We start from the raw sequence: 68,707 nt of genomic DNA on the forward strand, positions 1-68,707 counted from the left end.
GCAGAGGCAGGAGAGGAAGGCACAAAAAGGCCTGAGCGTAACCCGGGTAACGTATCACTGAGCTAATTGTTTCGCCGCCGAATAGCTTCTTCAGTCGCACCACAACGGCGTGTCCCTTTATTTTTGCAACATTGTGGTGCATTTTAAAGCGCGGAGAGAAAAGCCTTGCAGTGGAAGGATTCCGCTTACCTAACCCTCCCCCTCCGTCACGATCCACGCCCTCAGCCCACTTTCTCTTGCAGACGGTGGCATGACCGGGCAGGAACACGGATATGCGCGCTCACACGCATACGCTGACACAAAGAGGTAAACCGGTGATTAGGGGTACTGTAATTGCGACTTAGCGTTGTAAACTGGCGGGGCGGTGTTGCCAGGGAAGGTTTGTTGACCGTGGGTTTATGACAGAGGAGTTAAATGGTATGTGTTTAACTACATTCTGCAGTGGTGAGAGCGGCTGTCCAAAATACCCGGCAGGTTTCTCAGTAATGGAGTTGGCCCGGGCCGTAAAGTTCCACGGTCATCATCATTATCGTCACGGTAACTGGAATCTGGTGTATGGCTACCTCACAGGGAGGCTGTCGGACCCGAGCGTTAAATCATGCCCCGCGTGGGGTGGTGGTGGTGTGTGTGTGTGGGGGGGGGGTGTTACAGTTGGTTGTGTGATGTGTCCTCGTGCTTCAGTTTTTCTTCTTTCAGTAACGGCGGGTTAAATGTGGTAAGTGGTGTCCGCGAATTACTCAAGGGACGCGATAAGTTAAGACAACTTTGTGTGGACAAACAACTGGTGCCAACAGGGAGAAGCATCACATTTCGGGGTGGAGACTTGGTTTTTGGGTTAAAGTTTTAGTTGAAACAGAGGCGGTGCTCATTGTGGTTGGTTGGGGTCGGGCATGCAGCGGCTCCACCCCAAATAGAAGACTTGTACCAAAAGAGGTCAATGCCAGAACTAGAAATGTGATTTGGAAATATACTGTGAACCTTTACGTTATATTGGGTTATGTTTGTAATCCGTTCTCCACCACACATCTCGCTGTAAAGTCAGACATTAAATACGTTGACAAAGGTTAGTCAACTGTGTAAACAATTATGGAAATAAATCCAAGCTCTTATTGTTATTACCGTGTCACATGCACGTAAATACATTACAATGTTGTCAGTAAGCCAAACTAAAGTCTCCTGGGAAGTATTGTAATTCAATGCAGCGTCTGTGACAAGTGTGACGTGTGTGTCTGTGTGTGTCTGTGTGTGTCTGTGTGTGTCTGTGTGGGCCTGTGATGAACTGTGAGAGACAGGTGGTGGGAATGACAGGCAAATATTTGACACCGGCCAATTACAAAGGCAGTCCTGTGACTTTGTGTGGCCATATTTTCCATAAGTGTTGAAAGCAAAGATTTTTAAATGGACATATACGTACCATATAAGCAACCTTTGTACTTGTCTGTGTGTGTGTGTGTGTGTGTGTGTGTGAGAGCAGACCAGCAGGAAACTCAGCATCAGATTAAAAGTAAATCCATCATATTTTCTCTCCTCTGCGTTTAGTTATTAGATTCCCCCCCCCCCCCCCCCAACATTCACGTGGTTTCCGCGCTGTTACTCCTTTTTGAGGCATTCTCAAACCCAAAATTTCCATATCATACGCACGAATGGCCCGATCAGCAGATTTCTCCCCCCGGGCCCCGCTCCGAAAATAACAATGGCTGCTTTTCAGGACTTCAAAGGGCCAGAGGGGGTGAGAACGGGAGGTTGCGGCGTTATAAAATGTCAAGGTAAGAGATTAGGGCTTTTCCTGAGATTCCCTGGTCCGGGAAATGTCCGGGGGGGCTCCCGCTGGACCGAACAGCAGTAAAAGTGGAAGAGAAGTCCATGTGTGGCAACAGTGCGCGAGGGGTCAGCTCCTGGTGATTTATGGGCTCACGTGGATGAAGATCTATTCACGCTGTCCTCTGCTTCTTTAAATCCCTGCCTTTTAATTTGTGCTCCTGTTTGTGTGTGCTCGACCTAATGTCCCCTTCCGCCCGGAGAGAGCGTCGACTTTCCAGGAAAAAACACCCGATACACGTCACACACGTGGGAGGTAGGGGGGGGGGGTCACCGTATAGCAGACTGTGGCGGAGGGCAAAGAGAAGACAAAATCATCTCAAAACGTCTTTGGCGTCGATAGGAAGCGGGATTCAAGGTCGGCGGAACCCGAGCTTGGTGAGGGGAACGAACCCAAGGAATTGAGGGTCAGATCCCCCCACCATGGGCCAGACAATACCCTACCGCCCCCAAGTGGTCAAAGGCAAATGACCTTGGAGGTCATACCAAGGCAAAGTGGCCATTGAAATGACGATTGCGAATCTTCATGTTTAAACCGGAACCGGTATTTCCTACGTGGCTTAGCGCGATATATTGCTAACTTGATTGGAGGTTTAAGGCTCAAGTTAAAAGTTCTCCATTTGACATTTAGGACAATGAATCTGCAGCTATAAAAAGATGTAACGGAGCGACGTGCACCCGATCATCACCAGAATGGCGTGTGTGTTGTGATTGGAGCTTCTCTGTGCTTTGTTTACACATCTAGGCCCGGGCCTTTTAGTGCGCGTGAGCCTTGCCCCACTTGTGGTCGCCCTCGCTCTGCGTCGCAATTGCATTGTTCGAAACCCACAAAAACGTGGGTACGATCATGCGCGCAGTGGACATTTGACTCGGTTTTAGCTGTCAGCTGTCATCAAGCCCGGGAGCCATTAATATGGGAGAGATTCCCCTTTAGACCCCCTTGGAAAACAAATCAGTGCACTCCTCTTTCATCCGTTTACTTCTTCCTGCTCTGGAAGGCAGAAGCCAATGAACAGGAAATTAATTCAGCAGATAAAGCGAGTCTGAGTGTGTGTGTGTGTGTGTGTGTGCGTGTGCTACGGTGAGTCATTTACAATCCTGTACGTGACAATGTTCACGCATAACCAAAACTAAACCCCTGACCTTTCCTGGCACGGTGACACAGGCCGGGGGGGCTTTTTTACGTCACAGTTTTGACAAGTAGCTCTCTTTCTATTTCAATTTTTTTTTTTGCCACACACAAAGCCCCAACTGTGCTCATAAATGACTGGGGCCAACAGCTCAGAGGCCGCGGACCTCGCTGAATCGGGGCAAAAGGGCCCGTGCGGCAGGTGGACCCCCCCTCACCCCCACCCACCCAGGCACAGGTGGGCTTTCTGGTGCGAGTCCGTAACAGGGCCCCAGAAGGACTCTGGACGGGCCGCGTCAGTGCAGCAGGTGCTTTCTGCCGGTAAGTGATTATGAGATTAGGGATTTCAGGCCGCAACATTCTCCTCCTCCTTCTTCTTCTTCTTCTTCTTCTTCTTCTTCTTCTTCTTCCTGTTTCCTCACTCGAAGCAGATCCCTCTTTGTGCCTCTCCAGACGTCGTCATATACACTCACATAACAGACGTTTGAGACAAACTTGCTTCTCCGTACGTATATGTATAAATAGACACACAAAACGCGCACGCGCGCACACTCCATTAGACTAAACTGTGGCCCGGGTCCTCGTGGTTAATGTTTAGACTCGCTACGCCGGGCCGAGATATAGGCGGCGGGGCGGCGGAGGCGGCGGGCTGAAGGTCAGCCCCGCATGTGCCGTTTGATCTTTTCCAGGCGACGAGCGGGGCTGGGGGGGGGGGCAAACGACATGGAATGAAGGGCAGCGCAGTCTTCACGAGCCAACAGTCTATGACTAACCTCGTAACCACGTATAACCCTTTACGTGAGGGAGAAATCTGACCTCGGGGGGGGGGGGGGAAGTAGGTCATTGAGGTGATATTCATCCACAGGAAGGGAATATTCAGGTGTGTGTGTGTGTGTGTGTGTGTGTGTGTGTGTGTGTGTGTGTGTGTGTAAGGATGCCAAGTCGGAAGGTATTCATTCACTTCAATGTATATTAACACGAGGTTTGAAATTTTGAGGCTGACAATGATTTTACTGGCTGAGTGCCGATCAAACAATAACCCGAGCGTGAAAAAGACTAAACCCGAGTTTCCACTGTGAGAACATGAGCTGTGCTTCAAGTGACAATAATCTGTGTTCAATAAAAAACGTCTTCACTGCAGCCGTGAAGCCGTGTTAACATGTCACCATTTGCCAATCAGGCCGAGGACTTCTTCTTTAGGTAAAAAAAAACACTTGGCGCTGGGTATTTCTACTTCATCCTTCAGTCCATCGCCGGGGGGCGGGGGGGGGGGGGGGGAACCACGAGGCTTCAGCACCGTGTGTTTGTCTTCGGCGCCGAGAGGATCCAAAATCAAGGGAATGGAAATATCCCCCAATGCTAAGCCACGGTGCCACCGTACGACCGAGTGACAGATTGAGCGACGGGGGGGGGGGGACGACAATCGCCCGGTGAGCTGAATGATCCGGATGCATTTGAGAAGCTGATGTTGATTGACAGCGACACGAATAGCCCAGCGGACCACGCGCATGGTTATCACAGGGCCGCACTGAAGGTTAGCAAAAGCATTGTTGACCGATCACGTCTCTATTTTTACGTGCCACCCCCCCCCCCTCCACCCCCCCCTCCTCTTACATGACTCCTTTTTGCAAAGTAATGTTGTCAGTCAAAGGTTTCTACAGCATCATGCTGCGTTTGAGGCCCGAAATAGACGCATTATCAGCAGCTCAGGCGGGCGTCGCGTTACCTACCGAGTCGCTGCCGTGTGAAAGTGTATCGAGTATCGGCCTAGAAATCTGACAGGTTTCTCTCAGCGTGACCCCCCCCCACCACGACCACCCCCGGGACCACATGCGCGCCCACGAAACGCACCTGCCAAAATAACTCCACCTGCTCTTTCCAGTCCTGTCCAAACGCCGCTCTCCTGGAGGTCGACGCAGGCCAAACGCCACCGCTGTGCTGCCTGTGATGGCTTCGGCCCGTGAAAGGGAAGGCTGGTGGGGGGGGGGGGGGGGGTCGACCACACACAGACACTCTCGCCGACATGCAGCTCGTCTGCAGGAAGGTGGACGTGTCCACGGGCTCCTAGTGTGATCCAGCGGGACAGAGGTTTTTTTTTTTGGTGGCCGAGCTTGTGTGAATGCGGGTGAACGGAGCGGGGGGAGGAGGGGGGGGCGGGGGGGATTCGAATATAGTGAAAGGGAAAGAATGAGGCAGTCACTGTGAGTTTGAGCGCGAGCGGCATTGGCTGGCATTGGCGTCTGACTTTGCCCCCGACTCGGGCTGCCAGGAAGCAGGCAGCTGACCGCCTGGCGAGGCGCCACGCGAACCCAAACGCCTCTGCAACGTGCAGCCTGCCTCGTACGCACAGTCACCAGGCGCAACCGGGGCCCACAGCAGCAGCTAGTGGACAAATCCTGCCAGTCATTCAGAAAAATTTAAAAAAAAAAAAAAACAACCACAAATGTGCATCATTGAAAAGGTTGGTCACCGCTTTGACTGGTGAAAAAAAAAGAACTTTCCAACACGGTCATGGAGGTTTTCAACCGTCCATTCTTTCCCAATCGCAGGCCATGACGCCGTTTTTGGCCGATCCCCCCGGCCGTGTGTGCACGTGTGTCGGCACATTCCCTCCGCAGCTGAAACAACAGCCACCTCCATGCGGTCAGCGGGACGTCCTCTGCTGCAACGGGCAGCACGACTTTCCACCAGAACTCCAGATTCCCGAAGATCCAGTACCTTTTGCGTGGAAGGAGAAGCCCGCGGCAAGGACGCCGGGCCTCAGCCGTCACGGGCCACCGAGTCAGAGGACATGCGTGTGGGCCGGATGAGGAGGAGGAGGAGGAGGAGGGGGTGTCTGATCTTTGCCTGACGCATCAGCAGGTGTAAAGCAGGAAGGAGAATGCGGAGGTCAATGCTGCACCGACAGAGGCCGGAGGGCACTGCAGCAGACGTGTCCCTGTTGAGTAACGCCTCGCAAGACCTCCCACGTTTGCTTGGTTTGAATTAGTGTCCAGGAAATCTAAAGCGACCGGAGCGAATCAACGCTCGGCGCAACAATAACACGACTTCTAAAAAGTCACGTGGAAGAGAGAAGGCATTTTGAAAAGGCAATTGAAAAAATTACCCAGCAGGTGTCATCTGGCTGTGTGGTGAGTCATTAAGCTAACTAAACCCAAAAAGAAACAACCTCACGGAGCATCTAAACTGACTGGTGATCACGTGACTTTAAATGGCACGTTTAATTTGTTCGCTCGAGATGAATGAACCTTGGACGACAGCATGAGATTTAAAGCTATTCGATAACCTTGCATCGCGCCCTCTCCGCCCCGAGGGGAGGGAGGGGAGGGGAGGGGGGCAGACGTTGGGACTGTGACGGGCGGCACCGGGGAGGGAGAGTGATGAGTGTGAGAAACTGTACGATATTTTTAGAGAAAGTGAACGTCAGACACCAAGGTATAGACACAGTCCCCCTTTCGGGACTCTGACCTATATGCGAGGCACTGTGTGCATCCAATCCAACCCCCCCCCCCTCCCCCCCGGTGCCCCCTCTCCTCCTCCTCCTCCTCCTCCTCCTCTTGCATTTTGGTGGCGTGAGGCAGAGAGCGTGACAACAACGACGTGTGTGTTGGCCCAGGAGAAGGGAGGGGGGGGATCAATCCCCGAATTGAATCTGGGGGCGCTGGCGTTGGGGGACAAAGACGGGAGCGCCGACTGTGCCTCCCTGCAGCTGTGGGGCCTACGTGAGCAGTGGCAGGAACGCTCTCGGCCCCCGGCGCCCCGCCCCTCCCTCCCTCCCTCCCTCGTTCCGTCGCTCTCCCTCTCATCTCTCACACTCCCGCCTTCCTCTGCTCATTTGCACCTTCTAATAGACTTCTGACAGCCCCCCCTCCACCCCCCTCTCCCCTCCTCCCTTCCTCTTTCGCACAGTTCTCTCTTTTTCTCCATCAAAACTCCTTCCGTTCTCTCCCACACGTCATGCTCCCGGGCGGCGGGGACCTTGACAGGGGGGGGGGGAGAAGTGTCGCGTTCGGCCAACGGATATCTGAGACGAATGAAAGGGAAGGACGGGAAGGAAAAGATGATCTTTCCTCCGACACTCACACACACACACACACACACAAGAACACAGACAGACATGTACACAGTTGATCTGGCCTGAAATGACCTAGGAGGGAGATGTGTTCCTTTGTGTGTGTGTGTGTGTGTGTGTGTGTGTTCCACGCAAAGCAGGTACTCATGTCATACTCATGCCCATGCAGCAGCATGCTTGCCAATGCACACACGCGTGTGACCGCTCCGTTATCTGGAAACGGTGTCTGAACACCGGGCGTCTAAGGCCAAGGTCAGAGGTGGTTAGCAGGTGGTATGCAGAGGACTTAGCAGAAAGGGGACAGGTAGGAGGGCGGGAGAGGGGGTGACCGAAGACGAGGAGGTAGAATGAATGCACGGGAAGGATTTGAGACGGTGTATTAAGGAGAGGGTTGAGGAACAAAATGAGGTTCAAAGGGAGTTTATACGTTGTGGTGCACGTCTAAATGCCGCGGGGGGAGAACATCATAACAGGGAGATAAAGGACTGAGCTGAATCGGCTGACTGTCCTTGTGCTCCTCAGCAGGTGCATATTTTGGCAGAGGACCCGGAATGGAAGGCCCCGTGTGGACACCTGCACGCCGCCCGAAGAGCAGCGCTGACCTCTGCTGGCTAAATACGGCGGTTTCGGGTTCGCCACGCGCTCATTTTTCATCATCATCAGACACCACTCAATTTGAATCATGCCTAGCAGCCTGTTTGATAGGTGTTGAACGGTGCTGTTTAAATGCAGATAGAAGCTGTTTTCAAGTGAATGATAAACTGATGTGTAGAGCGAGACCAGTGCTTTCACATGTTATAACTTTACACCCAACAGGATCCATCAGTTTGTGTTTATTGCTTAGATAAGTACTGCGCAATATAAAAGGATTTCAAACATGCTGGAAAACAAACATTTTCCAAATGAGGAACCCAATCATTTATTTACACAAATGCGTCATTCACAGAATCATTGTTCAATCATAAAAAAAATTGCATTTCTCATGCACACGGTCCTGAGCAAAACAACATCCAGATCTTGACAGGCTAAAAAATAATCACCTTTATTAAACTGGAGAAAGTGTGACACACTACCGTCCCCGAGCTTTCACCGACTCCGTTACATGGGATGGATGGAGCCTTTTTAAAATAAAACAATCCAGCCCTATTCATGATCGTCATTCATTATCATCATAATGATCAGAGGAAGACCGGAGGAATGGCGTTTCCCCGGCGCCCGCCGCCTCGGCGGAACGGGCGGCGGTTCCATTTGGCGGGCGCGGACACGTGCCACATGACCACGCCGGTGGGGTTCACGGACACCACGAAGGGGGTGGAGTCTTTCAGCGTCGTGGTCTTCTGGGCGAAGACGTCGTGGATCTGAGGAAAAGGGCGATAAATGAGTCTCTCCCGGCGTGAAAAAGAGAGACCTGAGGAAAAAAAAGCAAAGAGTCTGGAAGGCGGCGCCTGAAGTACCTCGTAGCTGCCAGTGGTGTAGTTGAGTTTGCCGAGGCTGGTCTGGTAGCGGTAGGGCATGTCGTTACGACGACTGAAGAACACCAGGGCGCTGGCGTTTTTGGACAGAGGGCGCCAGAACACGTCGATGCCAATCTTCTCCTGGCAGACACAAAGAACGAGAAGGTCGAAACTCAAACCAGCAAACTGCTTTTTATTTACTTCTCCTGGGTTGAGGCTGCAAAGTCCAACGTGCGTCCAAAGTGTGTCACCTTTACAATACGCCTGCCCTGGATGCCCAGGGGGTCCTGGTTGATGATGACGGCCATTTTGTTCTGAAGGATGCTGCGGGCGCCGCTGCTGATGGTGCGCAGGTCGTTGGACATGAAAAGAGGAGCAGCCATGATGGCCCACAGCGCCATCTGAGCCCGGGACTGGTCCATGCTGAGGCCAAAGTCGCCAATAATCAGCTGCGCGGGTCAAAATGACACAATCAAAGACGGTCAAATAAGATGTTCTACCTGTAGCACCAGTAAAGACTAAATAATGAAATATTGCACCATGGGAACGGACCATATCTGGGTCGTTCCACTTCCCGGGTCCAGCTGCAGGAGCCAGGACGTCCTGGTTCTCGGAGAACCACTCAACAATGTTCAGGACACTGTCCCAGGAGTCCTGGATGTCGCCATAGTTACGCCACAGGTTGCAGAGCTGACCCAACTGAGTGTAGTTCACCTGAAAACAAAAGGTCAGTTTCACGAAAACAATATTCAGAATAAAGTACCCGAGAGGTTACTTCCAAAAGGAAAAACTATTTCATTGTACCAGTATACACTCATGGTGATTCTGTGTAGTACCTTAGGGGGCAGCCCACCCTGGTAGGCAGGCCAACTGCAGGAGTAGGCAATAGGACGGCCCGTAGCATTCAAAGCCTTCGACATTAGCGGGTAACCTGCCCGAGAGCGGGAACAAGGGTCAAATCAAGTCAGCGTCATGTCGACACCCCCCCCACCCGGTGGAAGAGACCCTTCCTCCCCTCGCCTTACCCTGCTCTTGCACCGTGGCGTTAGAGTAACAGCCGTCAAATTTAAACATGTCCACCTCCCAGTCGGCGAAGGTCTGAGCGTCCAGCGCGATGTCGTCCAGCGTGGTGCCGGGGTAGCCCCCGCAGGTGTGTGTGCCCATGTCCCCGTAGAGGCCCAGCTTGAGGCCCCGGGCGTGCATGTAGCGGGACAGGAAGCGGATGCCCCGTGGGAACCTGATTAGAGGGACGTTATAGTACACTTCATGAACCCAAGGCACAGAGTCAGGCACTTTGCTGTAGTGAATAATCAAAATGAGATCAGATGATGATGCCCTATAGCTATGCTCCTGCTAATGCATGTACTGACTGACAGCACACAGTGTGATTGTACTCTAATGGTGGAGCTATTGCAGTTGTTTGTTTAGGATGACTCCAGCGGTCACATGCTGCATGTAACAGCTTACACCCACAGGAGTCAAACTGCTGACTACTAACTCGTCTTTTTGCCGATCGTACAATTGTGTGACTGTCACGCGGCGATCGCCCCCGTTCCACTGTCCCGTCGGTCGCCATTACCGCTGAGGGTCGGCCTGCAGGCGCCCCTTCTCGTCCCTCTTCATCGAGGACCAGCAGTCGTCTATGTTCACGTAGACGTAGCCGAGTTCCCTCCAGCCGTCCTCGAACAGTCTGTCGGCCATGTCGATGAACAGATTCTCACTGGGGGGGGGGGGGGGGGGGGGGGGGGGGGACAACAAGAGATGGAATAGTGACTCTTAGCCTTAGTAATTCATGTATATGTAACAGCCAAAATCAATCCATGAGACTAGACCCCTCAACCCAAAAGCTCCAATGAGATCTCCCACTACGTGCACTTGCCTGATGCAGTTCTTGGGGTCGTGTTGGCAGTCGAGGTCACAGCGGAATCGTTCCCATGCCAACCAGCCCATGGGGGGGACCCTCATCTCTCCATTGTCGAGGGCCCAGGTGGCCGAGCAGAGCGCCGACACCAACAGCAGCGCCGCCGCATGCATTCCTTGCGAAGGAAGGAGACGCCGATGGGGAGGCTGTTCTGACCGTGTGTGAATGTTTGTTGAATTGTCACGTGAACACTTTGCACCCCACTGCATTGTGTTGTGAAAGCATTTCAATCAAACCACGCCACTGTCACCTGACTGGGTGTGACTGAGTCTGAAAGCACACAACACCTCGCCAGGTGACTCCTGTCATGTGATCAGCCGACTGAGCCAGAACCCAGAGTTAATTAGAACAGGACGTACAGTTCATTCATTTTGGCAGAGCATTGCATTGTTGATAAGTGGCACTAGACTGATGCTTTACTGTATAATAAGCAGAGCCCCATCGGTTACAACACATATTCATTGTGAAGGGATACAAATACACTGTTTGCTGTTATTACCCTTTTATAGCACATCGTAAAAAGATAATAGTTTGTTAACTTACTGAAATTCTGTGACCTCCTTTACTTTTTTTTTAATTCAGCCGCCCCCACGACTCCAAATCTGTGCTGTCTCCTTCCTCCGGTCCTCCTTCCTCTCCTGGCCTTCTTCTTCTGTCCTTTACTCGTTAAACTTCTTCTCGTTCTCTACCCGCGTCCGTTTATCTCCGAGTTACAAGGAAACAAACAACCTCTGCGGGCGAATGTACATCGTAAAGATACAAAACTGACTGAGCGGCTCCAATGGGTGAGGAGACCACAGCCACGTGACACGGCTCAGTCAGCTGACCAGTGGAGAAGGAAGTCGCGGAGTGACGTCACGATCAGCCGAGCTGTAGTCTATTTACTCTACTTGCAATCCATTTCCTTCGTTCTTTCCTTTTGTTATGGTCTTTTGGATGCGACATTATCTGAGAAGACACTATTTATAAAAAGTTTCATACACACTGTTGCTTTATTATAAGTTCTTGTATACGTGGCAACACACGTGGCATCTACTGTGTGGAAAACCGGTGTGTCCGCTGAAGCGTGCATGGATGGGCCCCTGGAATGATTGATTGCGCGGCCCCTGCTGAGGTTGAGGGACCTGGGGGATGGGGAACTGCGGTCATGTGGACCGCATTTCAAAAGGAAATGCGCCTCTATGTTGGGTATTACGGTAAAAGGGGCTGTACAGCCAAAAAGGCACTGATCATCATTTGAAGTGTCTTTTATCAATATTTGAACTCTCTTTAAATCAGATAGCAGATGGGTAACACTCTTTTGACACTTGGTCCTATTTAAATCTGATCTCCTCTATTAACTTGTACATTTACATGAAATATTACTGTGTACTTTTTGAGATAACTGAAGGCAAAGTTAGTACTTTTGCCATTATATTCGTCTTTTTCTCAATCTTTGAACTGTCTTTAAATTAGATAGCAGCTGGGTAACACTCTTTTGACACTTGATCCTATTTTAAGTTGACCTCCTCTATTACCATCTCAAATTACATGAAATATTACTGTGTACTTTTTGAGATACTTGAGGGTAAAGTTAGTACTTTTGCCATTATATTCGTCTTTTTCTCAATCTTTGAACTGTCTTTAAATCAGATCAAAGCCGGGTAACACTCTTCTGACACTTGATCCTATTTCATGTCGACCTCCTCTATCACCATGTACATTTACATAAATTATTACTGTGTACTTTTTGGGATACTTGAAGGTAAGGTTAGTAAAATTGCCATTAGATTCGTCTTTTTCTCAATCATTGAACTGTCTTTAAATCAGATACAAGCCGGGTAACACTCTTCTGACACTTGATCCTATTTTAAGTTGACCTCCTCTATTACCATCTCAAATTACATGAAATATTACTGTGTACTTTTTGAGATAACTGAAGGCAAAGTTAGTACTTTTGCCATTATATTCGTCTTTTTCTCAATCTTTGAACTGTCTTTAAATCAGATACAAGCCGGGTAACACTCTTCTGACACTTGATCCTATTTTAAGTTGACCTCCTCTATTACCATCTCAAATTACATAAAATATTACTGTGTACTTTTTGAGAAAATTGAAGGCAAAGTCAGCAATATTGCCATTATATTCGTCTTTTTGTTAATGTTTGAATTATCTTTAAATCAGATAGAAGACGGGTAACACTCTTCTGACAATTGGTCCTGATTCATGTTGACCTCTTCTATCAATATGTAAAGTTACATAAAATATTACTGTGAAATTCTTTAGATACTTGAAGGTAAAGTTAGTAATATTGCCATTATATTCGTCTTTTTCTCAATCTTTGACCTATCTTTTAATCAGATAGCAGCCGGGTAACACTCTTTTGACACTTGATCCTATTTTAAGTTGACCTCCTCTATTAACATGTACATTTACATAAAATATTACTGTGGAACTTTTGAGATAACTGAAGGTAAAGTTAGTACTTTTGCCATTAGATTCGTCTTTTTCTCAATCTTTGAACTATCTTTAAATCAGATAGAAGACGGGTAACACTCTTTTGACACTTGATCCTATTACACGTTGGCCTCCTCTATTAACATGTAAAGTTACATAAAATATTACTGTGTACTTTTTGAGATACTTGAAGGTAAAGTTAGTAAAATTGCCATTATATTCGTATTTTGTCAATCTTTGAACTATCTTTTAATCCGATAGAAGCCGGGTAACACTGTTCTGACACTTGGTCCTGGTTCATGTTGACCTCCTCTATTAACATGTACATTTACATGAAATATTACTGTGTACATTTTGAGATAACTGAAGGTATAGTAATATTGCCATTATATTCGTATTTTGTCAATGTTTGAATTATTTTTAAATCAGATAGCAGCCGGGTAACACTCTTTTGACACTTGATCCTGCTTCATGTTGACCTCCTCTATCCCCATGTAGTTGTTGCATAAAATTAGATTTTGTAGCTTATGAGCACAGGTGAAATCAGTAAGAATGACATGTTATTTGTCATTTCCCTTCCCTCTATGCCCATGTATATTTCCATAAACCTTTACTGTACAGTTTGAAATAAGAGAAAGTCAGCGCAGTTGGTACTTTGTCCCCTTCAGTGCAGACCACAGGATGTACGATCCAGGGGCCCCTATCAGGCCATTGTTCCTCCTCGGTTGGATGTAGCTGCCGGTGGACTTTTGTTTTTGCACTGACCGCGTTATGCGTGTTCCGGTTACGAAAGGAGTTGCTCCTGCGGGGGTCCATGGGTGGGACCCTCCTCTATCGCTCCAGCAGTTCTGGGGCTGCACCTCATTTGACTTTGACCTCAGATCAGACAAGCTAACCCTCTGAATTGAAGCATCTTACTAAGTGCAGGAAAGGAAACTTACAAGGTTACCCGCAGTAGCGGCAAGCGAAGAGGAAAGAGCCCAGTGCCAAAATGCGGTTCCACGTGGGACCGCTCAGCCTGCACATCAGATTGAGGCAGAGCCCATAGATGGCAGGAGGCCGTAACAACCTTTCTTGAAGTCGGGTTGTTTGGACAACAAACCCTAACCCTAAGAACTCCATCAAAGGCTAAATACTAGCACGAGACTGATAGTGAACAAGTACCGTAAACCTCTATGGCAGACTGTAACCTTCAGGAATCAGGAATCAGGAAACGTTTATTGTCATAATATGTTGGACATACATGGAAATTGTCTTGGCGGTTGGTGCATGACAGAAGACAGTACAATAATGATGACATAGTGCAAATGAGATAAAAATAAAATAAAAGTATAATAAAATATATGCTATGGGTTAGTACGCTAAAAACTAAAGCTATGGGTTAGTAAGTTAGAGGAGATAAGAAAATTAGAAATAAAAATATAGATTATAGATTAAGTGCACCAGCTAAACAAGTGACGAGTGACAAGTGAAAGTGACAAAGTGAATGAATGAACATGGGAGTCCGAGTCAGTCAGGGGGGGCCCCGGCCTCTGTTGATGAGCCCGACTGCCGAAGGGAAGAAACTGTTCGTGTGGCGGGAGGTCTTAGTCCTGATGGACCGCAGCCTCCTGCCGGATGGAAGGGGCACAAACAGTTCATGTCCAGGGTGGGAGGGGTCGGCTACAATCTTTCTGGCCCGCTTCAAAGACCTGGAAGCGAACAAGTTCTGGAGAGACGGAAGATTGCAGCCAATCACCCTCTCTGCAGAGCGGATGACATGCTGCAGCCTGCCCTTGTCCTTGTCCTTGGCTGTGGCTGCAGCGTACCACACGGTGATGGAGGAACAGAGGATGGACTCCATGATGGCCGTGTAGAAGTGCACCATCATCGTCTGAGGCAGGTTGAATTTCTTCAGCTGCCTCAGGAAGAACATCCGCTGCTGAGCCTTTTTCGTGATGGAGCTGATGTTCAGCTCCCACTTGAGGTCCTGGGTGATGATGGAGCCCAGGAAACGGAAGGAGTCCACAGTGGTGACGGGGGAGTCACACAAGGTGAGGGGGGAAGGTAGGGCTGTATTCCTCCTGAAGTCCACGACCATCTCCACTGTCTTCATTGAACCGGTGTTGATGGACCGAGAGGCAGAGACGTGTTTCCCCAGCTTCACGTGCTGCTTCATGTCGGACAGGAAGTCAGTGATCCACTTGCAGGTGGAGGTGGGCAAACCAGAGTTTGTCCTGCAGCAGAGACGGGATGATGGTGTTGAAGGCGGAGCTGAAGTCCACAAACAGGATCCTGGCGTAGGTTCCTGGGGAGTCCAGATGCTGGAGGATGAAGTGGAGGGCCATGTTGATAGCATCGTCTACAGACCTGTTGGCTCTGTAGGCGAACTGCAGGGGTCCAGGAGAGGGTCGGTGAGGGACTTAAGGTGGGACAGGACTAGCCGTTCAAAGGACTTCATGACTACAGAGGTCAGTGCGACGGGTCTGTAGTCATTTAGTCCTTATTATCCTGGGCTTCTTGGGAACAGGGATGATGGTGGAGGCCTTGAAGCAGGCTGGGACGTGGCATGACACCAAGGAGGTGTTGAAGATGGCGGTGAAAACAGGAGACAGCTGGTCAGCACAATGCTTCAGGGTGTGGGGCGAGACTGAGTCCGGACCGGCTGCTTTCCGGGGGTTTTGTCTTCAGGCAACACAATACTTTTTTGGACCTTACACTGACCTACCCTTTAATTAAAAACAATGTATAGAATATGTTTTTGTGTGCATGAGTATGTAACTAAGTATATTTGGTAATTAATTTATTGTTATTTCTTTATTAAAACTGGGTGTTTTGGTTAGTTGACACAAGGCAACACTGTGCAGTTAGGTCATTGACCACAGTCAATATTTTTGTTGTACCAACTACTGATATTGAATGGGAATGGAAACAGGAACATTTAATGGGCGAAATGTTTGTAAATCAAGCTGTTAGGGCTGATCCATCTGACAGTGAGGACAGTGACAACGAGGAAAGTGAGCTTGAAAGGAGTCAGAAAGATTGGATTGGAGTCAGAAAGATTGGATCCCTGCCAGACAGTTAGGAGATCAGGGGTCCGTCAGGGGTCAGTCAGTAGAACAATGTGTGTCCTTCATTCATTCATTCATTTTGAATATGACATTCATATTTGTACTTTCTTAGGATAACGCATGTCTGATCAAAGCGACAGTGAGTCTGTGGATCAAGATGAGGATGAAGACATAGTAGAGGCTGAACACCCCACAATACATTCTGTGCTCGCCCTGGCATAACATTTCTAATGATATCATGTCCCCCCTTCAGTATTTTAAGATATTCTTCAGGTTATTGTAGGTCAGTCGAATGTGTATGCCATACAAAGTGACACAAACAAGCCCTTTAAGTTTACATGTTTTGGATGTGGATTTTGTACATACAGTGTTGGTAATTTCATTTCTTTGTTTAATATTTTTTAATTTATGTTTGGATCCATTTGTAGTTAATGTCCTCAAAATGAACTTCTTTCTAAATGCCTACATTGCTTTTTTGACTTATTTCACTTTATATATACAAGTTGCCCTGAGGCAACAAACCAAAATCAAGTTGGGGGGGGGGGGGGCGCATACATTTTATGGTTGATAAAAGCTCCCCAAATATGGGATGAAATATGTTTTACTCCACAAATTAACGTCATGCCAATGAAGAAAAATTAAAAAGGACTATGAAGAGAGAGTTCAACAGGGCGTAAAACCGTTGAGAGGTCAAAAGGCACTGCGGCCCTGCACCGCCACCGCCTTTCGGCCGACCCTGCCCCCGGTCCAACTGTTCTCCGGGGCAGACAGTTCTCAGAGCGACCAACCTTGTTGCATCGCCAGGGCGTTAATTAACCAACTCCAGTCAAAGGACCCTGTAGCTCAATAAAAGTGAAGGCTGACGCGTGCCGGCTGAGGCCCACCATTGGCTCGGCTTCTATCTGATTTAAAGACAGTTCAAAGATTGAGAAAAAACTAATATAATTGCAAAAGTACTAACTTTACCTGCAATTTTCTCAAAAAGTCCACAGTAATATTTTATGTAACTTTACATGTTAATAGAGGAGGTCAACGTGAAATACGTTCAAGTGTCAGAAGAGTGTTACCCGGCTGCTATCTGATTTTAAAGACGGTTCAATGATTGAGAAAAAGACGAATATAATGGCAAAAGTACTAACTTTACCTTCAAGTATCTCAAAAAGTACACAGTAATATTTTATGTAACTTTACATATTGATAGAGGAGGTCAACGTGAAATACGTTCAAGTGTCAGAAGAGTGTTACCCGGCTGCTATCTGATTTTAAAGACGGTTCAATGATTGAGAAAAAGACGAATATAATGGCAAAAGTACTAACTTTACTTTCAAGTATCTCAAAAAGTACACAGTAATATTTTATGTAAATGTACATGATGATAGGGGAGGTCAACATGAACCAGGACCAAGTGTCAGAAGAGTGTTACCCGGTTTCTATCTAATTTAAAGATAGTTCAAAGATTGAGGAAAAGACGAATATAATGGCAAAAGTAATAACTTTACCTTCAAGTATCTCAAAAAGTACACAGTAATATTTTATGTAACTTTACATGTTAATAGAGGAGGCCAACGTGTAATAGGATCAAGTGTCAAAAGAGTGTTACCCGTCTTCTATCTGATTTAAAGATAGTTCAAAGATTGAGAAAAAGACGAATCTAATGGCAAAAGTACTAACTTTACCTTCAGTTATCTCAAAAGTTCCACAGTAATATTTTATGTAAATGTACATGTTAATAGAGGAGGTCAACTTAAAATAGGATCAAGTGTCAAAAGAGTGTTACCCGGCTGCTATCTGATTAAAAGATAGGTCAAAGATTGAGAAAAAGACGAATATAATGGCAATATTACTAACTTTACCTTCAAGTATCTAAAGAATTTCACAGTAATATTTTATGTAACTTTACATATTGATAGAAGAGGTCAACATGAATCAGGACCAATTGTCAGAAGAGTGTTACCCGTCTTCTATCTGATTTAAAGATAATTCAAACATTAACAAAAAGACGAATATAATGGCAATATTGCTGACTTTGCCTTCAATTTTCTCAAAAAGTACACAGTAATATTTTATGTAATTTGAGATGGTAATAGAGGAGGTCAACTTAAAATAGGATCAAGTGTCAGAAGAGTGTTACCCGGCTTGTATCTGATTTAAAGACAGTTCAAAGATTGAGAAAAAGACGAATATAATGGCAAAAGTACTAACTTTGCCTTCAGTTATCTCAAAAAGTACACAGTAATATTTCATGTAATTTGAGATGGTAATAGAGGAGGTCAACTTAAAATAGGATCAAGTGTCAGAAGAGTGTTACCCGGCTTGTATCTGATTTAAAGACAGTTCAATGATTGAGAAAAAGACGAATCTAATGGCAATTTTACTAACCTTACCTTCAAGTATCCCAAAAAGTACACAGTAATAATTTATGTAAATGTACATGGTGATAGAGGAGGTCGACATGAAATAGGATCAAGTGTCAGAAGAGTGTTACCCGGCTTTGATCTGATTTAAAGACAGTTCAAAGATTGAGAAAAAGACGAATATAATGGCAAAAGTACTAACTTTACCCTCAAGTATCTCAAAAAGTACACAGTAATATTTCATGTAATTTGAGATGGTAATAGAGGAGGTCAACTTAAAATAGGATCAAGTGTCAAAAGAGTGTTACCCGGCTGCTATCTAATTTAAAGACAGTTCAAAGATTGAGAAAAAGACGAATATAATGGCAAAAGTACTAACTTTGCCTTCAGTTATCTCAAAAAGTACACAGTAATATTTCATGTAATTTGAGATGGTAATAGAGGAGGTCAACTTAAAATAGGATCAAGTGTCAAAAGAGTGTTACCCAGCTGCTATCTAATTTAAAGACAGTTCAAAAATGAAAAAAAGACGAATATAATGGCAATATTACTAACTTTACCTTCAAGTATCTCAAAAAGTACACAGTAATATTTCATGTAAATGTACAAGTTAATAGAGGAGATCAGATTTAAATAGGACCAAGTGTCAAAAGAGTGTTACCCATCTGCTATCTGATTTAAAGAGAGTTCAAATATTGATAAAAGACACTTCAAATGATGATCAGTGCCTTTTTGGCTGTACAGCCCCTTTTACCGTAATACCCAACATAGAGGCGCATTTCCTTTTGAAATGCGGTCCACATGACCGCAGTGATGGGGACATGGGGACATGGGGGATGGGTGTCTGAACTTTCGCATTGTCTTTCACCAATACAAAAGCAACTCGACACATGTCTGTGTTTTTTCATATTTTCAGTGTTTCAGATCAACTGTAGCATCGATTAAAGGCAGTAACTGTCAAAAGGGATCGGTTCTGCGGTTAAAGGGGTTGTTATGTAAGACACATAGACGACGTTATTACATCCTCGTCAATCAGGTATGTTCTGTTCGGTAAGTACCGCCGACACGCTGTAGGTGGCGCCAATGCGACTCATGGGTGAAATGAAGCAGATCAACAGAAGAAGAACGTGTCTTCGTCGATGACGAGGTAGCGACGAGGAGACATGGCGGAAACAAGTCTGGGTAAGATTTAAACGAAAGAAGAAATAAAAAATACTTACTGCACAGTACTTAGTAAAACGTATTATTTCCCCACAGCTGCTTCCAGACTTTAAAGTTGAAATCTGAAACGGGATCTAAAAGCTGCAGCCATGCATCAGAGCTGCTTAGAATTAATCAAAGTACAGATTTTTTTGCACTTTCCTATTGAACTTGCTTGATTCTTGTTGTTCTGGGTATTTTCCCTCTTGGTTGATTGCACTTATTGTAACGTTTGAATAAAAGCGTCAGTAAACGTATTTCATTTCCGGGTTGTCAGCATGGACCCATTCAAGTGGTGTCACTTTTCTCTTAAAGTGACCCGCAGCAGTAAATAAAATTGCGAAGTTGATCACAAATGAGTACAAATGCGTTATAAGGAAAGTAACTCCTGCAGAATGAACATGTAGGCGTCTATACTGTATGAGTGTTGTATTACTAATGCGTTAAGCAGTGCCAGATGGAGATTCAGCCTATTTGAAGTATTTATATGCTGTTGGTGTCCGTGCACAAAGTATAATGTCCCTGCCATCGCTGGCCATTGCATAATGTATGTTGATGGGGTGTAGACGAGTCTCATTATCCTCATTGTGTCCATTCTCTTGTTGTTATTGTCCAATAAAACGAACACCTGCAATGCAATTCTGTGCACCAAAACATCACCTCAATGACAACTGTGAACAAATTGCCATTTGGTGCAACTACTGGAATTAACTGTTTGTAGGAATCGATATCTCATCTTTTTATTAGGTCATATTTGTTCAAACTAGTGAGAACAACTAAAAAATGTAATAATACTCTGGAAAGATCAAGCCCCAAAACCGGTGCATCCTGCATTTCCCTCAATGCAGCTCTGTACCACCATCCGTTACCCCGGTAACCCACATCTTGAACGTATTTCTTCTTAAATAAAATGTGTCTTCTCCCCTCCCAGGTGTTTCTGGTGCAGTGAAGACTATCCTGCAAAGTGCAGCGGCGGGTTTTGCTTTCGGAGAAGTCGCTTTGCTCGCCGCTGAGCCCTCGCTGACCACGGATGGCGTCCTCCTGACCGCCGCGACTCTGGCGGCCGGGCGGGTCGGCTCCACGGGCGCCGGGGTGGTGGCGGCGTGCCTCGCCTTCTCCTCCGCGCTCGTTTCCCTCGGCAGCGGTTTCCTCCTTGCCGCCGCGGTCACCAAGCTGTTGACCAAAGGCGGAGTCACACGGTCAGCGGAGGCCACGGCGGGAGCCTGCGTCGCGGCGGGGGCCGTCGCCACTGGCCTAGTAGCCGGGATCCTCCCGCCGTGGGTCTACGTCGGCGCTCAGGCCGTTCTGGTCCTTCTGGTGGTCTCCAACTCCAACATCAACGACATGACCACCGCTCTGGCGATCATCTTCGTCACTCTCTACCTCTGCGTAGCTTATGGGCGAACGGGCGTGTTCCTCGGACTGTTCCTCGCGGGGCTGAGCGTGTCGGTGCTCTGCGCCCTCCGAAAGGCTCTGGCCGAGAGGATGTCACGGAGGGCGAAATCGAAAACCGAGTGCAAACTTTTAGAGCGGATATTCTTCTACTCCGTCGTCGTGGGGGCGCTGGGCTTCTTCGTGGGCCTGGGGGCCGGCGAAGCGGGAGAGGCGTCCGAAGCGGAGATGGCGCTGATGCTGCAGTCGGTCCTGTGGGTGGCGTACGTGGCCGCGGGGCTGCTGGGGGCCGGCCTGGGGACGGTGGTCACGGTGGGGCTGCGGCCGGAGGCGGCTGGGACGGTGGCCGTCGGAGCCGCCGTGGTATCCTCGGCCTCCCTGAGGGCCGTCGTGCACTTGAGCGCCTCGTTGGGGACCCGGAGCAGCGTGGGGGCGGCGCTGGGAGCGGCCGCGGCCGCCGGGGTTTCCCTCGGAGCCGCAAGCGTGGCGGCGAAGGCGGCGTTCGGGGCCAGAAACTCCACTTTAGCAGCCATCGGCTCGGTCGCTCTCGGCGCGGTCGCGGCCATGCGAGGCGGCGCGCTGGCGGCGTCCGCCCCGACGACGTCCGAGCTTGTCACCGTCACCCTGGTCGCGGCGGGCTCGTTTCTGCTGGGGGCCCCCAAGAGCCCTTTCCACACCCAGGTAAACCTGCAAGTGGGCCTCGTCGCGGGGCCGGAGCTCATTCGAGGAGTCGGCATGGAGACGCTCACGGCGGCGTCGGCGCCTTTCGGAGCCGGGGCACTCGGGGCCGCGGCGTTGGCTACCGCGGCCCTGGGGAGGGTGGGCACCGCGGGGATTGCGGTGGCTGTATTGTTGGCTATGGGAAGCGTTCTCAGTGGCATCATAGGAAACTCTCCGCCAACAACAAACGCACGCAGAGACTGAGTTTACATCTCTGTCTGGACCCAAAGGCCACGCTCTAAGGAGCTACGTGTGTGTGTGTGTGTGTGTGTGTGTGTGTGTGTGTGTGTGTGTGTGTGTGTGCGTGTGTGTGTTCACCTGATGATCAAATCTGTGATGGAAAGCTTATGGAAGCTTGATGAATAAAATCATTGTTTATTGTAATTAAAGCGTGTGTATTTTGTGGATTATTTCATTATGTTTGTTACACTGGAGGATAAGATGACGTGTCAGTTGGAGCTGTGATGATCCCTTCTCTTCACACCACCTTTGCTACATTTCCCAAGACATGACCGTAAGGGGGGGAGTTACTTTGCATTCATCGTAGCAACAGTAACAGGGGACCTGCTGTTTAGAAATAGGAGGGGGGGGGGGCGAGAGAGAAGCAAAGAATAACGTCAGTAGCTGGAACAGCATCCTGGAGTAGAGTCTGTTCTGCAGATTATGAAAAGGAACGGATTTACCCAAGTAAGATGCCCCTGAAATGATATTACGCTCTCTGAAGAGATGATATGAATGCATTCGGATGGATATCCACCTGTGGCTCAGGGTTCTGTTGGTCTACCATGACGTCACACAGGACCGCAGCAGCAACAAAGCAGAAGTTTTTCCACCGAGACAACCTGGGGACGCAGCAGCAACTCCAGGACTGAGGGGCTTTTTTAAAGGAAGTTAACGACACCCAGCATTATGTAACGTGGTAATCATTGTTATGGTTAAACCAGTCATTTATTTCAACCTGGTATTTAATTATTATTGCAAAAGAAATGAACAAAAGTAAGTAAACAATGTAATTTTCTCCAAAAGTTGCTCAAAGATGGGACGCGCGGCCACTTTTTCACTTTTTTTTGCCATTTTGCGCATCTGGGGATTAATCGACTTCAGTATTACCCGGTGAACCAAGAGGACCGCCTCTCTCAGGGGAACCATGTCCGTGGACCGGGCTCGAACCTCGCCGCCGGAGCAGTCCGCAGAGTACTCAGCGGAGTATTCCGCGCAGGTGCCCGGGTCGCGGGACGTCACCGTGGTTCAGTCGCGCGGCTGCGGATGCCTGCCGCGCGCCGCGCGCCTCAAGTTCGCGCCCGAGTCGCTGGAGAGAATTTACCAAAACTACTTTCGCCGACAGAGGCAAGAGAACCTGCTCGTGTTGGCGGTGTTCGCGGCGCTCTTCAACGGCTTCGTCGTCCTCATGTGCGCGGTGGCGTACACGCGGGACAAGCTGGCGATGGTGGTGGTCGCGGCGGTGGGGCTGGCCGCGGACCTGGCGCTTTACGCGCTGTGCCGGCTGGACCTGCTGCGCGCGTCGCCGGTTTTGCGCGGCGCGGTGCCGTACGTCCTGTGGCTGATGGTCGCCGTGCACGTGCTGTGTTACGCGGGCCTGAACCACGAGCGTTTCCCCCACGCCAGCGACGCCGTGGGCTGGCAGGCGTTCTTCAGCTTCTGCAGCTTCCTGACGCTTCCGCTGAATCTGGCGCCGCTGCTGCTCCTCACGGCCATCGCCTGCGCGACGCACACCTTGGTTCTGGGCGTCGCCGTGGCCAAGAGGCTCGAGGACAACCTGCAGGGGCACGTGCTGGCGAGACAGGTAAATATGACCGTGGGCAGTGAAGTCGATGAATGACAGCCCACCTGAAAAGAGGCCCCACGGTGCCACGCAGTGGTGGGAAGCTACGGGGGAGAGTTGGTGTGTGATGACATGCGTCCATGCATTATTTTAGAGAGAAGCCAAAGGTGTTGGGAAACACTGTTTGAGAGAGATGGATGAAATGTTGGCTTGTTAAACACTTTTTTAATGCAGCTTCTGGTTTTAAGATGAAATGTGCTCCTAAATTTGATTTTGAAACAATGATTCCAAATTAATTTGGTTTTTAAAAAATGGTAAAAATGATTACAAAATTGTTTCTTTAATATTAAATATCTGTAAACATTGACAGTTACCTTTGTGCTATGTATGAGATGCATTATATGACAAAGCAGCGTGTGTTAAATTGTCCACAAAGAAAGAACATTTTGATCAAACAGTTTAGATAGAGCATTTAATTGTTCCTCCTGAAATGACATCATAATTGTTGCTCATTTTCTTTAAAAAGCGGTTCCCTCACACAGTTCTGTCATCGGTCGCTGAAACTTAAAAGTCCAATTGAAAAGGGTTGAAGTAAAGACAACAGCTAATGCAGGGACAGCATGAGGACGCATGCATGCACGCAAACACGTCCTCTGACCCTCTCCTCAGCTCTTAGCCAACTGGATGCTGAACCTGTGCGCGGCCACGGTGGGCGTGATGTCCTACTACATGGCGGACAGGAAGTACAGGACGGCGTTCCTGGAGGCCCGTCAGTCCCTGGGGGTGAAACTCACGCTGGAGGAGCAGAGCACCCAGCAGGTGAGCGCCTCACGCTTCTGCTCAGTTGCGATAATGCGTTTCCTTGTTTTGGGTCAAACACACACACACACACACACACACGTTCACACTAAGTGCGAACACACCCGTGAGGTGGGACACCCTCTGCTGCCTAATTACTGTGTGTTTTGCTCTGCTCGGGGCTAAAAGGATGATTAGAGACACTTGTTTTCACCAGCAGAGCCACCGTCAGGGACACGATGCAGTCGGACTCAGCTCCGTGACAAAGACCTAGAGTCAAATTGTAAAAAGATATGATCGGATATTTCTAAGTTAAATATACGTTTCCCTTCCCATTAACATATCAATCTCTTTTGATGCTGCTTTTTTCTATTTTATTCCTTTAACAAGCCCCTTTCTGTATAATGAGAACGTTGTTAATGGTCACCGGTTAAGAATGCTAATTGAATGCGGGAAAAGAATAATGGTGAATAACAAAATGATGGAGGAGAGAGAATTAAACAACTCCCAAATTGCCTTTACCTCGGGGGGTGTTGGTAGAAGACGTGAAGGCGCAGCCAACCATTTGACAGGATCTTTCTTCAGATCCCTTTACTCCTTCAGTCATGCTATGCACACACACACACACACACACACACACACACACACACACACACACACACACAAATTGATATTTCCTGTCAGCACGGAACATGACAAAACTGAGCGTGCTCCAACTGTGGCTCCGCACAGGAGGAGCTGTTACTCTCCATCCTGCCCAAACACATCGCCGATGAGATGCTGCAGGGGATGAAGAGCCAGGCCGATCAGAACGAGGTCCAGCAGCAGCAGTTCAACACCATGTACATGTACCGCCACGAAAACGTCAGGTAGGGGGGACGGGGGGGGGTTTGGATGATATCCTTTACGCTGTAAGGTTGTTTCAGCGCGTTAAAACATTAGATTTGCAAACCTCTTCCCTTGTGTTGCAGCATCTTGTTTGCGGACATCGTGGGCTTCACCCAGCTGTCCTCCACCTGCAGCGCCCATGAGCTCGTGAAGCTGCTCAACGAGCTGTTCGCCCGCTTCGATAAACTGGCAGAAGTTAGTTCCTTTTCTCTAGCTCACAGCACTGTGGTTGCACGGATGAATAGAATGCTCCGGTTTTAAATAAAACGCGATGAAAGGCCCCTCTGAAGATCCTCTTTCAGTGTCAAAAACACAATGAAGTCTCCTCCGGGATGAAATGATAACGGGATGAAGTGTCCCATGGGATACCCGTTCAGTGGAGCAAGTGGTGGTAAACATGCTTTGAAATGCTCTACTGGTGAATAAAAATGGGATTAAGTGCCTTCTGCGGTACTTGCAGACAGCCTGAGTCCTTGTTTCTCTTTGGTAGTCTGGTAGAAATGCTGGTAGATTTCCCCATGATTTACATCCATAATCCCGTTTTCCAGATTGACTTGTTTTGAACCTCTCTCACTCTGTGGCAGGAGCATCACCAACTGAGGATCAAGATCCTCGGAGACTGTTACTACTGCATCTGCGGGCTCCCCGACTTCAGGAATGACCACGCTGCCTGCTCCATCATGATGGGCCTGGCCATGGTCGACGCCATCTCGTGAGCGCTCATTTCGTTTGGCACAACACAAATCGGTTTGCCCTGTGTATGACCCGAAGAGGCGTTTAAACTTTACCCGAGAGTTAGGAAAATTGGTCAAGAATTGAGAATATTTGAATGTTTATTCAAAGCCGATGAGACGCGAGCAAACGGGGTGGACGCGTCAGAGTATGGGGCGCCATTTACATTTAACATTTTCATTTACATTTAACATTTTTATATAACATTTACATTTATATTTAACATTTACATTTATATATAACATTTAACATTTACATTTAACATTTATTATTTAACAACTTTGTGTTACTGCCAAACATTGTACTTTGGAAAAGTAAAGTAAAAAAAATATTTTGCCTCTAAATGTTTGAAAAAATGTGAAAATTGTCCTGCTGTTTTTATTCACGTGATAACGTGAAATGTACGGAAACTGTGCGGGATTTTAGAACATTTTACAAACGGCGCCCATATCAGAGACCCTCTTGTTTTCCCTCCGGGCTCCAGGTACGTGCGAGAGAAGACCAAAACGGACGTGGACATGCGCGTGGGCGTCCACTCGGGCACCGTGCTGGGAGGCGTGCTCGGCCAGAAGAGGTGGCAGTTCGACGTCTGGTCCACGGACGTCACCGTGGCCAACAAGATGGAATCCGGGGGGATTCCTGGGTGAGAAGCGACCTTTGTTTTCAAAGACCAGGTGAGCCGATCAGATTCTCTCATGCGCTCGGGGTTTTCACGGCGAGGGGGGCGGGCGGGGGGGGGTTCGATGTGCCACACACAGGAGGGTGCACATTTCCCAGACCACCAAGGACAGTCTGCACGGGGAATTTGAACTGGAGCTGGGGGATGGAGGAGAGAGGTGCGAGTACCTGCTGGAGAAAGGCATCGACACTTACTTGGTTCTGGTGCCTAACCAGGTGGCGAATGGGCTCAGTCGACATGTGAGTTACTACTTTCTTTAAGGGAAATTATGGTTTTTTAACCCACAAACATCAAATAGGATATTTCCTGTTTTTATAGAGAAATGTCATTTTCTCAGTTCCGTTTTACGACCCGGCTGGAGGCCTAATGTTTGGGTTTTGTCCGTTGGTCCGTTCCAAAAGTTTCCTGAAATTTGTCTTTTGGAACGGACCCATTTTCAGCTAAACTTGACTGGTTGGTGGAGACATTCACCTGTAAAATGATAGATGTTGCCCCTGCGTCTCTGCCCCCAGAAATCCGGCACATTGTCAAACAGAAATTCAAACCAGTTAATCAACACTACAGCAACCAATGGGAATGCAGCCTCATCCCAATCCACGCCCACTGAGTCCAAACAGGAGGTGAAGTATAATAAATGTCTTAAGTATGTTGACATGATTTCATAGAAACAATCACATAAATCTCCATTACATTAAATGCACAGGTGTTATCTGAAAAAAAGGTCCCTAAATTAATTCTCCATTTCCAATCTCTCTTTTTGATGATGACAACATCAGAGGAACAAGGCTGTCGAGGAGCAAGTGATCAACAGACGTTTACAGCAGGAGCTGCTGGACAGAGAAACACAGCAAATGTAAAAAGAATCGGACAAATACAAAAGAAAGATGAGTAAAGCAGAAGGTCGAAGGGGGTAACGTCTTCTTCGTGCTCCTCGCAGAATGAAGGATCACCAGATCAACCCGCTGTCGCTGCGTTTTCTGGATGCAAAGTTGGAGGAGCAGTACTCCTCGGAGAAGGAGAAGCGGAGCGGAGCGGCCTTCTGCTGCTGCATCGTGGTGCTCTTCTTCATCGCAGCAATGGAGGTGTTCATAGACCCACTGTGAGTTCATCCTGCATCGCTTACAATCTCATGAATTACACACAAGTTGGCATTTAAACGAGTTATAAATTACATACATTAGTGCACATCGTTGGGAGGTTGATTGAAGATGTGTGCGCTCTTGTTGCAGGTTGGCTGTGAACTACGTGACTCTCGCAGTAGGCGAGGTGTTGTTGCTCATCCTCACGCTGTGCTCCCTGGCTGCCATCTTTCCCAGGGTGAGGAAAGATCATTAGTGTCCGTGGTTGTGGTGCGATTGAAAGCGGAGTTTATTCTTTGTTTGTTTGTTTTCACAGATGTTCTCTAAGAGGTTGGTGTCTTTCTCGGTGTGGATTGATCGCACGCGGTGGGCCAGAAACACCTGGGCCATGGCGGCCATATTTGTTCTCACCATGGCTGTGATCGCTGACATGGTACGGCTGTTTGTTGCTCTCGTACGCGGTGGGCGTTTTAATAACACCAAAGCATGAAGTGAATCATCGTATTAATTCATCCCCGGGTGTGTGTGTGTGCACCAGTCTATTTGCGTGTTTCCACTTTGTCCCCCCCCATCAAACCATCGGCGCCTTTTTACGTGTGTCTGACTGCGTGCTCCCAGTGGGATCCATTAGCCGTCGGCTCATTTGTCTTCGGGCCCCCCCGGGGGGAGGGGAAGGGGGAGAGGGGAGAGGGGGGGGGGGGGGGGCAGCCGGGTGCACACGCCACCGCCTTGCCGAGAGGTCTGACAGGCACAGAGGACGCTGAAGTGAACATTCGTTTCTCTGTCTGCCAAAAAAATCGCTGAAGGAAAAGTAGCCCTGCTGCTCGTATTGTTTCCATCGTTCAAATCGTCGCTGTTGTTAAGTAAGTAAATAAAAAATGAGTCATGCCTTGGATCCCTGACTTTCGCAGCTGAGCTGTGCTCCGCCGTCCCTTCGCGTCTTCAACAGCACCTCCGGCCCCGTGTTGGAGTCACTGGGGGACCGAGGCTGTGCAGACAACCCAAAGCACTACAGCTTCATGGCTGTGATGTCACTCATCGCCACCGCCATGTTGGTGCAGGTCGGCCACCTCATCAAACTGGGCCTCATGGTGCTGGTCGTCACGGCGACTGGTGCTGTCAATATCTACAGCTGGCGGGACATATATGACCTGTATGACTATATGCAGTTTCCCTCAAACAGGTGAGAGACGGGAAAAGCAAATCAAATGAACAGGGTTTAAATGTCATTTTATTGAAAATACTTAAGCCGGTGAAGAACAATAATGCGATGTTCATGTTGTTGTTTACAGAACATCCATAGTACCATCCAAGTACCTGATGACCGTGATGATCGTTGTCATGATGATCGACTTCTACCTCTTTGCCCGTCACGTGAGTCATTGCCTCCTGTCAGACCCATCAGATGTTCTCCTCACTTCCTCTAAATATTACACAACCTTCTCTGTGGGTGTGTGTGTGTGTGTGTGTGTGTGTGTGTGTGTGTGTGTGTGTGTGTGCGCGCGCCCAGCTGGAGCTCCAGTCCAGGAAGCTGTTCCTGTGGAAGATGGGTGTGCACGACCAGAAGGAGAGGGTGTTTGAGATGAGACGCTGGAACGAAGCGCTGGTCACCAACATGCTGCCGGAGCACGTGGCCAAACACTTCCTGGGCACTAAAAAGCGAGATGAGGTGCATAAGAGCCATTCCAAGCCTACACCTTCTTCAGTTGAGGCCGAGACAACTGGTCTAGAGCTACTCAATGCAATATTGTTTATTACAGTAATTTAGTGCCATCTTGAGGTGTGTTTCAAAATGACACATCCAAGCTTTCCGCTGGTCTAATGAATTATCACCAATCACGTCGTTTGTCATTTTCAGGACCTTTACAGCCAGTCCTACAATGAAACAGGCGTGATGTTTGCGTCCATCCCCAACTTTTCTGACTTCTACACCGAGGAGAGCATCAACAACGGGGGCCTCGAGTGTCTCAGGATTCTCAACGAGATCATCTCTGACTTTGACAGCGTGAGTACCAGCGGCATCTGCCACGTGCTGAACACCTGCCTTCTAACCCGGTCTCCCCTACTTCTTCCCCCCCCCCCCCCAAGTTGCTGGACAGGGACGATTTCCGCTACATCACTAAGATCAAGACAATAGGCAGCACCTACATGGCTGCATCGGGACTCACCCCAGAGAGCAACACCAACGAATACAGCAACCGCAAGGTAATAGAACAGTCAGGTTGCGACCTGCACTGCTGGCGATGTGGTAACGGTGATTGAGTGAGTGACTGCGGGAAGTTGCGCTGCTGCTCCACAGCCGGAGGACCAGTCGCTGATCGAGCGCTGGCAACACCTCTCCGACCTGGCGGACTTCGCCTTGGCCATGAAGGTCACCCTGAACAACCTGAACAAACAGTCCTTCAACAACTTCATGCTTCGGATCGGTTAGTGTGTGTGTGTGTGTGTGTGTGTGTGTGTGTGTTTGAGCACATCGGGAAGCTTTGTGTGCTTGTGTTTCCATGTTTGCCGTCCCCGTCTAGGTCTGAACAAGGGGGGAGTTTTGGCTGGAGTAATTGGAGCTCGCAAACCTCACTACGATATCTGGGGCAACACGGTCAACGTGGCCAGCAGAATGGAGTCCACCGGAGTGATGGGAAACATCCAGGTAGCACACATACAAAACACGCTTGAATATATCCTGTTATTAGTCTTCTCCTCTTTAGGTCAAGCTTCCATTCCATTTGTTCTGCTCCACCCTCAGGTGGTGGAGGACTGCTACGACATCCTGAAGGAGTATGGCTTCCGCTTCATCCGGAGAGGGCCTATATTCGTCAAAGGGAAAGGGGACCTGCTGACCTTCTTCATGAAAGGAAAAGACAAACCCAGGAGCAACGGCGGTCCAGTGACCACCGTCCTGCCGCACCAAGTCGGCGACCAGTGAACGTTCTCAACCCCCGGGTGAAAAGCCACTAATGGCAAGATGAGCCCGGGGGACAATGTCCACTTGGCCCATTTTCTCTCATATACACATCATACAATTATAAGCATTACAGCTGTGGAATACCATTTCACCCATAAAGAAACGTAATACGGTAAACCGATGGTGTATAATTGTACATAATTCCGAAATGCATTTGGCAATGAGAATAACCAGCTGGGGACAGATATATAAAACGCTCTCCCTTGTTTAATCTATTTTGTTTATATTTTTGATTTAGCTAAACATTGCGCTTAATCACACTGTACCTCTGTGGTAATAAAAAATGTTTGAGTTATGTTTTTGAGATTACTGTGCTGATCACTCTGTTTTTAGAATTGTTATACACTATAATAAGGCAAGATTTAAAATAACATTATACCATATAGGATCCATTATATATTGCTAATGAAATAAGTTACATGCTAAATGTTAGCATGTTGCTACTACTATGTTCCCATACTAAAGTTATGCACTGTTACAAGACATGGGCAGGTCAACAGTGCTGGAACAGTAATCTAATCACAAATACGATTATTGTCCCTGGCCAGTTGTTTCTATTCAGTTCTTTGATTTATTCCTTAATTAATTTACACATATGACTTTAATTAGACTTAGTCAGTTAGTTTGGAAAGCCAGGTTACAAATGGGCCAGGACAATCAAGTTAAAAAGTCTGTGGGCGGATTAAATGTATATTTCTGTTAGTGTTTCTTTTTATATGAATAATACTTTAACAACAATAATGATGATGATGATGATGACTACCTGGAACAAAAATATATATTACGGTGGTGAAATGAGCACACCTGACGAGAGGTTCAACGTGGTATAAAATAGGATCAAATCAATTCATTAACTTGATTTTTCCTACAGGTAAATGCTGCAGTTAAATATTCAAATAAGATGTTGCTACTTATTTTTTGTACTTCAGATTTTGTAATCTCGAACAGAAGCTCTTAAAACGTAATGCATCGTGATTGTTTAAAAAAAAATAGAACAGACGAACAAAAATCAAAACAAAAAACACAATAGATTTACATTAGACTTTGCGTATTCTAGTAGATAGTTGATATAAGTTAGGAGTGGTTTAAAAAATGTAAAAGCTGCACACCTGTGGAAATTGCATATGAGGTTGCAAAGTTATTCACAATATATTAAAGCCAAGTCTCTGGAGGCATTCAAATGTGATTTTTCTTTTTATTGTTAACAATCATTATGGTAACTAGATTCTCATGCGCCACCCATGGATTATTCTACCCGGAAGCTCGGTAGTGTAGGAATTTCCGGTTACGTCAGAGCGTCAGGACTCCATTAGAGCTGCAGCTGATTTGAGAGAAACAACAACAAAAACGGGCTAACTGTCAGCGCTCTTATAGTGACAGTCCGTTCAGAGTCAGACACCGAGGCCTCAGATCTGGAAGCTTAACCTAAATTTCCCACCCGGAGCTCCGCCGGCTTCTAACCACGGCCGCTCTCGGTGAGGAAACTCTGGCCTCCGCTTCCTCCTCCTCCGACTCGGACACCGGCGGAGCGTCGCCGCCCCCGCGGAAGAAGCACCGAGCCTCGGCGGCGGAGGGAGCAGGAGAGCCCGGGGCTTCAGCGGTTATAACAGGCCTCTCCGGAATCGTTTTAGGACTTGCCACTCACTCTCCACACTCTCAAGCCACCTCTACCATCCACTTTAACCGAAGTGTCGTCAACAACCTCAGCAGCAGTATGCAGGCAAACGGGGCAGGACAGGGACAAGATTCTTCAGAGCTCTCCTGCCTTAACAGCGCACAAAACGGGGAGTCATCCTCGGCCGGAGGAACGCACTCCAACGGGCTTCTCTCCAGCACGGACAACGGGAATAGCGTCGGTACCAGTAACGGGTCTTCGGCCGGGCCCGCTTCGGGGACTTCGGCTTCCTCCGCGGCTTCGGGCTCGGAGGTCGGCTCTCTGAAAAAGAAAAAACGACTATCGCAGGCGGAGGAAGATGTCATACGATTAATAGGGCAACATCTCCACGGACTGGGGCTGAAGTAAGTTTATTCGAAGTCGGACAAGAACCCAATGTACAAAAAAAACAAAAAAAGCCCATAACGTTAGTGCTGACGGCTCGAGGTGTCGTCGACATTGCTGCTTGTTTCGCGTGAATCTGCCGGATAGCAGATGGCAAAAGCGCTATTAGTGCGTTTAACAGACACAAACATGGGGGGATGGGATAGTTAGCCCGTGAGCTCGGCAGTTGGTAGAAAGAAGGGGTCCATCTTGCACAATAACAGTTAGCTTGGTGGCTAACTGCGCTAGCCTGCGCCGAGGTGTTATGTCCCGACGTTAAGCCCTCACGCAAATCACAAATGACAAATTTAACCTGTTTTTTTTTTAACAAATCCATCGCGGGTCTTAGAATGCGCGTTGACAGGCTGTGATGCGTTGGCTTTATTGACGTTGTAGATTTCAAACTGAATTTAAAAAAAAAGGCATTACATAATCTAACGTTGATTCAGAGGTCCGGTGATTTAATGTATTTCTTAAGCGTAAAACGAATGTCATGTGAATGTATAAACACGGCTTAGCTCGTTGGCTACGTGCACATGCACGATCATGGAGTTTGCGCCGTGATGTTACATGTTGTGCGTTTCGATCCTATTTGCAGAATGTGCGGACGAAGCCTCAATACGGCGATCGCCGATGTCGGTTTGTTGCCCAGGTGGTGGTGGTGGTTGTTGTTGTTGTTGTTTGTTTTTTTTAAATCATTTTCTTTCTTTCTTTTTGGAAGAGCGCTTGGATGTCACGTTAATCGGTCTACCACACTGTACCGACCAGCATGGTTATTTTAGTATTCCGAGTGCGCCGTTTGCTCGTCCCGAGCTGTCATGATCTCAACCCGTTTATTCACCCAGTGCATCACTATTTTAGACTGCTGTCTTGCGTTCTTCGACAGGTCATTCGTTGCCTCTTTGTGAATTTTTGACGCTGTCACTTTGCCACCGATGTGTCAACAGTCCCCAACAGTGACGCGCCTGTACCGTGGTATACTTTTTTTTTTTTTTTTTTTTTTTTTACTCCAAGCGATCGATACTGTGCGCGACATTCGGAACCTCGATTGGACCCAAAATTGTTCTCTTTTTTTTTTTTTTTATTGCGGCTGAAGAATGCGCTTTCTAGCAGGCCTTTCAGGAGGCAGCTCTGTGTTTGAATCTAATTTTAGCACAGTAGTGGGTGAGTGGGGGGGGGGGTCGAGAAATGTACCTAACGTTAGCAAAAACCAAGTGGCTGTGGCAGGCCACAGTTGAACAGGCCAGACGTCCGTGGAAATCTACGGCATCCATCTGAGAAGGTGCAGCGTCCATTACGGGGCTTTTACAGAAGACCCGCTTAACGGAGCTATGTTTACACGCAGGGTGGGCCCCCCGGGGACACGCATGACGTCGGGCTGGTATGAAACAGAGCCCCTACATTTCAGCTGGGGAAATGCAAGAGAAATCAGTGTTGCAGTCAGCTGGATGAGAGGCCCAACACAGCTGCTGCGCCACTCCGTTGGTACCTGAGAATGATGTCATCGTGCCGAAGGTGTCAGCCACCCCCCCCCCCCCCCCCGCCCCCCAACCCACTTTTACTATCTCACACACACAAAAGGAACATATCTCAGTTGAGTTTTGGACAGATGGTTATGGTCGGTGGTTGACAGGATCGTGCCTACTGCAGTGGAAGCTCGGTTCACGTTACTGAACCTCCGACTGTGCACAAATGACGCTCTGGTGACACAACTGCTCCGACTGGCTTCCCCAGACGCCGTAGGCCTTGAACCTGTCCTTTCATTGTCACTGAATCGTGTTGTTATTGTCCCGGTCCTGATATGGTTTGTAAATATCCTCCCTTTTATTTGAAATGCTCGTAAAACACTGCACACAGTCACAGGGTCCAAATGCCAAAGGGGGCCAGATCATGCCTTAATATGCCTAGAAATACCACCTCATGTGACTATGATGATCTAACTTTTCCTCACTATACTATTGAGCTCACATTTTCTTTGTCCCAAAAGTCCACGTGTGCTGCGTTTATATTCCAGCCTAACTTTCTCTGCCCCCCCCCCCTCCCTCATCTCTCTGTGTCTCTGCAGTCAGACAGTTGACCTGCTGATGCAGGAATCAGGCTGCCGACTGGAACACTCTTCTGCTACCAAATTCCGCAACCATGTCATGGAGGGAGAGTGGGACAAGGTTTGTCTTTTGGTTACCGCGGTTACATAAAAGTACACTCCTTGATAGACGGGTAACTGGTGAGTGTTATTATTCAGAAACGAGCATACAAGTATCTAATTTACAACGGTGTCTATATAAACTAACCTCATTCCTGTTAAGAAGTGTTGGAGGAGGCCTGTGAGAGTTTTTATAGTGGTAATAATAATAAGTCTGCATTAGGTCACAGTTGCACAACCTTTTTTATATGAATAATACTTTGTTCATTTTTTTAGTACATATTTCTGATGAGTACCAATGAAATAAACAATGACTAATGGGTCTTACTGTCGACATGCTGGTGCTTCTTATTATTGCCAACTGAAAAATCTAACATCTGGTCATATATAATGTTAGCTGGGTCAAAGGGTCTTGAATTATTAAGGAAAAACTGGTCGTTGTTATGATAAATTAAGCACTTTTTTTTGTCATTTCTGTAGCAAAATGGAGAGCTAGATGTCTAGTAATGGGCACTTCATTATGTTAAAAGATCCTGAGCACCTTTAGCGTAGCAGAGCATTGCTGAAGGACGTTGTGAGGCCTCTTATTAGGGCCGATAATGTGCACCATCAATAATGTGTCAAACATTAGGTTCATATTAGCATAGTTCCAGACATTTCTGTGTAATTGGCTTTTAAATCAACACTCTCAGCTGAATTACTCCGTCCCGCAGCAGAATTACTCATTCCAACATTTAAGAGCTGAGGTTATCTAAAAAGGAAAAAGTACCCATTCCATTAAACATGCCATTTGTAATCTTTTGGAATAATGACCTTACGTCATTAACACCAGCACTAAGGAAAATAGAGGTGCCTTTTGGGTTGTGCTTTCCACAAACCAATCGTGAGCCAACCACAGTTTTGATTGGGGAAGAAGTCAGTATTTGTTTAATACGTATTCATATTTCTTTGTCACAGTACATTGACATTAGAGTTATTGTCATATCCTGAATTTACTCATCTTAATCCATAAATAAGACAGTGATCTGTTTGAATGCCTTTGTGAATTATTTTTTTCTGTAAACTGCTGAGCTGACCTTTTCTCTCTCTCTCTCTCTCTCTCTCTCTCTCTCTCTCTGTCTCTGTCTCTCTCTGTCTCTCCCCTCCATCGCCCTCCCTTTGTTTTGATCCAGGCTGAGAATGATCTCAATGAGCTGAGAGCACTGATGCATTCTCCCAATGCCATTGTGGTAAGCTCCCCTTGAACTCAACTGAATGACACCAGTCGGTTAGAAGGCAAAACTGGAGGTTCTAGAATGGTACCGTTATAATGCAAGGCTGCAGGTTCTTGCTGTGCATCGCTGAAAGCAAAATAAATGTTTGTGGATGACACAGCAGGATGGAGACAATGATCTCATTGAGATCATATGTATGGAATAAATACCCAACTTCTCAAAGCAACATTTGGTTAGACTTTGTGAGGATGTTTTTTTTTCTTCCTGCTTTTTCCCTTTAGTTTGTCCTTGGATTGATGAAAACTAATTAAAACACAGAATTGACACAGGACTGTTCATGTTATTTCTTGATGAATTTGATTCCTAGTGTATGTTCTATGCAACTAGAGGCTTTATGATTAGCTGATATTGGGGGGGTTGCAAATGCATAAATAGTAATTGCAGTGCAGAAAATGGGCAAATATGTTTTCAAATGGTACGTACATTGTACTCTGATTGCTAGTATATTTTCTTCAATTTTAGTATATGTGTTTATTACATAATATATAACTTTCAGAATTCAATTTCGTAGAAATAAATATGTAATATTTGAAAAGTATCAGCCAATATACTAGTTTTGAAAAGTTACAGAAGCCATTTATTTGTTCTGAACTGTATGTAGAGCATCCAAAACCGAAAAAACAGACAAATATAGAAGTCTTCCTGAAGTTGTTGTTTTGACAAAATATTCTAAAAGAACATGGATTATATACTAATTGCTAAAATGTTGGACAGTAATGGAAATGGAGCGAATTAGCCCCAGCTAGCATGCTAATGAGCAGACAGAATTAGCTTAAAAAATGGTCCCTTGTGTCTTAAGAGTCTGCTCAAAAATCTGTCCAACTGCCATCACCAGCTGGGTGATTTGAGAAAAGGGGCCAAAGCAGTTGGTTTTAAACTGTAAGGGAAACTGTGGGTAGCCATTTTAGGTCTTGAGTTGTAGCGAGTCGGTGTTGTCCTTGTCAACACGACCTTCACGTTACTCCTTGTCGACAGTTCACTTGTGGCACAGTTCTGGTGGAGAGCTGGCTGTGTGTGTGTGTGTGTGTGTGTTGTTTGGAGACCCTTTGTGGGTGGGTGTTGCCTTTTATAAATTCATGTGGATTGAACCGTTGTCAGGGGCCACAGCTCCTTCTGCACACCTGAGATAAGCCGGAGACTCTCGATACCGTTACATTTCTTTTTCTATCTCAAGTGTTTACGCTGTAAAGTAGGCTAGTGGCATTGCTGTGTGTCTTGCACCACTATAAAGGAGTTCTTAGCATGAAAACACGATGCCACCATTTTTCTAATTTTATGCCCAGTGATACTTGTCATTTGGGATACTTTCTTTTTTAAAAATAGGATTCCAGATGGTTTTTATTGCAATGCACAGCTGTAACATTTCAAAACATGAAGCTTAATGTCCCGCTACAGTCGAGCCGTTGGACCGGTGCTTAGCAATAGCAGGAGGAACCTGACACAGCCGTATAAGCTTTTTAGTCTCGCTCCTTAAAAAAAAAAAAAAAAAAGAATAAAAAAAGATAATCTTCTCTATATTTTTCTCCCACTTTTGCTTAGCGTATGAAGTTCCTGTTGCTGCAGCAGAAGTACCTCGAATATCTGGAGGATGGAAAAGTCCTGGAGGCTCTGCAGGTGCTCCGAGGAGAGCTGACGCCGCTCAAGTACAACACAGACCGCATCCACGTACTCAGCGGGTACGTTTTACAGGTTCCATGTCCACCCGTTCATTTACAGTTACAGGATTAATTATAGGCTGGGGACGCCTGTTTTTGGTACTGATGTGTATTTATCTTCTATGGAGAGGGAAAACATGACTATAGTCAACAATCACAGGGCCTTTAAGATCTTTCCACTGTTGAACCCTGATTCCTGTTTTTTCTTGTTCCCGAACTGGCCCGACTTTGATTGCTTTTCCCGGAATGTTCACATCGATGGATTGAATCAATGTCGGGCCTGTTTCTGTGAACAGACAACCGCCCCGTTTTCTTTATCCCTGATCTATGTGCTCATGTACCTCCTACAGGTACCTCATGTGCAGCCACGCTGAGGACCTGAAGGCCAAGGCAGAGTGGGAGGGCAAAGGCACCGCGTCACGCTGCAGACTGCTGGACAAGTTACAGAGTGAGGAGCCGCATATCTATGCACTATACCCCCCCCCCCCCCCTCCCTCCCCCGGAGCCGACACGCATGTTACATATCGACATCACTACTAAAATGCCACAATATAAATTATCGCTCTGCAGCGTACCTGCCGCCTTCTGTGATGCTGCCCCCTCGGCGGATGCAGACCCTCCTGCGGCAGGCGGTGGAGCTGCAGAGGGACCGCTGCCTCTATCACAACACCAAGCTGGACAGTAATCTGGACTCGGTCTCCCTCCTCCTCGATCACGTCTGCAGCAGGTTGGTTTCCGCACAGGTAGCATGCTACTCGGGGCCCTTCGAGACTTCAATTTTGGATTGTCAAACTGCATCAGTTCCCATGTCGAGGCACAGAAGGCCTTGCTTTCTCAACTCATTTGTCGACTCATAACTTTTACGGCTTTCTATTTTATTTCTACGTTTTGTTTTTGTCGGTCTCACCGAGACGCCCCGAGCAGCGTTCTCCTCCGATATGGCCGTCATTGTGGTTTCATAAGTTTGAACCTTTGAACGTGTTGAGATACTGACAGCTAAGAAGAGCCACTATTTCTAATTTGCATAATGACAATTTTAACCCTTTTTTTGGCTTTTTTCCCCTATCACAGGAAGCAGTTCCCCTGTTACACTCAACAGATTCTGACAGAGCACTGCAACGAGGTGTGGTTCTGCAAGTTCTCAAATGACGGCACCAAGCTCGCCACCGGCTCCAAAGACACTACAGTCATAATTTGGCAAGTGGACCCGGTGAGTGTGAAAACAGCCTTAAATCAACACATTTCTAGTCCAAAGCTCAAAGGCCCTGCTGTGATGTCATCAGGGCTTTTACATTGATTTATTGGAAATTTTAACAAATATGCATCCTACAGTTATGTACTTTCTTAGAATTTCTCATGTTTATATGTAATATGCCTGTCAACACAGCTTTTTTTTATTTGAAGTCTTCGATAATGAGACATTATCTTTAGAAATACATAACATTCCACTTTTATCTTCTACAACTTTTTTCATCACTCATAATAAAAATGTTTTGCATCATTAGCATTAAAATGTGGTCGTATTTTTCTATAAGGAACACTGGTGTTTTTTTTTTTAGTTGAAGGCACATTTACTCTATCTACCAAATGACATTTCAGTCCATTATCAGACATCTGGAATAGTTAAGAAATCCTTTAACCTTGCGGATCCTTTGACATGAAATGAGGACAAAGAAATCCTTCTCTTTGACTTCCTTTCCCTTGATGTCCTGAGACTTCAATGGGCCCTTTGACATTGGTTTGAAAACTTATACCGGAGGCCGTGAGAATTAATTTCCTCATAGTCCTCTTCCCCCCCCCCCCCCCCCTGTCTTCATGTAGGAGAGCCACCAGTTGAAGCTGCTGCGGACCCTGGAGGGTCATGCGTACGGCGTCTCTTATTTAGCCTGGAGTCCGGATGACACCTACCTGATCGCCTGCGGACCCGACGACTGCTCCGAGCTGTGGCTCTGGAATGTTCAGGTACCTTTTGACGAGCGCGTCATACCCCGCCGCACATCATCCTGTACGTGTTCCACTTGTCGAACAACGCATGTTTCCGCGAAACGGGGCCGCGTGTTTCACACAAGTGTTAAGCACTTGTACCCAAACGCATCGGGAGCTGGTTAATCCGTGCCGTAGGCCTCCCATAGATCCTCTGTGGGCTGACTGCACTCGATCCACCCCCCCCCCCCCCCCCACCCCCCTCTCTCACTTAATGTTTCTTCTTGCTGTCTCCCCCCCCCCCCCCCCCCCCCCCCTTCCTCCATTATTTTCCACTGCTCGTGTTTTTCTGACCGACTCTGCCGCTACCCTTGATGAGCAGACGGGGGAGCTGCGGACCAAAATGTCCCAGTCCCATGAAGACAGTCTGACCAGCGTGGCCTGGAATCCTGATGGCAAACGCTTTGTCACCGGAGGACAGAGGGGGCAGTTTTATCAGTGTGTAAGTGGAGGCGCCATTTTCTCCAAAGAGGGTTATTGTGATGGAATAACACAGTATTGATGTTGTAATCAATGCTTAACTGTGTGTCTGTTCATTAGTGTATATATTGATTTATTGTATTGATCAGACAGATGAAGAATAAGCTGTGTTAAAAATGCTGAATTACTAACTTTAACCAGGTTGCTTTAAGCTGGATGAGTATTACAATATTTATTTTTAGCATGTTTCTTTCATGTATTTTGGCGTGCTGCATTTGACTTTGTATACTTTTGTATAGCTGATGATGATAATGATGTGTGTGTGTGTGTGTGCTAAAATCCGCACACCTCTCATGATGAGAGGAAGGAAAGCAGTTTGACCTTAACCTTGACCTCGCAGCCTCGCGTTTGGTAAACACTCTTCTCGGTTTCAGGACCTAGACGGTAACCTGTTGGACTCCTGGGAGGGCGTGCGGGTGCAGTGTCTGTGGTGCCTGGGTGATGGCAGAGCAGTGCTGGCCTCCGACACCCACCAACGTATCAGGGGCTACAACTTCGAGGACCTTACGGACAGAAACATGTATGTACCCACTCTGGCCGTCTTCTATCTCGACTGAGGTTGAATTATTAGCCTGATGGCCTGTGTTTTGTTTCCACGTCCTTTACAGAGTTCAGGAGGACCACCCCATTATGTCTTTTACTGTTTCAAAGAACGGAAGATTAGCTTTGTTAAATGTAGCAACTCAGGTAAGCTTTTTGACCAACTCCATATTTGAGATTGATTTGCTTCTGAAGAGCACGTTGTTTGGAGAGCAACTGTGCCGGGTGTTTCAGCACTTATAGGCTGTTCCTCCACTAACGTTCCCGTAGGGAGTGCACCTGTGGGACCTTCAGGACCGAGTGCTGGTGAGGAAATACCAAGGTGTGACCCAGGGCTTCTACACCATCCACTCCTGCTTCGGAGGACACAACGAAGACTTTATCGCCAGCGGCAGCGAAGGTACAGTCGGCAGAGAAAACGCATTGACAGGGCAAGCAGGCTGACTTTTTCCAATCTCGCTCTGTGGCCATTGGGAGCGAAGTGTCTCGCTGGGAGCATTGTGTTTAATTAAAAAAAAGCAGCCAGGCCTCGCTCCGTGTGACGCGTTTACTCACATAAACCCACCCTTTCATAGTTTCCCTTTAATCCTCAACTATCCCTGTGATCTCGTAAATCCATTCACTTCCGCCTGCCCGGTTGCCTTTTGTCCCCCCCCCCCCCCTCTCCACAGACCACAAAGTGTACATCTGGCACAGGCGTGGAGAACTGCCCATCGCCGAGCTAACGGGCCACACGCGCACCGTCAACTGCGTGAGCTGGAACCCGGCCATCCCGGGACTCATGGCCTCCGCCTCAGATGACGGCACCGTGCGCGTCTGGGGTCCCGCGCCCTTTCTCGACACACAAGAGGCGGACGGACTCACCGGTAACTTTTCCCCCGATAGCGAGTAAACGTTGTTTTTTTTTTAACCGCCCCAAAATGATGGTCGCAGCTTTATGGTGACACTTGGATGGCTTTTAGGTAACAACGTCACGGCTGTGATGTTCTTAAGTGACACGGTGTCTCTATATTTGCCTGATGTCTTTTGTTCTTCTTTCTTTTCTTTTTTTTCTCCTCAGAAAACTGCAGTAACATGGACAGTTGATAGTCACTTATGGAGCAGATGACATCTGTCTTTAACAACAATCCAAGAATCCCAGAATAAAACTAAAATCTAAAACGGGCAAATCCAAATCCAACGCCGACCTAAAGCAAGAAATAGCAAACAAAAAGTCACCAAGACAAAAGAGAAAACTAAAGTGAGTAAAAATTTGTCTCCTGACGGGCCTTGAGAAAACGGTGGAGGTGACGCACGGACACCCTGAAAATTCGGGTCCTCGACCAAAACCTGATCCCCGACCAAGAGGAAAGCCAGTCGATGCCCAGCGGGATACGAACCCCGCTCCCCACTGGCGAGCTGGAGCGGCTTGTTGTCCTGATCCAACCGACCCGTCTTCACCCCACCACCCCCCCCCCCTCCACCCCACCCCACACCCCCTGCTACATGGTCACCGGCCATGCAAGGGTCTTGGAGCCTGGAGCACATCGAGTCCCAGCGATGCCCCCAGACTGACGGCGCAGACCAGCCGTCTTCTCATTGGACCGCATCTGTCTGCCTGTTTGTCTCGCGCACCATCGCCTGTATGATGTCTCCACGGACACGGGTGGGGTATTGTTGGGGGGGAGGGTGGTGCGTAGGGGGATATAGCAACTCTTCTGTGTGTGTATTCTCCTCTTCCCCCACGCTCTCGCTATATTCTTCGCATTCGATCAGTTGGAAGAAGGCTGAAAAATCCGCCGTGGGGGGAAAAAAAACAACAAAAAAACTGACCGACCAGCTGACAAAGAACACAAAAAAAAGGCTATGCTCAATGTTGGAATTTTTTTATAATAGTCATAGCGTAATTCTCATTTAAGAGGTGAATCTTAGCTGAAGTAGTGCCCGTGGAAAGCTTTAGCGCCAAGATTCCACTTTGTGTTTCTCGACATTAGAAAGAAAAAAAAAAAAAAACTTTTAATTCCTTAATTTAACTTCTAACAAAGACAGTGGCTGTAATGTCTCCAGCTGACATCCCTCCCCCCCCCTCCCCCAGTCTCACTCCCCTGCTCCCTGCCCCCCCCCCCCTTTTGTCGAGCTATCTACCGCACAACTCCATGACATCTGCCTAGGAGGAGATGGACGGAGGGATTCACAGTTCACATATCAACGGCGGCTGGGGGGGGGGGGGGGGTCCACGTCCACGTCCACGTCCACGTCCACGTCCACTGTCAGGACACATGCTTTGACCTTTACCCAAAAGACACGCTCTCGGATGTGAAAGAGTTTCAAGTGCGAGTTGGACTGCACACCGGTGACTGCCCTCTGTGTGTGTGTGTGTGTGTGTGTGTGTGTGTGTGTGTGTGTGTGTGTGTGTGTGTGTGTGTGTGTGTGTGTGTGTGTGTGTGTGTGTGTGTGTGTGTGTGTGTGTGTGTGTGTGTGTGTGTGTGTGTGTGTGTGTGTGTGTGTGTGTGTGTGTGTGTGTGTGTGTGTGTGTGCGTGTGTGTGAGACCTGACATTTGTTCGCGCAGGTGTAATTGCCGCTTGTTTTTTTTGTTTTTTTGTATGCGTGTTCAATTCACACCAGCAGAAGGTTCACCCCCCCCCCTCCTCCTCCTCCTCCTCCTCCCCCCTCCGTGCTCCTAATCCCGTAGTAAAATTGTAAAGAGGATTTTAAACCAATTCTAAGTTATCCAAAGCTCCGTCGGGACCTCTATCTGTGGAACAAGGAATATGTGAGCACCGTTTTGCAAAAGAAAATCTTTTCTTTAATCTGGGGCTATAATTTTTACATTCTAATTTTTTTGTTGTTTTTCTCCTTTACCGAGTGGCCCTGAGTTATTGGCAGCGGATCGCCTAGTGTGGGTAAAAAGAAGAAGAAGAAGAAGAAGAGAAAAAAAAAAAGGATGAGCAGTTTGAGTGAGGCATGTTTAAAAAAAAAAAAAAGCTGTAAAACTGTTGTGTCATTAGCGAAGGGGTCATTTCATATGAGAAGTTATTGATTGTAATTTGTGGACGAGTAGTAGTTGGCACGGCCGTAGAGACGAGAGGCACCAACAACCAGAAGCACCCCCCCCCCAACCCCCCCCCACGCTGTAATCCTAAAACACACACACACACACACACTCTGCCTTCCTGTTCATACAGTTGCACACAAATCTTCGGTCCGTATCCCCCCCCCCCCCCCCCCCCCTCCTCACCAACTGCACTGGCATAAATCCAGGAGCTAGTCACAGTCTTGTCCTCTCGGCCCGGTGGGGGACGGCTCACAGGTTTGGAAATGGCACGGACTCTGAGCTGAAGGAATGGAACCCTCGCCACGCCGCGGGCAGTGACCCGTCGTCCTGTAGACTTTGCGGAACTGAACGTGGGCCCCCCTCAGAGGGCATAGCAGCACGAGGGCCACTCTTGGAACTTAGAGAGAAGTCAGCGTTACGTTAAACACCCCCCCCCCCCCCCCACACACCCCCACACCCCCCTCCCTTTGCTCTCTGGCCAATTTATTCTGTGCTCAATGCGCCCCGTTCAAAGCTTTCTTCCTCCCTTTTTGAGGGTATGTAATGACTATTTGCTACAGACTGATATACAGTAAAACATGTTTAAAATCAGCGCTTTTCTGTCTGTTTTTATTGAACTTTTTTGTTACATCAATGTTTTTGTTCACATTATATCATTTTTTGGTTTACCTTTATCCCTGTATGATCATATTAAAATATAACCAGACATTTGGAGTCCTTATTTCTTTTGTAGTCTTTATAGCCCCCCTGTTATTATTTCATATATAAATCAATATTTTGTTTTTTAGTTGCATTTTAGTGCATTTTATCTCCTAATACAAATGAATATGCACAGTAACACCCATGCCAGTTAGAGTGGGAAGTGTTTCTACGGAGTGTGTTACCTACGACTAAATCAGGTTTGAGCTAACCCCCCCCCCCCTCGCCTTTTCAAGAGTTTCCTTTATGTGAAAATCTGTGTAATGAAATGAACTCTCTCTCTCACTCTTGGTGTGCCATTGTTGAACGACCCTCATTGAAGCCAAGTCCCCTGAAAGCACACTGGTGTTATTTTTCCGTGTCGTGGTCTCTTATATCCCCCCCCCCCCCCCCCCCCCCACTTTGGAAACCTGTGTCTCAACTCCTGGACTGCAGAATGGACTCCTCTTCCACACCTGACACCATTTCAGACGACTCGAGTCGAATCGCACACATTAAACAAACAAAAAAACAATACAACAAGCGTTCCGGGTAAAGCCCACCGTTCACCCGCGGGTGACAAATGCTGTGTCTATATGAACCTTGTGTCTGCTCTTCTTTTGTCTTTGGTTACCAAGGGAGTTGTTTTGGATTAAACTATGTCTTATTTCTCTCTCTCTCTCTCTCTGAGGTGATGGGTGTGGGGGATATTAAGGGCTTACTGTAGCATCTCTAAGTTCCTTGGGATATGGCGGGATATGGGCTGACGTGCGGCTTTGCGTTCAATGTGTTATTTACAAAAGTGATTGTACCGTTTTGTAATGTTGTGTAGGAAAAAGTGTCATGTATGCATATTTTCAATAAAGCATTCAGGGTTTTGAAAAATGAAAACGCCGAGTTTGACGATAAAGCGGGCAAAGGCCCCAAGAGACAAATGAAAACCATCTTCCCTTTAACACAGGAATCTTCAATGCAATTACATATGATTAAAGCAATTGCACAATAAAGACATTATGTTGAGTAAGTCTTATTTTCAACAAAGTGTGAGAATATCTTTTAGACACAAAATGTTCAATATAAAAAATAATGAAGTAAATAATCCTGTGACGATACCGAACAAATATAACAAAATCATGGAATTTGGAAAAATTCCAATGCTTTTTTTTAACATGCTTTTGCAGGCAGGTGGCTCTTCCCTTTCTGTCTTGACTGATATTGGCTTTGTGGTGTAAAGTGGTTTGAAATAAAAGTGTGATTGGGTAAAATGTAGTTTGAACTTGAAGAACAAAAGTCCTGGATGGAATAGAAAATGACCCACAGTCATTATCATCTGTCATTGTGATACAATAAATAATATTTGTTTTTAATGTACAGGATTATTCCACAATAGATGTATTTAACATGTTTTGTGTACATCCATATAATGCGTTATTTATTAAATATTGACCACTTTACTGACACATTTTTGCCACCTGGTGGTCAATTTGTGAAGCAACAACAACATAAAAAATTAAGCCTACTTTAAGTTAAATATAAGAATCATATAGTGGGAAGGATTCAAAAAGGTCATCGATCCAGCAATAAGACAATTTGAACTAAATAATCGGATAAAGGGATGAAGGGATTAAGGCTTGGTCAGCCTTTAAGATCTACACCTCATTAAGATTAAACTTTGAAAGCAAAGGGCTGGATTATTGTCAATACTTTTAACTCACCATAGGTCCTCTGCATAGGTACAATCAGAAATATTACGCAAAGGAAATGCTCTGGTACAAATAAAAGGCGGTTTTTCAGAGTGACTATTTTCAGACACTGTATCTTATATTATTGTATTCTAGTGACATATATATCACGTTAATGCTGCAGCAGGTAAAGGTGAGGCCAATTTTAGTTGGGAATTGTTTTAAGATTCCCTTTGTTGCTATTTTGTATCTGAATTTAATTGAGTGCAACGCACAACAAGAGTAAAGTGTCAGCCAATGGAAGTACTCTTTAAAAAAAATATATGTACAGTATTTGATTAAATTGATTTAGTTGTTCTCCAGAGCTGCAAATCTATGAAGCCAAATCCAGGTCAAAAGTTTTGTTCATTCGACAAAAAAAAACGTGAACCTGAAAGTTTAAGTTTTGTTGTTGAACATTGAAAAATAAGTGGAAGAAAAATGTTCTGTGGATAATTCCATCTAAGTGGAGCGAAAAGGGGGCCGAGTCTAAACTGACGTCACTCTGGCCCGCCCACTCCCCTCTCTCTCTCTCTCTCTCTCTTTCTCAACCGCTCCGCTTTACCGTCCAGTCAAGTGTCTCGAAGCCGCCAAACAGAGCCTCGTCGCGGGGTCCAACTGTCCGTCAACCGAACACCCGACGGCAGTCATGGCGGCGCCGTTAGCCCACTTCGACGAGGACTGGCAGGATTTTAACGAGTTCCAGCCGTCCGCGGAGTCGGACGACCGGCTGAACTCGAATGCCGGGGAGCCGTCGTCGGGCCTCGACGATTTCTCCGACCTGGACAACAGTTTCTCGGGGGAGATCTGCAGCTTCAAGTCGATGGAGGACCTCGTCCAGGACTTCGACGAAAAGCTGACAGTGTGTTTCCGAAACTACAACACCGCGACGGAAAACATCGCGCCCGTTAAACCCATCACGGAGGAAGACTACCTGAAAGACGACCAGTGAGTGCGAATTTTGTGGCAGTTTTATCAACGCCAACTTTACATATTTTAGCTAATGTTCGCTAGCCTCTCTCGGCTAAGCTTAACGTTACGCTGCTAGCTTAGCCGCAATCAGTGTTGTCCAAAGTTAGCAAACCGGTGCTTGTTTGCCAAAAGAAAACACACAATCTGTCTCGTCACAACGGGGTTTGTACCCGTTTTTTTCATCGCCAGCTTAACTTAACGTTACACACTTGAATGTGTGTTGTTTTTATTTAGACATGGAGAAGTAAAAAAAACGTTATAGTCTCACAAATATTAAATAAAAACGATTAGCCAGCATATTTGGATGATTTGATCATTGACGAACGAAGAGAGTATGTTGCCTCTGTGTGTTCCTCTTTCTGTGTGTGTGTGTGTCCTGCCACGTTACCACTACTCGATGTCATGACATATTGTTTGATGTTCAGCTATCAAGCCACTGATCCATAACGTGTTTACAAGCCCCGCTGTTCCTCCTCCCTAAGACAAGGTTGCACTTTCACTATCTAAATCCTCGCCGCCGTAACAGCCTTCCCAGTGGCAACGCGATCACGTGACACCGCGCGCTCTTACTCCCCAGCAGTCGGTCGCGCCGATCCCACTCAAAACACGGACGTCACTGGGACTCCATGAGCTGCGTGGGCTGCTTTAATCACCCTCCTCCTGCCTTCTGCTGCACATTGCAACACGGTCAGGCCGTCACGTCTAAATCACGCAGTGCGTGATCAAGCATCCCCCACCTCCGCCGCCAAAACGGGAAGTCGGTCGTGGGGATGTGGGTTCAAATGCGTTGCTTTTGTTTTCAATGTTGTGCCTCACCGAACTCCGGTTCGAATGGTGAGTTTGGCAGTTCGTCGCCTAAGATCCAGAGCCTTGATTGCATTCCCATAACGACATTAACTGGGATTTAAAAGTTCTGCGTTCATGACGACTCAATAATGGCACAAACTGACCAAAATGTCACGCGGTGGTCAACAAAATCGAATCGTTAAGTGCTGTGCCACATAAACTTTATTCAAGATCAGCTACAGAGCAGCAACTTCTAGTCGTTAGGTCGAGTTGATGAATCTGTCATCTACGTGTCTGTAGATAAAAGAGGGAGCGCAATGATTGGACAGCAGCTCGTAGGAGCCCAAAGAGCGGTGCCAAACTCGGTGAAGCTCTTTTCTGGGTGGCTGCTCTTTAGCGGGACGTGCCCAGGCGCTTAACAAGTTCTCCTGGGGAAGGCCGGAGCTCAGACGGACAGCGGGGGGTGACGAGGAGGGCCGGGGTCCGGGGTTTTGGGAGCGAGGACGGAGAATTCCAATTGGGTCTGTGTTGAAGCAAAGCCGTGCACGTGGATTCATTATTTACAAGATAAACCACATCAATGCAATCATTTTAAAGGAAATGATAGGAGTAAAAAAAAAAAAAGAATGCCCCATTAAATTTGGACTGCCCTTGTTGTTTTTATGTAAATGCTCCCAGTGGAACTGCAGCTAATCGTGCGTTCAGTCATGCAGGCACGTGTCCGACACCGTGTCACTGCTGGAGGCACAGAAACTATATTTCCTGCCAGCCTTTGCCCTATTTAGAACAACCCTTCACACCACCCACCCCGTCTCTTCGCTGTGCATGAGCACTTCGGGGCGAAAGATGCATGTTATGTAAATATGTGTTTGTTTGTGCGAGCGAGCGAGGGAGGGGGGGGGGCCCTGACGACGCAGAGCCTCTCTGACACATGGGTTCACAGCATCCGTCCTCTCTCTGCTCGCCGCAGTCCGGGCCAGGAGGAACAGCACAGGGACCCCAATGTGTACTTGATACGTTCTGCACAGATTATTATTATTATTATTATTTTAAACATGCACAATGCTTCAGTAAAAAAAAAATCTCCAAATGTGGCACGCTGGAAGGGTGTTTTTTATTTAGGACAATTGCAACAATCTTTTATTCTTGTAAAATACTATTCATGATGTTTTACATCATTTATTTGTTTGACAGCGAACATTCAAGGCGCCCGTTGGCGTGACGACGACGACCCGGTTTCTAACTCGCCTGAAATTATCCGTAGACTCTTTTTTTTTTAACCGCTCTACTATCTTCTAGATACACATTTGGGGAAAATACATAGCGATTAATTAGGGAGTTGTTTCATTCGTCTGTGGTCTCGAGGGGGGGGGGGGGGGGGGGGGCGGAGTAATGCTGAGTCAGGGCAAAAAGAGAAGGAAGCAGCGTCCGTCTTTATCTGCTGTGTGTTGTAACCGTGCGGCTTTCCTCCAGGGTGTGGAACGCTCTGACCGACAACTACGGCAACGTGATGGCCGTGGACTGGAAGACGTCGCACACTCGCTCCCTGCACCTGCCCACCCTCAACATCTCCGAGCACGAGGTACAGCCGAAGGCCCCGCTTCTGCCCCCCCCCCCCCCGGCCCCTAAGTGTAACACGCTCAATGCACAGGCCACCTTTTACATAACGGAGCACTGCCGTTGATACCTTGCAGAAGACAAGACGCAAGTGTAAGCAGGAGTTGCTTAACCCCCCCCTGTTTGTTCTCTCATCCAAGTTTTTTTTATCTCCTCTGGTCCCTCCTTCTCAAATCTCCCCCCCCCCCCCCCCCCCCCTCCTTCCCAGAAGACTAATAACCAGTCCCTGGATCTGTCCGACGACGAGGAGCTCAGGGAGCAGATGGATATGCACTCCATCATCGTCTCCTGCATCAGCGACGAGCCGCTCTTCACAGCCGATCAGGTGACCTGTCCAACGTGCACAGAGGCAAAGAAAGGTTGGCCAAGCCAAAGACAACCCTTAACGAGCATCCCGGGGGGGCCTCGCGCTGAGGCCCAGTCCTCCCAAGTAGCCTCTTTTTAATAATGTGTTTTTAGCAGGTCATGATGCTCGGAGCACATTCAGCTCTTTTATTTTTGCCTCACACACACACTTTCATAACGCTGTCAACAAAGGACAAACCAAGTTAAGTAACTAGGGGCACAATAGCTCTTGTTTGGAAAGATCTCAGTGTATCACATAACCCCCGCCCCGACTTAATGGAGTCCCCAGCACCTTCAGCTTCAGCCGTAAAATGACAAACCTCCTCCCTCCTGCACACACAACACCCACATGAGGTACTGTCACATAATCACATAAACGTAAAAAAAAACAAAAAACATTTGTGTTTGTCAAGGTGATCGAGGAGATCGAGGAGATGATGCAGGAGTCTCCGGACCCGGAGGACGACGAGAGCCCCTCCCATTCCGACCTGTCGATGCTGTCTCAGGACCTCAAGCGCTCGGGCTCCAACACCAGCTACGAGGACCGTGAGTGCCATCGCGCACAAACGTTTTTCAAGAAGAGAATAACGCTTTTATCAGTCTTTGTGTGCGCCCCCCCCCCCCCCTCTTGTCCCCTTTCTTTTCACACTTTACCGCCATTTGACAGTTATCTTAATCTCTCAATGATGTGCAATGGGTCGCACTAACGTTCTTACGTAATGTGTTACAAAGCCAAACCGACAGCAATTACGTCTTTTGTTACATAATCAACGGCATCTATTTGGCTTTTTTTTTTTTTTTTTTGCGCCCACTTGGCCTCAGGTCTGTAGCTTTCGCTTCTGATGTATCTGTGTATCTTAAGAAGAAGACGTCGTGTGGTTAACATGTCGGAACAAGCGTTACTACTATATTCACAACTGAGATGGATACACACGTAACACCCTTCCACCTTTTTTGATGTTTGCCTTTCACGCCGTAGATGAACACGTGTCTCTCCTCAGGGCTGCGTCAGCTGTCCCTGTCTGAGCTGACGGAGACGTTGGACGGAGTGGAGGCGGCCATTGGCCGCTACAGCGAAGAGCTGATCCAGGCCCTGGCGCTGCGGGATGAGCTGGACTACGAGAAGGAGGTGCTTTTCATTTCTTTTAGCGTTTTCCGTGTTGCCACGGCGACGGCCGAGAAGCACATTGCCCGTCGGACACTTCCAAGAGGAACGTCGGGTTGTAAAGAGGCTTTTAAATGGTAGATCTGTAGAAGACATCTGTAGTCTGACGGCTCTTTAAAATACGATTCGCTTGAACGTCGTAGATGTCACCGTGTATTTTTGGCTGCGGCTGAAAATAGAATTCTTTTGCAGCCTCGAAATAAGGAAGAACTTCAAAAGTAAGAGTCAGTTTGATGCTAAAAAAAACAACGATTTTGTCAACAACAAAAAAAACCAGGTGAAGAACAGCTTCATCTCGCTGCTGATCGACGTGCAGAACCGCCAGAAGGAGCACTGCGAGCTGCTGCGCAAGAAGAAGAAGATCCGAAGCACGACCAGCACCAGGCCCAACGGCCAGAGGGCAGCCAGCACGCACGTCCCGGGCACGGTGAGTCACGGGGACGCGGGGTCACACTAACCATCCGTTCCTCCCAGCGCAGGCCCATATGCATGAGGCGCGACGCGTGAGAGCTGCTTCGCTCTCTAAAAATAGAAACCTCTTCACTCCTCTTCTTCTTTCCTCCCTTTCCTCTTGCTCCTTGTAGCTCCTCACTCTGGAGGGACTCTCCAATGTCATTCAAAATGGCCTCCGTCAAACTTTTGGCCACACAGGAGGGGACAAACAGGTGCCCCTGTTCTTTCTTTCCACTCGCATGTTATTTTATTGCAGATATTGTTTTTCCTTTTTCCATTTGTTTGTATTTTCCTCTTTTTTTTTTTTTTACTACTGGCATGTTTCCTTCTCCACAGCTGCTGCTGGCTTTTGGTGTCAAACGTTCTATCATTTCCTCCTTCTGTTTTCTCTTTTGTATAATTTATGTTCTTTTACCTTTCAGTTGGTTTAACTCATTTATTTTACCACTTTATATTTCGTGGCTTTATTTGTTTTCCCATATTTTTGTACCTTTTTGTTTCAAGCCGAGAGGACTGTTGCGTAATAATCACTTTATCGCCCTAGGAATATTTGTCTCACTTTATAGACAGACTTTTACTGCGAGTGACCCTTTGCTAAGCCTTGCTAAGCTGCCTCTCCCTCAAGCTGTCCGTGCAAGCAGGAAGTCCACACTGTCACCGATGCAGTCCCTTTTTGAAATTAGTGTAAAAAATCAAAAAGGTCAACGATATGCATTCATAGGGTCAAACAAAGGGTTTGAAAGATAGAGGCTACTGCTTAAAATCACCATGGCGATCGGGACAAAGGACAATAATATTAACTAACAAACCTTTTTTTTGCCCCCTTCAGTACCTTGCGAGTTAATGAGATGCTAAAGCTTACTGCTAATATCACAGGGATTGTAACGTTTTAGAAAGAAACCGCTCTGGTGACATCTTTTATTATTACACACCATGTGACTGCACGAGAGTCTGGCTGTGGGTCCCTCGGCGCTACGCTGTGATTGGCCAGTCTGCGCTTCGAGGGGCGGGACTTAGCGAAGGGTCAAACGTCCACTTGCATTTGTAACAGGATTATGGCCTGGTGTCTTACGCCATCTTCTTTTTTCAGTACCTGACCACAGTAATCCCCTACGAGAAGAAAACGGGCTACCCGGCAGTAGAAGACCTCCAGATCCTCACAAAGAGTGAGTGGTTTCGACACCTTCCAAAAACAACACACACACACACACACACAAGCTTTACATATATGCGCTTACTCTCTCCCCGCTAGTCCTGCACGCCATGAGGGATGACAGCGAGAAGGTACCTGCGCTGCTCACAGACTACATTCTCAAAGGTAAAACACAATCACCCGTCACCTTTAACTGCCCCCCCCCCGTTGGTCTGCTAGCAGCGAGCCCAGGTGATGCTGCCCCGTTTCCACTCCACCCGGCAGTCAGACGCCATCTCCCCCTTTTGTTGCTTGAAATAGGAAGCGTAAAACTGGAAGGGGAGGAGAGGGGGGGGGGCGATGGTCGTTCTTGCCGCTGTTGACCTTTGTGCCGTCCTTGTCTTCTGTCTGTGCTGCGTTGTCCTCTGGGTAGCTCTGGTATGAGAGCGGTGGACGCTGAGGTTTGTGAGGCCCTGACACCGATTCTTCACCTTCACCCTTCTCTTCAGAGCCCCACCACCACCCCCCCCCCCCAAAAAAAAAAACCGCTCCTCCTTTGGCTCTTTCTCAGTGCGTCTTGGTGGTTTCTTCAACTTCCCTCACTCGCCCCTTTGCTGTAGTTCCCATCATGCCCCTGACACACACGAACACGCTCATGCCACCCCCCCCCCCCCCCCCCCCCCTAGCCTCAGTGGTCATCGGGCAGCGGCATTGACCAGAGGCCGCCGTCTTCTTGTCTCCGCAGTGCTCTGTCCGACGTAAAGCCGCAGGCGAGCCTCCCGTTGGACCATCAGAGGAGGGATCCGGTAGAAGGGGAGGGACCCAGTTAACGGGTTCACCCCCCCCCCCCCCCCCTTCCTCCCCGTTTTTTTCCTCATAAACTTTCTTACCTTGTGGCATTTTTTTATTCATTTATTTTTTTACTCTGCCACTGTTTGTTTTTTCCTGAGATCTTAACTTTAGATTTAACTCCTCTGGTCTTCATACTTGTTTTTAGTGCCCGACTGCATGATGATTTGTGCATGGACGCCAGTGATCAGTGTCGATCGGGTTCATTTTAATTCCACCTGCTCCACCAGCAGCCTGATGCAAGGGAGAAGCCGCCCACCCTCCGTTTGGTGCATCTCACACGCATCAACGTCACTGTATTTCATGACCGAATCTGTGACTGAGGCCTCGAGCAGAAATCCTTTTTTTTAAATTGTTTTATTGCTCTTAACAGCATTTGCTGGTTGGTTACATACGCTGTCTCGGGGTTGATGAGATTGATATTTTTCAAATCCAATTTCTAAGGGGGCAAACGGTTTGCCCGTACGCTCCGTTTTTTGGCTGTAAGTTGAATGTTAAAATGAAATATTTTGTATACGAGAACAAATTGCACAGTTTTTTTTTGGAAACTTTTAACTTTTTAAAAGCAGGACAAGAAAAGTAAAAATGACTTAAGAAGGAAATCGCTGGATGAACTTATAGTTGAAGCCTATTTTTGGAGAAAGAATTGTTTATCGGTGAGATTAGGGACTCGCCTGTAGCCCCCCCCCCCCCCCCTTTTTGTGACCACATCGCGACACGATTGAACAAACGCTGCCCATTGACCTCTGAGCCACCTCATTGACCTCTGAGCCACCTCATCACCTCCCAGGAGTCTGAAAACGCCTCGTTAGACTCTTCTGCATCCGTAGAAAACGCATCCTTAGGAGAAATATATCGTTAAGATAATGTTCGGTCTGATAAATGTGTAGATAAGCTTCTGTTATAAGTTATGGGTTTTCTCTCTCTCTCTGTTAACCCTTTAACTGTTGTGGAGGTTTTTCGTGGTAGCACTTTAGCGGGCGTGTAGTGGTGGAAATCTGTAGTGGACGTCTCACTAGATCGCTGTTGGACGCGACGCCCTTCGTCCACCTGGTCCTCAGGAGCGTGAACAACCTTCAAAGGGGTTCCCCACTGATCTGACGCGTTAAGCCTTCGAGATCAAACCCCTTATCGCAGCAGCAGATGTTTCTAGAAAATAAACCGTAGCATCCGTTTGGAGGTCGAGTGGCGATCGATCGACGCGTTCGTGACGTCTGGCGGCAAAACTCGACGATTAATTGGGCGTCGATGTAGGATTCCATCTTTTTACTGGTTGGGGCCATGACGAAGGGGTCCGACTAAAGTTCACGGGTTCCACATGACTCCTTTTGTAAAAGGCCGAAGCGTGTAGTGCTATATTTAACTATTTATATGTATCCGTTGTTCCAACTGCTCTGCGAAACACTCACGAACCAGCGTTCATTTGTTTTTGTTTACAGACGTTAAATATCACACTAAAGGGACAAGTGCATGTCGGGGGAACAGAGTGCAGGAAACTCAAAAGCTCAAACTTAAACCGTTAAGAAGATATCGAAAAGTTGACGATGTCAAAAAGTTGAAGATCACATCTTGCTGTTGATGCAAATTTGATACAAAAGCTAAAAGTCTTTGTGGTTCACGTCTCAGGCGGGAAACCCCTCGTCTGCTCTCTAGTTCAGTGACATATCAGTGTAACTACGATTTAGAGATTTATATTTATATATAAATATATATATATATATATATATATATATATATATATATATATATATATATATATATATATATATAAATGTTCAACAAAGCAAGCGACAGAAAATAAGCTTGTAAATGCCTGGAAGTTTTGTACATTAAAACGACTCGTTATGTTTTTAATGAAATGCAATCCCCCCCAGTTGTGGTTTTTTTTTTTTTGTTTCTCTCATATGGTACTGCAGTAAATTAATTTATTATGTAAATGTTTTGTTGTTGTTTTTTAACCATATTATTGACTGTAATGGTACATGTGTTTTGAATGCCCACAATGCATTGCAACTCATTTCAAATAAATTCATATGTGAAGAATTCTGTGGATTTTTTTTTCTTCTTTCTGTGAGAGAAAATAGTGAAAGGTCATAATGTCTTTGTATTTTTATCCCATATTGTACCCACCAACTGTTCTTACTGATAGAGACATTTCTCCAGCAGCTTCATGTCCTTTATATACCACATACTGATATCAAAGCATAGCTACTAATGCTTTATCTTATCTCAGTTATTGTATATTTGTGCAAAAAGACGTTGCAAGTTCACAAAAGGTTTCCTGCTTTATCGACAAAAAATATCCAAATACAAGTCAACATGTAAATACGCCATCAAAAAAAAAAAAGTTAAATTACGCCTCTTTTAAAAGTGAATAAATCTGCCTTTCTTTGGTCTTAAACAAAAGCAGCTGCATATGTCAGTGCTGTAAAACAACCTCCTCCCAGTTGCCATAGTTACTCCAGAGTTGCGTTACTTTTATCGCTGCGAGCGAAGCCTGTCGGACACACGGCGTCACGGGGGGGTCAAGGGGTCGTCCTCGGGGGGTCACAGGTTGGTGTCGGTGAACATGGTGTGCTCCTTCCTCACCGTGCTGAAGCCCTTGACGGTGTCCACGAACTCCTCGTCGTCCATGAACTGAAAGGCGGGACGCGGCTGGTGAAACGAGGGCCCTGATCTCACACCCTTCCTGGATGTTATTTTTAATTTTTAATTTTTATTTATTTAAATGAACTGCTCCTCCTGAGCGAGGTCGCTGCTTCTCACTCACCATCCCGCTGTCGTGGCCCGAGATGTTGGGGTCCCACGCGTCCTCCTCTCCCGTGGCGGCCTTCCCGTCCATCACCTGGCTGACGCTGCGCCGCAGCGAGGCCACGCTGAGGATCTCCAGCTCACCTGTCACCTCGTCCGCCGCCTCGCACTTAGCGTCCAGCACTTCCTGCGGGGGGGGGATTTAATCCATGAACGTGAGACGCTGCATTGGTTTGTGTGTGTGTGTGTGAGTGTGTGTGTTTTTTTTGTTTTTACCTCCATCTTCATGGTGAAACCCTTCAGGGTTACACTGCTGGAGAAGCCGGTCGTGTCGGGCATCGTGTTGAACTGAAAAGGAGAGACTTATTGACACTTTGCAGGTCAGTGCCGTCTCACTGTTATTTTGTCTGTGACCCCCGGGGCGCGAATGACTATCGTTTAATTATTCAAATGTCTTTCTACCTTCAAAATACCCCAAAAACCTGGAGGGTTCCCTGTCATTTTCTTCTTCACTCTTATTTCTACTGCAGATCAAAAAGAGCAGGATTTACACGTCAAACATGCCAATAAATATGAAGGAAAAGTCACTGAGGATGGCAACTGATATCTGGTTTAATACTAAATATCAACTTCATGGAGAGAAGGTGTCCTGGTCTACGCTGGTGTTCCAGGTGTCCTGCTGGTGGACGAGGCCTCCTCTTAAGGACGTGAAGAAGACCAAGGTTCCCCTCACCATGACCGAGTTGCTGGCTGGATACACGGCCATGGGGTTCCTCTTCTTCACGGGCAGAGCCACCAGCGGGGGTCTCTCTCTGGTGAAGGGGGGTCTGTTCAGGGCCTGTGGGGGGAAGGGGGAGGGGGAGGTAAGACAGGTCGTGGAGGTCGCCCCCCCCCCCTCTCTGTACGCGTGTGAGCGTCTCTCACCTTGTGCAGCGTGGCGCCCAACACGGCGGCGAGCAGCAGCAGGGCGACGGCCGCCATCAGCGCGATGAACCACAGCTCCCGGACCAGCGGCTGGTCTCCCTCACCTCCGTCCGCCCGCTCGCCGCCACCTGCTCCACCTCCTCCACCTCCTCCAGCTCCACCTCCTCCTGCGGGAGCACGGAGGCCCTGTGAATCTGGAGGGAAGGACGGCGCTCTCGACCTGAAGTGACCTCCTCGCAATCCACCAGTCGTTGTTGTTTATTAGAAACGGGTAGAAGCAACGTTGTAAACGTGTCCATCCTTCTATCATGTAACTAAATCCCCAACCGCATGAACCTCGCTTCTCTAAAAAGTGGCCAAAATAGATTCATTCCGACCTACGCATGGCTTTTTTTTTTTTAATAATTTGACGGGATCAGATCACAAGTCAACTCTGTGACGGGTGGAAAGACGAGATGAACCTGTAACCGGAGACCCACTTGTTCTGGTGGCCTCCAAAACCCCGGCACCACCCTCCTTAATCAGACACCCAGGGGTGCTCCATCCAACATGTCACCCGGGCCCTTAAAGCAGCACCACGCTGTGAAAATGAAGGTGGGGATTCTGCTGGGTTTCTCTCTCTCTCTCTCTCTTTCTCTCTCTCTCTCTCTCTCTTTCTCTCTCTCTCTCTCTCTCTCTCTCTCTAGAAAACACAGTAGGTTTACAAATTCCTGTCTTCAAACTGACAGCAAGGAAGATTTAAAAAAAAAGGAACCCGAGTCCGGACCCTGGACGGCGCGTCCTTCCAGAGACTCACCGGTGCCGGGGTCCGTGGTTGGGCCCGTGGGGGGGGCTGCCGGCGGCCCCCTCGCTGTGCGATCCATCGATCAGAAAGGCAGAAACCTGCCGGGTGTCCCCATCAATATTTCACGCCCGTGACGCTTTTACTCCCTCGGCAACACGAGGACGAGCCCCGAGACAAATGTCCCGTCTCCTGTCCTGTCCCCCCCCCCCCCCCCCCCCAGGTGGATGTTTCCCGAAGAGAGCACCGGGTGGAGACACAGTGTCTCGCTGCGTGTGGCTCTGTCTCCAAAACTCCCAGCAACCTTTGCTTCTTTTTTTTTTTTTTTTTTTTTGAAGCAGTGTCATGGTAACGGCCAGGTGTTGGGTTTCACTTTACCTGAAGAGGCCTCACATCCCCCGTCTGTCTGTACGTCCTTTCTGATGAGAACATACGGCCCGTGTGTCTTGTATTCTCTTGTATATGTATGATATATATATATATATGTATATATTTATTTATTTTTCTTATATATGGTCTGGTGTTCCTTACAGTAATGCTTGTTTCTCTCTAAATGATAATGCAGCCCTGCTAGTTTTTATGCGCTGTTTGACATTTTATTGCACTACACCAAGGAGTCTGAAGCCGTATGCAAAGGGCAAAAAGAGGAAACCTCTAATAGTACTGAGGTTAAACCCGTGATTAATGTATTTAACCTCGTGGAATTAGCTAGAGGTCACTTATGATAATTTACTTGAATGCTCAAATTCTGTCGATTTTGCAATAATCCTTTTAAATTCAAACTATTGTGTTTATTAAGACTAAAAATCTAAAAATTAACAGGTGAGATTTACCCTCTATCAGAAAAACTGTTGGTCACGAAACGATCATTCTCACCACATCGCTCAGGCCCGAGTGATGAGGTCATGGCGTCCCCCCCCCCCTCGCAGCGCGCTGTATGACCACATGGTGGCGCCGGGCAGCAGCAGCTGTGAGTCCAGCATGAAGAGGCAACAGCAGCAGCAGCAGCAGAGGAGAACCTCAGTGAGCAAGTGCAGCTGCCCCCTCTCACCCTCAGTCCCAGCTGTTACTGCAGTCCAAAGTGTTTCACTCCTCGCCTTTTTGTTCAGATGTTTGACCTCCACTCTGCACCAAGTCGTGGTTTAAGATGCAGAAGAAGTGGAAAACGCTGGAGCCTTTCAGCTGTTAAAACACATCTGGAAGGAATCTTAACCATCGGAATCCTGTAGGTTTGTAGAAGAACTGCAGGGTGAAGATACGAGATGACACATGACCTCTGATCCAGTGAAGAGGAGCAACAATGTCATCGCAGCAAAGTCCCCCCCAAAAACATTTGGAGTAAAGTTGTTCTTATTACTTTGGGATGGTCACATGTCTTTAAGCTGACTGACATTAATCATGAAATCTAAAACCATTGACTTTGGGCTCGGCTATTTCATTTTTTTTTTGTGGCTTTTTTATGACCAAAACAGAGTCTAATAAGTGATTATTTGAGACTTCTGTTGTAGCCATCGGTCCTCGGCTCCAGACGTAACCACTCCACATAAAAGGGGGGAGGAGAGGGGGGGGGGGGCTCCCATTAAGAAACTGCTCATTTGATTTTATTTATTTTTTTAACAGAGGAGCTCTTCTCAGTCTAATACCCTAATCAGCATTCATACCTCGCCGTGATGATCCGGGACAATGCCTTTATTTATTTTATTTTTTTATTGAGGAAGTGATCTCACCCTTGAGTGCCAGAATCAGCCTTTTCTTTTACAGCTCCATCTCCTCGGGGGCCTCATCCATCACCGAGGTGTCTGAGCGACACGGCCGCTGGACACGTACTAACTCGTTTAAGGAGAGGGACGTACGGGGGGGTGAGGGGGGTAGCGGGGGGGGGATGTATCGCTCAAGGTGCCTAACTCACTTACTGGCGGCTGACGTGGTGAAACGTCTCCTGCCCGTCACAAGTCCTCTGGGTTCGAAACACGGGGGGGGGGGGGCGAATAAAGGGGATTATTGTCGGCCCTGCTGACGGATGAGGTGGGCGGGAAAGGACGAACTCACTCGGGAGTTTGATTTGTCTATTCAGCCCATCTTCAGTCCTCTGGTTCTGATGGCCGTGTCTCATCACCTCATCCCCTATGTGGGCAAACGATGTGGCAAGATGTTTTCTGTACTGAAAAAACAGGTGATCCTACAAAATAAATACTTGTTAATACTATTAAATACTGACACACTACATTCTAAGTGATTAAAATGTATTTATTCATTGTTTTCTAGTGACGATTGTATCGTCACTGAAATACTGAGATCTTTCACGACTTTTTTATGGTTTATAAAAGCTTTTGAACGAGACGTTTTTCCGAATAACTTCTTTTGTTTTAACCTGGGATTTGAAATGTCCAAAATTATCGCTGAGTCAGTTTTTGCTTTGTCTTCTTTGGCCCATCCAAGCACCCCGACACTAATTTGTATACAAGGGAGTGTGCTTTACAAGTCATCCAATATTAAGTCTTTAAAAATAAATAGTATGGTACAGTTATACAGGTTTCTATATAGTATACCAAACAAAAATCATAGTATGGCATTTCACAATCAAATCATTCAAATGTACCATACCATGTCGATACATTTGAAAAACAGCAGTTTGATGTAAAAACTACTTTTAGTGTCAGAAAATGTGATGAAAAATACAACAGAATTATTTTGAAGGGTAAAAAGAAATGGAGAATTATAGATTTATACGTATAAAATTGTGATTATTCTAAACCATGTTGAATGGGAGTAAGCTATGTCAGAAAATGCCATGGAAAAAGTCATGGAATATTATAGAATTACATAAACTGTACTTTACCATTTAGATATTTTTTTAGTTGAAGTAAAGTCTACAAAAACACTTTTAAAGCAATGTCAACAGAAAAAAGTTGTAGTGTTAGAAAACAATAGTATACAGAAATATAGTCCTCATATAGTAAGTCAATATATTATGTTGAAAGATGCTTTTAAAAAAGCCCCAAAAAGGTACTAAACATACAAAATTGACAGTTTTAAAACTAAAGTCTCATTAAATAAAATCCCACAGTTAAAAGATTTCACAGGAGCTACACAACGTTCACAGATATGTTTCAATGCCCAAATGTATAGAGTGAAATACTTCAAGCAAATAATATTACATTAACTTGTGTTTTACAACTTTTGTTATGCTACTTATATATGTTAAATAGGGTTGTTCAAGTCACAAGCATGGCCAAAAGAAATAATATATATTAGGGCCGGGACTCGATTAAAAATATTAATCTAATTAATTAGAGGCTTTGTAATTAATTAATCGAAATTAATCGCATTTTAATTGCATAAATAGTGAGAAGTAATTTTTTTCACATGGATTTTTATTTTTGTTCAACCAATTCCAGTCTAGAAATAGCATATTTAGAAATATAGTACTTTCCTGATCCACATTTGGGATTTGATTCTCTCTCCTCAAGGTGCCGTGTGTCAAACGTGTTTATTTCTTCCGGGATTTATTCTCCACTCAGCTGAGGAGGACCCTCAGACTGGTTTAGCTCCATAGGGGAGTCGGTATGGATCCTCTCAATTCACACGCGGGCATCAGCACACATGTCGAAAAAAGTGAAATGAGGATCACAGCATAAAAGTAGTGAAATCAAATAGGGCTTTATTAGAAATGCCATTATAGGACTTTACTTGACCTGCAATTCTATTATAACGGTATGGAACGGTTGTGGATTCCAGCCTGAGAATCTATGAGAATTGAGGTTGGATTCAAAAGCATCAACAGGTGTGTGGTAGAACAGTGCAGGGAGATAGCAGGAAGCAGAGGTGTGGACTCGAGTCATGTGACTTGGACTCGAGTCAGACTCGAGTCATGAATTTGATGACTTGAGACTCGACTCGACAAAACGTACAAAGACTTGCAACTCGACTTGGACTTGAACACCGATGACTCGTGACTTGACTTGGACTCGAGCCTTTTGACTCGAGAAGACTTGCTACTTCCCATGAAAACTGGGGGATAACATTTTCACACCACCGCGCCGCTCTGTTTATCTGTATCTGTCAAAAAAATGTGCGCCACCTGTATGCAGAGAGCGCGCGCTGCCTGCACGACATCCAATCACTGCAGTCCATTTGACCGTATCAACGAGACAGCTCGTTCATGGTTACAAAAATCGGGATTTTTGAACCCGGATTCAGACTCCGATGGAAATCCTCGCCAACATTATGTCAACGTCCGTTTTAAAGTAGTGTAATGAGCTGAGTTAAAGTTATTAGTTAATCAGTTATGCAGATGTTGCATGTGTTCACGTTATGCTCCGTTACCAGCTGTAGTTACGCGAGACAACCCGAGTTTTGGGGGGCCGTGAATGCGGAAGTGTTCGTTCGGCGTGGTGACGGCCAACAGTGACCGAAGTTGAGTTGTTTTATATAAATAAATGCAGCGGAGTTGCAAGCCAGTCATCGCCTCCTTATTTACGCTGCAGCATTGGGGTGAGCGTTACAGTACTATAACACAGTCACAGTCGATCCACCATTACCCTTCCCTTCGTAGTCTAGGTCTGTGAGGCAGCGCACCATCACCCAGGGTTCCCCGTCCCCACTATAATAAAATGACTCGAAACGACTCGAAACTAAAATGGCACGACTTGTGACTCGACTTGAGACTTGTTAGCTGTGACTTGTGACTCGACTTGAGACTTGCTTCGTCTTTGACTCGACTTGACTCGGGACTCGAGGGCAATGACTTGAGACTTGCTTGTGACTTGCCTAACAGTGACTTGATCCCACCTCTGGCAGGAAGGCTGAAGTGTGGAGGATCCTCAGTTCAAACCTGCTCTCTCAGAAGAAGGGTTTGGTTGCAGTCAGGGCTTCAAACTGTAAACTTTGAAACAGTTTTGAGGTTTAGTAAACAATCCCAAGGTCTAATATGAGAAACGGACACAATGAGGCATGTGCTTGAATAGCACAAGGGAACAACTGAAGGGCTGCAGGCTCCAACCTGGTGTCTGAGGTTGTGGGTTCATGCCCCTTCATGCAGACATCACTTCTGCTTTGAAAGATTTTTGAGGTTTGAGTAGCAGTCTCAAGGTTAAATACGAGAAACAAAAATGTAATTGGTGCATGGTGAGGTAGTGCAGCACAAGAGCTGAGGACCTTCTGTCCTTACCCTGTAGGTTCTGGATTCAAGCCCAGTCTTCGGTTTGAGCCTTTGGCTTTACTTCCAGTTTGAGTAGCAATCTCAAGGTTAAATACAACAAACAAAGGGTTGGTTAGTGTGTGGTGAAGTAGCACAGTGGAAGAGCTGCTGCCACAAGCGTGCACTGCATTTGAAGGTTGTGGGTTCAAGCCCAGTCTTGGGTTGGATCGTTTGGCTTTACTTCAGGTTTGAGTAGCAATCTCAAGGTTAAATACAACAAACATAGGGTTGGTTAGTGTGTGGTGAAGTAGCACATCGGAAGAGCTGCTGACATAAGCCACTGCACTGCACTTATAGGTTGTGGGTTCAAGGAAATAGCATTTAAAGAGTTTTGAGGTTTAACTCACATGCTCAAGGTTAAATAGAAGAATCAAAGTTGGCAAAATGTGACCAGGACTGGTAGTGTAGGGGTGCAAGAAGGAGCCGAAAGCCTCTGTAAGTGCCGCCAGTGGGTTCAAATCCTGCTCCTGCCAAGTCTTGAGCGCACTACCGCGGAGGTAGTTGTGGGGGCATTGTCCCCACTGGTTGTTTCAGAGAAGTGAACCCTGGGGGTTATGCAGAAACACAAGGCGCGTTCACTTGAGTTATGATGGCATTGTCAAGAATGATGAAGAATCTTTTGGATGATTAATTGCTAATTAAGCTTTTATCACTTATTAGCCACGCTACGTAGCCTATAGGGTTCCACCTTTTTGACGGGAGAGAAGGCCGGATGAGTCAGTAAAGATGAGCAGATGTGTCTTATTCAGTGGTCACACTGACATGAAACTTATTACAGCCTCTGAGGGCATTTTTCAAGAAAATCACATGTTTGTCTACTTCAGGGCATCCTGTGGACAACCTTAAACTGACAGTCTGGCACAGGGTGTAGATTTGTTTACCCTTTTTAGTGCATCCACCCTCCAATTCTCTGTTACATTCAAATTCAACTCACTTGTGCCTTTACCAATGCAGGAAGGATGAATAGCATGATTGATCCTCCAAGATGCACCAATCCGTCTCTGGGGCAATATAAGTATTTGTTATAATGGTACTATGACGATCCGATGAGTCAACCTGCTTCCATCAACAGGCATCTGATGACCAGCGCTCAGAGCCCCTGTTAGACTTCACTGCATTATGGTCGTTAATTATAAATCTCCATCCAACTGAGATCTGATGGCCTTAATGTGCAATAAATGTACTAACTTCTAAAGTGGAGGTCCATTGTCGAACAGAATGGACTGTCCTCACTTACCCTTAATGAATCCGTCTCGCTGCCGTCCCTCTCTTTATTGAGAAAGATGACACTCCATGATATGAGCTTTGCATTGAGGGGGATTATCTTTATTGCCCAAGAATCCACCTGAGAGAACGAAATAGCACGGCACAGCTCATCCACGCCAATCTTATTTGCATCCTTAAACATCTCCGTTGGCATAAGACAGGTCACATGACGTACATACAGCGGAAAGCACAGTACATACATTTAAACCGGCCTACTGCGTCACAAAAATACGCACGTTACAGCGTCACAGTGACGTGAGAAGAAATGAGGAGAAAGTTTCCTTTTTGGAGTTTAATCCCTTCATTTAACGAGTGCAGAAAAAAAAAGACAAATTTCAAATAGAACTACTCTTCACACGAAACACACTAAGATTAACAGAGCGCCATCACCTGTTCCCCCAAAACGTTATGGCTAAAAAGCAAAAAGTAGTGCACAAATTTCCTCCTACACAGACATTCTACCATAGAAAGGACATCAAATGCCTCCCTAATCCAGATTATACAGTATGGCAGCCATTTCACATAGTTAAAGTTAAAATCTAGAGGCCTACGGCAACGCTACGACAACATTGTGATCTTTCAGTACTCCAATTATGACAATGTTCCCTCAAATTTTATGATATGGAATACATAGTTATCAGTGCTGTGGACGAGATGCCAGCGAAAATGACTTTACTATGATATTGTTTTAAAAATCTTTAAAAAAAAAAAAAAGTTGTTTCAATCTACTCTTCATTAATGCCACAATAAAAAAACAAAGAAACAGCAAACAAACAGAACCACTTTTGAATAAATACCACTTTGCTGTTGCACAATTGTATAATGTACCATTAAGTACTCTTTCCCTGAAATTTGCAACTAAAATCAGGAGCCCTATTATTGTTATGAAATGCTGACCACTTGATAGATTCCCTTCAATCGTTTATATATGAATGAGGTGGATAGATAGATACTTTTGCCAAACACAACACAGCAGGGATGCAGGTTTATGTCTTATAGGCCACATTATATTATTGTGGACATATGCTGGTATTAATAGTTTGAGTCTTTACTCTTTGGCAAGACATTCCTCTTAGGATACATTGAACCTTTTCTATATAAAAATTGGACAAACAAAACCATTAAAAGGCTTTCTAAACGCACTAGAATGCAGATTAACAGGTTTCAAGATGGATGAAGTGATTCCATGAGCATATTCAAGTATCAGGTGGTCTTTTGACAGAAGAAGCTCTACTTTTGGCATTTTACTGTAAATATCTCTAGAAGGCGCTTTGCTCGCCGCCTGCGTGTCCGTCCGCCTGCGACCAAACCGCAGGGACGGCCACCCCCCCCCCGTGGTCGAGACGCTCGCCTTTAGACGGCTCCGTTCAAAGCTCTGTCGGGCGAAGGGGGGGAAGGGGGGGGGGGGGGGGGGGATGACGTCGCTCTAAAGATGTTCCATCCGATTGGAATACACTTACCCCGGCGGATTTGAAACTTTTTTTTTCATTCTTTTTTCTTTTTTCAAAGCTGAAATGGACAAAAAAAATACATGGTGTCAAACCTCCCCGTTACCCGTTATCGTAACCCCACCCCCCTCGAGCTCCCCACCCCCACCCCCCCCGGTGGTGGCTGCCTGTGCCGGGGTCAGGCCTTGGCCTCCAGCAGTTCGAGGAACAGTTTGTGCATGGGCACGCGGCCGTCCTGTTTGATGCTGCAGAAGTGCTGGACGGCCCGAGCCGCCGTCTGGCGGAGGAGGGGGAGGGTCATGATCAGCTTGCCCGCCCGCCGGGGGTCCTCCGGGCGGCGGGTGGCCTCGTGCTCCTGAAGGGCCCCGTGAAGGACGTCCTGGAGTCTCTGAACCGCCTCTGAGTCCTCGATTTGCATGGAGTCTGGAGGGAAAATGGGGACAATTACAGTTTTCAACCTGCTTGGAAAACCTCAAAGATCAACGAAATGTTCGGGGTTCATCTGATACCTGAGTTAGCGAGCGCGATGGCCTTGAGGACCACAAACTCCTCCTTCTCCAGCCCCATGGATTTATACTTCTTCACCAGCTGCAGGATGGCGTTGTTGAGGTCGAGCAGCCCGGCCAGCTTCGACTGCTCCTCGTCCATCACGTAGTCCTCGGCGTACACCAGCTTGTCCTCCAAGGACAGCGAGCGGAACACCACCCGGAGAATCAGGATCTCCATCCAGCCGCTCTGCAGCAGACTCATCTGGTCGGCCAGCGAGAGGGAGGGGAAGCCTGCAGGGACGAGAGGATCAAAATCGGAATCCAAACGTCAAACATCTGGCTCTTCAATGGAGGCCCGTGACCCCATGGGGAGAGAAAGAAAGAAGCCAGCGTGGGGGCTCTTTTCTTTGAGCAGGTATAACATTTTGACGTGATCACATCACTATATTTGCATCCATTCGAACCTTATATTTATTTATTACTAGCTGATTGGTTACATTGTTGCAATGTGGGATCAAGCCCAGACTAACCCGTACAATGGGCAAGAATTCAGGATTATCATCATTTACATCCTCTGTTGCAGAAAATTCTTCTGAAATTCTTCTGAAGGGCAACACTAAATGGCTGAAGAAACGAATGTAAATCAATAATTATACATTCTATTTCAATTTTTTGTAATTAATAAAAATCAAGATAATAAAGATACTTGTATCGTTGGGGATACAGATTCCCTCATAAGAAGACCACATTGCAAAAGGACATAACAAAGGACAGAGAGGGTGAATTTAATTACACTCTGTGGGAAAACGCCCACTTTGATTGACAATTACACCCCACAGGAGCATGATTAAGCCCGGTCACGTCCCCCGCATAAACCCGCATGCACACACTCACACACACGTTTACTGTAATTAAAACAGATGATTTTATAGAACGAGGGGAGGTGGGGAGGTGAGGAGGAGGGGGGGCGGGGGGCGTTTGTGTTTTTGACACCATCGGTGATTGTTATCAGGTTCCACTGCTCTTTACAATCACTGCGGGGACACGAGTGGCGCCCAGTTTCCCCCACTATCGCCACCCTGATTGATTGAAAACGCTGCCTGTGCACAATTTCATTGGTCGATAGGGATCAGTATTCTGGCACAGGACCATCGATCGGGGACAGAGACCTGTTCCACGGCGCGTGTTTGGCCCTGTGTGACACAATTTCAGACGATATACTGATGAGTTACCCCTTCAATAAAGATAGATGAGCATGTTTTTTTTTTTTTTTAAAGGGACAAAGTGAAGGGCACTGGGGGCATTGGGGGAGAATTTGCTTGGCAGTGTTAGTTGCAACATATCAACAGCAACACGCAGCCAGTGACGCCACAGTCGTCTTTGACGCGCACACACACACTTGACAGCCAACTCGCAGCGCCGACCCCAAAAAAGGCCAAAAGCAACGAGGGCAGTTGGTCTTTAGCCAGCTCATCTGCCATTCCGGCCCTCCGACTTCAGCCCACATCAACGTCAATCTGCCTGATGAAAGCGGACGCCGGGAGAAGGGGGAGCGGCCAGGACAGTTGCCCCGTCACACTCACCTCCCCCCGGGCTAAGAACTCAGATGGCCCGGGCCACTTTGCCCAGGAAACCCGGTTCTCCCAGCGACGGGGGCCTTGTGGCACGCCACTCACTCGGAGCTGATGTGACATGGCCATTACGCTGCTAGAAGGGGGCAGTCTTTTGGGTTTTTAATTCTCTCTGTGTTTCTTTCTTTGTGCCCAGTTGGTTGAGCTGTCAGTGTCTCTCTTACCGCCTCGATCGGCTCCTCGAACGGTGCCATTGTCGCTTCCTTTCATTACGTCCGCTGTCACAAATCTTTTTTTATTTAATCTTTTCCTGAATCCCTTTTGTCTTCATCTGACATATTCTTTCTCTGCCTAATAATGTATTCAATTTAGCCTGACAAACAAACCAAAGATACAAGAAGAGATACGTTTCATAATGATTTCAAATCGAGACATTATTACTGTATTAGTAGCCTGTTAGCCTAGCTTAGCACAAAGACTGGAAACAGGGGGAAACAGATAGCCTGGCTCTATCAGCGGGTAACACTATCACTGGCCAGTTAGCCTAGCTTAGCACAAAGACTGGAAACAGGGGGAAACAGATAGCCTGGCTCTATCAGCGGGTAACACTATCACTGGCCAGTTAGCCTAGCATTATACCGGACAGTTGGTTGAAAACACTCCTTCCTGTCTTTCTTTTTTTTAATGGCCGTGAATGGATGTTCCCGAGACGACTCGCCCTGCGGAAGTGGACCCTTTGTTGCGTTTTAATGCTTGTCTTCAGTGACATTTCGTGACGTCACGTTAAAAGAGCTTGACAGATGAATACATGGCCGCCCGCCTCTCCCTCCCCTCAGGTGGGTATCCGCTGTGTGTGTGTGTGTGTGTGTGTGTGTGGCCAAACCCTCCACTGGCAAAGGGCCACAAATACACCCATCAGTCGGACTCCGTCTGTCACGTGCGCTG

At 47.0% G+C, this 68,707-nt stretch overlaps 7 protein-coding genes across 10 annotated transcripts in view; 4 read left to right on the plus strand and 3 right to left on the minus strand.

Annotated features, from left to right (window-relative positions):
- Positions 1–7,896: 7,896 nt before the first annotated feature.
- On the minus strand, positions 7,897–11,210 carry naga (N-acetylgalactosaminidase, alpha). Its single transcript, XM_037448707.2, has 9 exons — positions 10,938–11,210; positions 10,353–10,509; positions 10,053–10,193; positions 9,499–9,710; positions 9,310–9,404; positions 9,026–9,187; positions 8,725–8,922; positions 8,474–8,614; positions 7,897–8,377 (listed from the first exon to the last, which is right to left on the minus strand). The coding sequence occupies exons 2-9, from the start codon at positions 10,505–10,507 to the stop codon at positions 8,198–8,200; spliced, it is 1,284 nt and encodes a 427-aa protein (XP_037304604.2). The 5' UTR covers positions 10,508–10,509; positions 10,938–11,210; the 3' UTR covers positions 7,897–8,197.
- Positions 11,211–19,075: 7,865 nt separating this feature from the next.
- Positions 19,076–22,047, plus strand: LOC119194577 (uncharacterized). Its single transcript, XM_037448706.2, has 2 exons — positions 19,076–19,416; positions 20,366–22,047. Exons 1-2 carry the CDS (start codon positions 19,398–19,400, stop codon positions 21,748–21,750), a joined length of 1,404 nt encoding a protein of 467 aa, XP_037304603.1. The 5' UTR covers positions 19,076–19,397; the 3' UTR covers positions 21,751–22,047.
- A 164-nt stretch (positions 22,048–22,211) lies between these two features.
- LOC119194580 (adenylate cyclase type 3-like) lies at positions 22,212–30,950 on the plus strand. The gene is made up of 20 exons (XM_037448709.2): positions 22,212–23,350; positions 23,999–24,148; positions 24,860–24,996; positions 25,099–25,210; positions 25,600–25,727; positions 26,232–26,390; positions 26,506–26,665; positions 26,939–27,046; positions 27,203–27,279; positions 27,364–27,525; positions 27,656–27,743; positions 27,822–27,938; positions 28,417–28,688; positions 28,798–28,879; positions 29,016–29,174; positions 29,364–29,510; positions 29,594–29,710; positions 29,805–29,931; positions 30,028–30,152; positions 30,249–30,950. The coding sequence occupies exons 1-20, from the start codon at positions 22,694–22,696 to the stop codon at positions 30,426–30,428; spliced, it is 3,264 nt and encodes a 1,087-aa protein (XP_037304606.2). The 5' UTR covers positions 22,212–22,693; the 3' UTR covers positions 30,429–30,950.
- Positions 30,951–31,729: 779 nt separating this feature from the next.
- On the plus strand, positions 31,730–44,323 carry wdr26b (WD repeat domain 26b). Its single transcript, XM_037448705.2, has 14 exons — positions 31,730–32,486; positions 34,571–34,670; positions 35,821–35,877; positions 37,462–37,598; positions 37,928–38,025; positions 38,148–38,304; positions 38,649–38,787; positions 39,399–39,539; positions 39,883–40,002; positions 40,415–40,560; positions 40,649–40,727; positions 40,851–40,980; positions 41,252–41,446; positions 41,641–44,323. The coding sequence occupies exons 1-14, from the start codon at positions 32,182–32,184 to the stop codon at positions 41,664–41,666; spliced, it is 1,830 nt and encodes a 609-aa protein (XP_037304602.1). The 5' UTR covers positions 31,730–32,181; the 3' UTR covers positions 41,667–44,323.
- A 2,248-nt stretch (positions 44,324–46,571) lies between these two features.
- fez2b (fasciculation and elongation protein zeta 2b) lies at positions 46,572–55,376 on the plus strand. 4 transcript variants are annotated; one of them, XM_062559733.1, is made up of 10 exons: positions 46,572–46,962; positions 49,246–49,354; positions 49,598–49,714; positions 50,148–50,280; positions 50,736–50,863; positions 51,177–51,326; positions 51,484–51,564; positions 52,443–52,518; positions 52,605–52,670; positions 53,482–55,376. In XM_062559733.1, exons 1-10 carry the CDS (start codon positions 46,664–46,666, stop codon positions 53,682–53,684), a joined length of 1,362 nt encoding a protein of 453 aa, XP_062415717.1. In that variant the 5' UTR covers positions 46,572–46,663; the 3' UTR covers positions 53,685–55,376. The 4 variants fall into 4 exon arrangements, with proteins under 4 accessions (XP_062415717.1, XP_062415718.1, XP_037305604.2 ...); XM_062559734.1 differs by having other exon boundaries at positions 49,601–49,714; XM_037449707.2 differs by having other exon boundaries at positions 53,230–53,622.
- si:ch211-57i17.5 (usherin) lies at positions 55,208–57,140 on the minus strand. Its single transcript, XM_037449710.2, has 5 exons — positions 57,009–57,140; positions 56,818–56,922; positions 56,361–56,432; positions 56,104–56,271; positions 55,208–55,970 (listed from the first exon to the last, which is right to left on the minus strand). Exons 1-5 carry the CDS (start codon positions 57,063–57,065, stop codon positions 55,881–55,883), a joined length of 492 nt encoding a protein of 163 aa, XP_037305607.2. The 5' UTR covers positions 57,066–57,140; the 3' UTR covers positions 55,208–55,880.
- Positions 57,141–65,864: 8,724 nt separating this feature from the next.
- The window catches only part of LOC119195405 (estrogen-related receptor gamma-like), a 15,452-nt gene continuing 12,609 nt past the window's right edge, over positions 65,865–68,707 (minus strand). Inside the window, exons 7-8 of the mRNA XM_062559574.1 lie at positions 66,213–66,482; positions 65,865–66,126 (exon numbers count right to left, since the gene is read on the minus strand). Of these exons, the coding sequence (XP_062415558.1) occupies positions 65,882–66,126; positions 66,213–66,482 (515 nt within the window). The 3' untranslated portion in view covers positions 65,865–65,881. The remainder of the gene's footprint in view (positions 66,127–66,212; positions 66,483–68,707) is intronic.

This window comes from Pungitius pungitius, chromosome 20 (genome assembly GCF_949316345.1).
Source record: "Pungitius pungitius chromosome 20, fPunPun2.1, whole genome shotgun sequence".
NCBI classification, from domain to species: Eukaryota; Metazoa; Chordata; class Actinopteri; order Perciformes; family Gasterosteidae; genus Pungitius; species Pungitius pungitius.

What these genes read in the sequence shown, in the direction of transcription:
- si:ch211-57i17.5 (XM_037449710.2), bottom strand. Translation starts at nt 57,065, where the DNA reads ATGGCGGCCGTCGCCCTGCTGCTGCTCGCCGCCGTGTTGGGCGCCACG. An exon ending in CAGCCAGCAACTCGGTCATG is followed by an intron (nt 56,433 to 56,817) that starts GTGAGGGGAACC and finishes TCTCCTTTTCAG; the next exon opens with TTCAACACGATGCCCGACAC. An exon ending in CGGGCCACGACAGCGGGATG is followed by an intron (nt 55,971 to 56,103) that starts GTGAGTGAGAAG and finishes CCCGCCTTTCAG; the next exon opens with TTCATGGACGACGAGGAGTT.
- fez2b (XM_062559733.1), top strand. Translation starts at nt 46,664, where the DNA reads ATGGCGGCGCCGTTAGCCCACTTCGACGAGGACTGGCAGGATTTTAAC. An exon ending in GCACGCACGTCCCGGGCACG is followed by an intron (nt 51,327 to 51,483) that starts GTGAGTCACGGG and finishes TGCTCCTTGTAG; the next exon opens with CTCCTCACTCTGGAGGGACT. An exon ending in CACAGACTACATTCTCAAAG is followed by an intron (nt 52,671 to 53,481) that starts GTAAAACACAAT and finishes ACTTGTTTTTAG; the next exon opens with TGCCCGACTGCATGATGATT.
- naga (XM_037448707.2), bottom strand. Translation starts at nt 10,507, where the DNA reads ATGCATGCGGCGGCGCTGCTGTTGGTGTCGGCGCTCTGCTCGGCCACC. An exon ending in GACCCCAAGAACTGCATCAG is followed by an intron (nt 10,194 to 10,352) that starts GCAAGTGCACGT and finishes CCCCCCCCCCAG; the next exon opens with TGAGAATCTGTTCATCGACA. An exon ending in AGTGGAACGACCCAGATATG is followed by an intron (nt 8,923 to 9,025) that starts GTCCGTTCCCAT and finishes TGACCCGCGCAG; the next exon opens with CTGATTATTGGCGACTTTGG.
- wdr26b (XM_037448705.2), top strand. Translation starts at nt 32,182, where the DNA reads ATGCAGGCAAACGGGGCAGGACAGGGACAAGATTCTTCAGAGCTCTCC. An exon ending in ATTCTCCCAATGCCATTGTG is followed by an intron (nt 35,878 to 37,461) that starts GTAAGCTCCCCT and finishes ACTTTTGCTTAG; the next exon opens with CGTATGAAGTTCCTGTTGCT. An exon ending in CGCATCCACGTACTCAGCGG is followed by an intron (nt 37,599 to 37,927) that starts GTACGTTTTACA and finishes TACCTCCTACAG; the next exon opens with GTACCTCATGTGCAGCCACG.
- LOC119194580 (XM_037448709.2), top strand. Translation starts at nt 22,694, where the DNA reads ATGTCCGTGGACCGGGCTCGAACCTCGCCGCCGGAGCAGTCCGCAGAG. An exon ending in GCCATGGTCGACGCCATCTC is followed by an intron (nt 25,728 to 26,231) that starts GTGAGCGCTCAT and finishes TCCGGGCTCCAG; the next exon opens with GTACGTGCGAGAGAAGACCA. An exon ending in ACGAATACAGCAACCGCAAG is followed by an intron (nt 29,711 to 29,804) that starts GTAATAGAACAG and finishes GCTGCTCCACAG; the next exon opens with CCGGAGGACCAGTCGCTGAT.